This window comes from Tachypleus tridentatus, chromosome 7, assembly GCF_004210375.1.
Source record: "Tachypleus tridentatus isolate NWPU-2018 chromosome 7, ASM421037v1, whole genome shotgun sequence".
In the NCBI taxonomy this organism is placed as follows: domain Eukaryota; kingdom Metazoa; phylum Arthropoda; class Merostomata; order Xiphosura; family Limulidae; genus Tachypleus; species Tachypleus tridentatus.
The window spans coordinates 168982310-169054398 of record NC_134831.1 but is presented as its reverse complement, the minus strand read 5'-3'; the positions used below and the strand labels follow the sequence as shown (position 1 = coordinate 169054398).

Below are 72089 nucleotides of genomic sequence, written 5' to 3'. Positions count from 1 at the left end.
ACCTTCAAGTGCTAGTACAACCAGATTATGTCATGATCTTTGAAAAGACAGAGCATCTTGACAATAATCCTGCAGTGTAAGTTGACATTACAAAATGCTCTGTCTCTATGTTCTCATGTCCGAAACATCCTATTCTTTCCCACTGCCTTTCCGTAATCCATTTAATGTATGAGGACGACAGAGCTCGTTTCAACAATCCGATTATACGGAAATCACACACTTGGCTGTCGTCCTATAACAGTAATACTTGTTCTCTTCTCCAACTACTTTAGTAATGAGCCATTTGAATGAATATATCGTGAAGGTAGCTTGTGTACATGTAATTTGTTTCATTTTTACACACGGAAATTCCTCTTGATCATGTTGCCAATGGTCTTTTTACTTATGGATTCCCACTTGCTAGAGGACTCCACATTTTATTTACGATTGCTAAGATACGACTTATTACCAGTCTCTTTCTGGATGGTTCTGATTTCCTAAATTGGTCTATATTTATTTATTCTCCAATATTATTACATATAAGGAATATTCGCGTTTTGGACAATCTAAATCCTCTTACCGAAAATAGCTTTATGATTCGATGAATGAATGTATTGAGTCGTAAAAAGAATTGTAGATACCCTTTTTAAAATTCATTAATTTTCGGTGGCATCATACTATTTATATAATGCCACATATATTAAAATACGGTTCTGATACAATCTATTCCACTGCGACTTTGTATAACTGCTGTTGCCACGAGACTCGCTGATTTAAAATAATGTAGTCATTCGTCTGTAGAACAACGTAATCCAATATGTTTAATGGCGGTTTTGCTTAATGCAAGCGTTTAGAAATACCCGATATACATATTGGTCCACAGTGGCATTACGGTATGTTTGTGGACACGCGTAAACATCAGAGTAGAGATAACTCATTGTTTAGCTTTGTGCTTAACTTGAAACAAACAAAGGATACATATTATCAAGTTTACTTTGAAATTCGCGGGCTAATTTTTTGCTATGAATATTCTCGCAAAGCGTCAGAAGAGCTATCTACGTACAGCACTATCTAAATTGCGTGTAAGGTGAACTTTCCCTAACAGTGTAACTTCTATCGTTAATATTTCCAAACATATTTGATTGGTTTGTTTTATTTTGAATTTCGCGCAAAGCTACACGAGGGCTATCTGCGCTAGCTGTCCTTAATGAGGCAGTGTGAGACTAGAGAAAAGGCAGCTAGTCATCACCACCCATCGCCAACTCTTGGGCTTCTCTTTTATCAACGAATAGTGGGATTGATCGTAACATTATAACGCCCCCACGCCTAAAAGGGCGAGCATGTTTGGTGGGACCAGGATTCGAACCCGTGACCATCGGATTACGAGTCGAACGCCTTAACACGCTTGGCCATGTCGGGCCCACACATAAAAGCGGTGTAAGACTAGAGAGAAAACAACTATTCATCACCACCCACCGCCAACTACTCTTTTATCAACGAATAATGGGATTGATCGTCACATTATAACGCCTCCACGGCTGAAAGGGCGAGGATATTTGGTGTGATTGGGATTCGAACCCGCGACCCACAGATTGCGAGTCGAGCTCCCTAACCACCTGGCCATGTCAGTCAAAAAAGTATTTGAATCAAAACATTCCGAATTTAATAAATATATAAATGAAATCCTTAAAAATGTTTCACATACCTCAGAACTTTAAAAAAAATTCTTTATGTTTTCTATACAAAAAAACTCTATCGTTTTATTGACAAAGTTAAATATGGAAATCTTACACAAATCATCCGCGCGCTTTCATAAATGCCATTTTCACAAATTTTTCTTTTTGTTTCCATGGTAACAAAAAGTCGTTTGGGTACTTTGAGTTGGCAATAACGTCGTTTCATTAAAAATAAAATATTTTCATTTATGTTCTGAAGCCTTTTTTCGCAGAATGCTGTCATTACTAAATTTATTCCGGTCCCTAGAGCCATTTCTGTTAAATATAGTACTGCAACATGATTTTCTTCAGCTTTTGATGTAACAAACATAGACGTCGTAGTTTCTGCTTTGTTAGCTTACTTTTGTAGGGGTTTGAAAAACGAAGACTCGAGAACAATGTTCACGGCCGTTTGCTTTTATTAAAGACCAGAGATTGTTGTCTTTACAAATTCGTAAAAATAAGTAATGCAAATATAATAAGTAAACTAAAATGTAGTTTTACTCCTGGAATAAATGCGCATGTGCGTAACCTTTTAACTTATCAAATAACTACAAACCTGGACTGCACCAAAAAAGAAAATATAAAAGTACTCGTTGTACATCAAGAGTCTCGAATTTTCTTTTTCCAGAAGTATGTCAAATAATACTCAGTTCTTACGTAACAACTAGGTATAAAAGCATGTCAAATAATAATTAGTAGCTGCATAACAACCAGGTACTATAACATGTCAAATAATACTTAATAGCTACGCAACAACCAGGATATTATAGCATGTCAAATAATGCTTAGTAACTACGTAACAACCAGTTATTATAATATATCAAATAATACTTAGTAGTCACACAACAACCAGGTATTATAACATGTCAAATAATACATAGTGGTTACGTAACAACCAGTTATTATAGCATGCCAAATAATACTTAGTACTCATATAACAGCCAGGTATTATAACATGTTAAATAATACTTAGTAGCTACGCAACAACCAGGTATTATGACATGTCAAATAATAATTAGTAGGTACGCAACAACAAGGTATTATAATATGTCAAATAATACTCAGTACTCACATAACAGCCAGGTATTATAACATGTTAAATAATACTTAGTAGCTACGCAACAACCAGGTATTATGACATGTCAAATAATAATTAGTAGGTACGCAACAACAAGGTATTATAATATGTCAAATAATAATTAGTAGCTGCATATCAACCAGGTGTTATAACATGTCAAATAATATTTAGTGGTTACGTACAAACCAGGTGTAAAAGCATGTCAAATAATACTTAGTAACTACGTAACAACCAGTTATTATAACATGTCAAATAATATTTAGTGGTTACGTACAAACCAGGTGTAAAAGCATGTCAAATAATACTTAGTAACTACGTAACAACCAGTTATTATAACATGTCAAATAATACTTAGTAGTCACGTAACAACCAGGTATTTTCACATGTCAAAAAAATACTTAGTAGTTACGTAACAACAAGGTATTATAACATTTTAAATAATACTTAATATCTACGTAACAACAAGGTATTATAACATTTTAAATAATGCTTAGTAACTACGTAACAATCAAGTATTATAACATGTCAAATAATACTTGGTGGTTACGTAACACCCAGGTATTATAATATGCCAAATAATAGTTAGTAGCTACACAACAACTAGGTATTATAACATGTCAAATAATGCTTAGTAGTCACATAACAGCTAGGTATTATAACATGTGAAATAATACTTAGTGGTATCGTTCAACCAGGTATCATAGCATATTAAATAATACTTAGTAGCTACGTAATAACCAGGTGTTATAGCATATTAAATAATACTTAGTAGCTACGTAACAAATAATTATATATCAACCAGGTGTTATATCATTTCAAATAATACTTAGTAGTTATGTAACAACTACTCGTTAGATTTAAAAACACTTTGCAAACGGACCACAAAAGGTCTGTGATTGTTCTTATTTCTGACTAGGAAGAAATAAGTACTTAAAATGTAGCTTTAACAGATATTTTGCTTAAAACTTTGGCCTGATTAATATTTACATTTTAGAGATTTTTTAACGTCGGACAATGTTATAAAATTATTTTATTTTAGGTTACATTAAATTAAGAAATATAAGGAACATTTCAACCTCGGGAAGCGATCACATTTTCGTTATTATCTTTTTATCGATTGTAACAGTTGTGTGGAATAAGTTCGTTTTTTCTAGAAACTGGACAAACTTTGAACTGCCCTTTACGTTTTAAGAATGTGTACATTTTAAACTACATCCAGAAAACTTACTTGTATTTTCAAAACCCACAAACAACATTTAAAGAATATGAATATGTGGAGTCTGTGAAAACAAATTATACTAATGTTTAATTCTGCGTATGTTCCTCATTCGTACTGAATTGTGTAATGCATTCCGCGTGTGCACAACCATCAAATCACGAGAAGCTGTTTTACTTCCACTCTCTTCCACTACGCGGCGCATGTGTAAATTAGGTTAAAGTACATTACCATGTGTCTATGGAGGAATCATATAAATTTTACACTGTGTTTCTGATTGCCATTCCATCTTATTAAAGCTAGAATTTTGAAATACGAGGGCTGTTCAAAAAAACACGGACTGACGTCATAAAACAAAATTTACTTCATTTAGAAGTTACAGGTCTGGGACCCCTTCAAAGTACTCTCCTCCCCGACGCACACACTTATCCCAACGGTGTTTCCACTTGTTGAAACAGTCCTGGTACGCTTCTTTTGTAATGTCCTCCAGCTCCTTCGTCGCATTTGCCTTAATCTCGGGAATCGTCTCAAATCTTCTTTCTTTCAAGGGTCTTTTGAGTTTGGGGAACAAGAAAAAATCGCAATGAGCAAGGTCAGGTGAGTAGGGTGGGTGGGTGGGTGGTGAAGAACAGTGATCGAGTGTTTGGCCAAAAACGCACGAGTTCTGAGGCACAAATTTCGCAGCAACGCGGTGCATCTTCAGTTTTTCGGTCAAAATCTCGTAACAAGATCCAACTGATATCCCAAACTCTTCAGCAAGCTCCCTAACAGACAGACGTCGATTTGCCCGCACCAGGGTGTTGATTTTGTCGACGTGTGGGTCGTCAGTTGACGTGGAAGGACGTCCATGACGCTCATCATCTTCAATGGACTGTCGACCATCCTCAAAACGTTCATGCCACTTGAAACATGCCGTACGCTTCATAGCAACATCACCGTAAACCGTGTTAAGCATAGCAAAAGTTTCAGTCGCAGATTTTCCAAGTTTAACACAAAATTTCACAGCAAATCGTTGCTCCTTCAGGTCATTCATTCTGAAATCCGCAAAACGAAAAAATCGCATTTCACTTAAAACCGCGTAGCTAATACACAAATGAAGATATCTGCAATCGGGAAATGGCGTCGTAATCAGCTGATCTGTGCAAACCTAGCGACACCAAGCGGATTTCACTGGAACTAACTGGAGCCGCGCAATTCAAACAGTCCGCGTATTTTTTGAACAGACCTCGTAGTTCACATTTACTGCTTCTCGCAGAAGAACACGTGAATATTTTATTTATTTATCGCCGGACTTGAGGAACTAAATAATCTCGTCGGTATTCAACGTTTTCATACTTTATACAAAAATTGATGAAAATAGAACTAATAGTTAAGTTATCAAGCTACACTACATTTTGCAGTTATAAGTTTATTTGATTGTATTTATTTGTTTCCTCAAGCAAACACGTCAATTCTTAGTTTGTTTGTTGTTGTTTACATTTAATAAAAATATTTACAGTTAATAGACGTATGATTAACAGAGAACGAAAAGGTCATAAGGCAATTGCATGTATCATAGTTGGCCTTCAAGAGCTGATTTTTAAATAAAATATTCATTTATAACTTTTAAAAAATAGCCTATTCCAAGTGCTAGTATAAAAGATTCAACCTCTCCTTTGAGACGTGATCTGTTTGTTGTTAATAACACAAATAAAGATTGTGTCAAAGCGTCAGAAAAACGATTATTTCCTTTTATAACACAAAATATGATCTGACGGCAAATATATTTGAGGAATGAAGTGTCAGTATTTTTAAAATATTTTAGTGGTGACTTTACAAAGGTCGTTAAAGTTTTATCTATTTATAAATTTACATATTCTTTTGTTAAGTTGACGGTTACTTAAATATGATTGAAATTATGACATGCAAAAATAATTCTTTTCCTGTGCGTCAAAGAAAATTGTTTATCAAGCATAAAAAATCCCCATCAGAGTGGAAATAGAAAGTCAAAGTCAATTAACAAACCGCTGAAATCAGTACCACACGGAATCTCATACTTTAAATAAATATAGTTACATAAAAGTTAAACGGTGTCATGTGTTATATATATGTACACATAAAGGTTAAATTGTGTCACGTATAATATAATTTTTTATATATATATATAAAGATTAAACTGGTATCAAATGGATGTAAATTTCGTCTGATATTCAGTTGAAATTAGATATAATTTAAATGTGAAACTGGGTACCGGTTAACATTTAACCAATAAGCTGTGTACAATGTACAACAAAATTTGAGGGTAATCCTCTAGATCAGATAAGAATTAATTGTCTGTGATAAACTGAAAATGATTGTGTGTAGAATGAATACAAAGAGTCGAATACATTATAGTGAAACATTTTGAAGCCTCACCATATCATTTTAGTTACTTTCGCTTCATTCAGTCGTATTCTATCTGACTATCGTGTATCTTGTCAATAGCCCTGCGGCACGATTTCCTTTGCTAGATGCTTCTTCGGGGTTTCATGACAAAATTACACCTCTCCTTTTTGCTTGATTTTTATAATCCATCTAGCATACGAAAACAGCGGTTTCCTAGAGCCCATTTCAACAGTTCGATCGCACAGAAATCCATAGGTACTGTGTCTTCTGACTCGCCCGGTATTTCTTCATAAGGAATAGCGTGAATGATTTTTTATTCAACAGCTGTGTGAAGTATGCGATGATTGAACAGGAGGTATGATTAACGCCTTTGCCTTAGCAAGCCCATGCTTTCTTTCTAGATCCTTCTTTATTACGTTGTGTTACTGTCTTGGATGTGATAGTGATTTTCACCTCTGATCTATATTTGTTTTTATAATGTCATTAAGTAAAAGAGATATAGCCGTCTTGAAGATTTTAAATCCCCCAATCTCAACAGGTCTTTATGATTTGAGTGTATGACTATTTTGCGTCCGAAAGGGCTGTTATACACTTACCATAAGAAATCAGTGTTCAGTGACGACACACTACCTACGTTGTTCCTTTCTACCACGTCTTTATGTCAGTTTCTTTCATGTAATTTTCCGATTTTCTTACTCAGAAATGTTTTAATATAACACAAGTAATAAACAATGTACCAGATAGAATTTAACTGTTTTACCAAATGAGAAATAAAGGACAAATGTTTTATTGTGAGAAACGATTATACAATTGTCACTATACTTACTAGGCTGGGTTCAGAACATTCATCATACAACAGTTCAGTTTATATGTTTGGCCGAGTAACTCGGAGCAGTCAACATTTGGCCATAGTCTGACAGACCCGAGCGTGGATGTGTTTTGTTACTGGGAGCGTTCCGAATCTTCCCGACTGCTTCTGGCAACTCGGAACACAGGAAGATGACGTTCTTAATAACCTTTTCAATTTATTAGGATGGCACAAAACTGCAATTCCTGATTAATTAAGATTTCCAAAACTTTTCGTAATTCGCTATGAAATACGAATTAGGTTGAAACTCAATGTGGTTTTTCTATTTCGACAAGGCTATAGGCGACAGAAGGTAACTGAATTTAAGAGGGACACTTAATTTGTTTTGAATTTCGCGCAAAGTTACACGAGGCCTATCTGCGCTAGGCGTCCCTAATTTAGCAGTATAAGACTAGAGGGAAGGCAGCTAGTTATCACCACCCACCGCCACATCTTGGGGTACTCTTGTACCAACGAATAGTGGGATTGACTGTAACATTATAACCCCCCACGGCTGAAAAGGCGAGCATGTTTGGTGTGACAGAAATTCGAACCATCGACCCTCAGATTACGAGTCGAGTGCCCTAGCTACCTCGAAGCGTGAGATTTAATGTTCTCGCTTCTGATCCGAAATCTTTTAACACTAAAAGTTTTGACTTGTGACCCTTTTCTAATGTATGATTGTGTTTTCATTTTGATATTTTTTTTATTTAAATAGAGACGGAAGTTAGTTTTATTGTGAAACCTACAGGAAGTATTGGTTTTAAAAATTCGCACATCAATAATAGAGAACCAACTTCTCCGTGAAAGAAAATTCGTACATTCATTCAGAATTTCTATTTTGAATTTAATGGTCACAATTAACACAGTAAATAAGTGTCCCCTCGACACGGTATGGCCAGATGATTGAAGCACTCGACTCGTAATCTGAGGGTCGCGGGGTCGAATCCCCGTTACACCAAACATGCTCGCTCTTTCAGCCGTGGGGGCGCTATAAGGTGACGGCTAGTCCCATTATTCGTTGGTGAAAGAGTAGCTCAAGAGTTGGCGGTGGGTGATGATGACTAGCTGCCTTCCCTCTAGGGACAGCAGTAAGTCTTGGAATTACAACGTTTAAATCAGGAGCTCGATTTCTTTCCTTCCACACAGCAGAAAGTCCAATGCGGCTTTGCTATTAGAACAGTGGTTCCCAACCAGCATATTTGGTAGAAAGAACTTTACTCGCATAATTGATAAAAATTTTTAAACTATTTTCGTAAAGTGGCATCTGTCGACAATGTGTGTCAAAAGGCAAATTAGAAAAGGTGGACAAAAATCTGTATTTTTTGTTGTTTTTTTTAATTTCGCACAAAGCTACTCGAGAGCTATCTGTGCTAGAATTATTTTTTTGTAACTACAGAAACCAAGAAAGCACTCAAAGAACCTGAACTTTCGTTAATTGTAACTAAGCTAAGAACATTCTAGCTACAAATTACTCTCGATTTACTCTGCTTAACACTGTATATATTACCAATAAATATACTTCAGCAGGTGGGATCATAGACATAGCACAGAACGTGTCGCACCACCCCATAACTTTTGTCATCGGGATCCCTTCATATCCGCTTTATCACAGCGCTATGGGTTCCCATCTAGCGTGCTCCCACGCTCCAAACAGCGGGGGCAGTTCTTCTACCTTTGTTGTTATATTAAGAAAAGCTAAAATTTTCAAAAAAACAAAAACAACCTAGAAATATCCGACTTGTATAACACGACAAAACATTGGCATCCTGTAAGTGTACTGGCTACTTATTTTTTATCAGTAGTTTACACGTAGCCTTAAGCTAAGCCTTTATAATAAGTATTTGTATTGTCTGTTTGAAAATACTATCTTCTATGAAGTCCATAAGGAAACACGTACACGCTAGCTTGATTTTTAGGAGCATCAGTTTTCCCTGTGTAAAATGGTTAACACCTGTTTACTATCTTGTGGCATCTGATCAACATGAGTTTAATTAATTACATGCTGAAACTGGATGAAAATTTAGAAAAATATCAGGTGAATGCACCTCAATCAATATGTATTCTACACTAGCTATGGAAACATGAAATTCACGATTCCTTCAGTTGTTACACGGGACGTCTCCCACAGTTAAAATATCTAAATAATGAAAAAAAAAAAAAAAAAACACTATAGACTCTGTGAGCAAAAACAAAAATAGTGACGACGGATATTGCAGGGATTTACAAATTTAAGAAAACAGAAAAAAAAAAATTGTGTCAATTTGTGTCACGGACAACTAAGATCTTCTGGACATACTGAAGAAAGAATACATCATCACGGCTAACTAAGAATCATCTTGAAAGAATAATACATTATTATGGCCAATTAAGAACCATCTTGGAGGAAGAATACATCATCACAGCCCACTAAGAATCGCCTTGAAGGAAGAATATATGATCACGGCCAACTAAGAACCATCTTGAAAGAAGAATATATGATCACGGCCAACTAAGAACCATCTTGAAAGAAGAATATATGATCACGGCCAACTAAGAACCATCTTGAAGGAAGAATACATCATCACAGCCAACTAAGAACCATCTTGAAGGAAGAATACATTATTACGGTCAATTGAGAACCATCTTGAAGGAATAATACATCATCACAACCAACTAAGAACCATCTTAAAGAAGAATACACGATCATGGCCAACTAAGAACAATTTTGAAAGAAAAATACATCATCACAGTCAACTAATAACCATCTTGGTGGACGAATACATCATCAGTCAACTAAGAACTACCTTGGACGAAGAATACAAACAACCATGCTCTCGAAATTGATTTGAACACTTAACATACAAGAATGTAACAAATAACAGTCAAACATTACGAGTTGGAGTACGTGTCACACGAGTTGAACACACACTATCTAACTCTTAAAGAGTGACAATCCTAGCATGAGACGACAATTAAGCAGTTAACATTCAAATAATAATTTTTAAAGCAATATTAACAAGTTCTCACTTCAGAGTTTAGCTACAATAAAGTAATACAGTTGCTAAAAATTTCAGATGAACGAATATCCAATAAGCACGTTTTCATACAAGTTTATGATAAAGAATTAAATATCTTTATAGGTTATTACCAAACTTGCAAGTGTTACCTTGAAGGAGTGCCACCTATGTTTTTATAATTTGTATTCATTTTCCAAAGATCGTTAACTTTGTACGATTTATTTTTCTCTTTATCGACGGGAAGGACTTCCAACGGCATTATATAGAAGAATTATACTCGTTATTATTTTTATTACCGTTTAAAGCACAAAAATATATTCATTTTAACCTAAACATTCCACTGGTTGCAAAAGTATAATTTCAGAGGTATACCGATATTACTAAATCTTCCACTTGTACTTCATATCCTTCCCACACTAAATTAGCAAGTTGTAGGAATCTTACGAGGCCTGTTCAAAAAATACGCGGACTGTTTGAATTGCGCGGCTCCAGTTGGTTCCAGTAAAATCCGCTTGGTGTCGCTAGGTTCGCACAGATCAGCTGATTACGACGCCATTACCCGATTGCAGATATCTTCATTTGTGTATTAGCTACGCGGTTTTAAGTGAAGTGCGATTTTTTCGTTTGGCGGATTTCAGAATGAATGACTTGAAGGAGCAACGACTTGCTGTGAAATCTTGTGTTAAACTTGGAAAATCTGCGACTGAAACTTTTGCTATGCTTAACACGGCTTACGGTGATGTTGCTATGAAGCGTACGGCATGTTTCAAGTGGCATGAACGTTTTGAGGATGGTCGACAGTCCATTGAAGATGATGAGCGTCATGGACGTCCTTCCACGTCAACTGACGACCCACACGTCGACAAAATCAACACCCTGGTGCGGGCAAATCGACGTCTGTCTGTTAGGGAGCTTGCTGAAGAGTTTGGGATATCAGTTGGATCTTGTTACGAGATTTTGACCGAAAAACTGAAGATGCACCGCGTTGCTGCGAAATTTGTGCCTCAGAACTCGTGCGTTTTTGGCCAAACACTCGATCACTGTTCTTCCCCACCCACCCTACTCACCTGACCTTGCTCCTTGCGATGTTTTCTTGTTCCCCAAACTCAAAAGACCCTTGAACGGAAGATTTGAGACGATTCCCGAGATTAAGGCAAATGCGGCGAAGGAGCTGGAGGACATTACAAAAGAAGCGTACCAGGACTGTTTCAACAAGTGGAAACACCGTTGGGATAAGTGTGTGCGTTGGGGAGGAGAGTACCTTGAAGGGGTCCCAGAACTGTAACTTCTAAATAAAGTACATTTTGTTTTATGACGTCAGTCCGCGTATTTTTTTGAACAGCCCTCGTACACTCTTATAATACGAACGAAAAACTAGAGAAAATAACTTTCACACTTCGGTGCAAAATTTAAAAATATTACAGAGTGGAAGATAGTCTATACATACATAACAAGAATCCGGTGGACTAGCTTCTAATTAATTAGACTATCATAATATTATTAAAAGCAATTTGGTGCATTACATATTAAACACTAGGTGGCTAATACTGTATAACACTATTTTATATAATTACTATATGCGTGTGTTTTATATTCCTACCAGCACATTCAGAAAAGGTTTAAAAAAAGTTCAAAGTGACAAAAATATATTAAGAGGAGAAGCACGTTTATAAAGCAGTGTGCTTATTAAAATGGACATTTTGTTACACGTCATTCACTTGTCGCTCTCTATATTTGGAGTCGCCATCTTTTTTCTCAGTGAGGACAATAAAAAAAGACGACACACCTCTATCTACTATAGAGTATTCCAGTAGAAGACAATAAAAAGACGACAGACCTCTGTCTAATGTAGACTATTACAGTAAAGGGCAATAAAACAGACGACAGACCTCTGTAAACTGTAGAGTATTCCAGTAGAAGACAATAAATCAGACGACAGACCTCTGTCAACTGTAGAGTATTACAGTAAAGGGCAATAAAACAGACGGCAGACCTCTGTCTCCTATAGAGTATTACAGCAATAGACAATAAAACATACGATAGACGTCTGTCTACTGTAAAATATTCCAGTACAAGACAATAAAACAGACGACAGACCTCTGTCAACTGTAGAGTATTACAATAAAGGGCAATAAAACAGACGACAGACATCTATCTGCTGTAGAGTATTACAGTAGAATACAATAAAACAGACGATAGACTTCTGTCTTTTATACAGTATTCCAGTATAATACAATAAAACAGACGATAGACTTCTGGTGATTACTGTGTAACTCTACACACATCAACTAGTGATTACTGGCTATTTGTGAAAACTTTCATGCTTAGTTGTTTTGTTGTGATGAGACTTTGAAAACTACAATCTAGATACTGAAAGATTAATATTATGAAAAACGCTACAAACTAGTACACCTACAGGACAATAAATACACTTTGTACTACTACACAATCACATGATGTATACTTTGTTATTTGGTTGCTTTTAGTAGAATCCAAGAAGAAACTCAGCAGAAAATCAACAAACTACACAATAGCATATTTAATGCTATATCAAGTAATAATTACGAACTATAGTTACAACACTGGTGTTGGAGAACACAACATAGTTACACACATTTACAGAAACAAAACAAATGAAAAAGACAAAATGTACAAACACAATTTACAAAGAAACTGTCTTTCTTGCATCCAAATGAATCTTCACTGTGGCAATGCCTTCTTTCCATATTTAGTGTGAACTTGACTCTTTGGTAGTATTTTTTTTAGAATCTTAAACCACACGTAATCTACAATTGTCTGTTTACAATCTAACATCAAAGTAAATCTTCAGTGGAAAATATTTTTAATGAAATAAAATCAGGGTAACAGAAAATGTATTATGGTTAAGAATGGCTGTATATCAGTAAAGTTCAAATGTAACATATTTCATTCTTTATTAACGTGTATTCTATATTTCACTTCAGGCCACTATTCACAACATGACTTTCTTCACCACTTGTCATGAGTCATTCCACTGTATGTACATGTGTATTCTACACTTCAGGTCACTATTCACAACATGACTTTCTTCACCACTTGTCATGAGTCATTCCACTGTATGTACATGTGTATTCTACACTTCAGGTCACTATTCACAACATGACTTTCTTCACCACTTGTCATGAGTCATTCCACTGTATGTATATGTGTATTCTACACTTCAGGTCACTATTCACAACATGACTTTCTTCACCACTTGTCATGAGTCATTCCACTGTATGTATATGTGTATTCTACACTTCAGGTCACTATTCACAACATGACTTTCTTCACCACTTGTCATGAGTCATTCCACTGTATGTATATGTGTATTCTGTATTTCACTTCAGGTCACTATTAAAAACTTCTCATTTATCGCTGTAACTGAAAATTATTTATAACAAAGTTGTATTATCGTTGATGGAAATATAAGAGTACAAACATGTTTTTGAATGTATTTTATAATCACACAGAACTAAAACACTTCTTTAGAAATCTTATTTAAATTTCAAAGTAACTTTATAACAAAGATGAATTTCCCTCCTTTTCTACTTTATCTTCACTTTTTTGTTCATTTTCTTGTACACTGTTTTCATCTTTGTCTTTGTTGTTAGTACTTGCTCCAATTGGCTGGATACTGGATTTGGAAATAGCATGATCTCCATTTTTTTTAGGCTCTGTGTCCCTTGAGGACTTTCCACAGTTCTGGTAGTCATTTCTGTTCATATTTCTAGACTTCATAACATCTCTTTCATCATTTTCTCTATTATCTTTTTTCCAGTGGTCACGTTCTCTGCCACGATCATATCTTCCTCTCTGTCTGGACCAGTCTTGATTGTTTAAGTTCTCTCCATGTTGACAAGCATAAGGCATAGGATGCTGATTAAATAATTCCTGTTCCATCCTCTCCTTACCATCTCGAAACCTTGTATCAAATTTTGGCCTTCTAATTAACTCTCTAGGAGGAAATCCTGGCTGAAGTCGCATTCTACCTGAATGTACAGCAAAGTGAGGTCGATTCCAATCAAATAGTGGTCCTCGTGACCTGGGTCTTCTTCCTAGATATGAGTCAATAAATTCCATTCTAGGTCTTGGCCCACCATAGAGAGGAAATCTACGTGGAGGAGGTACTCTAACTGGGTTTAAAAGTGGTGGATATGAAGGAAAATTCATATGTTCTAGAGGAAGTGGATCTCTAGTTCTTGACCCAAGATCAGGGGGCATTCTGGGGGGAGAAAGCAGAACTTTCCTTTCATTCCCTGATGATCTTTGTTGAAGAGCACTTTCACTAACTGGCCTTTCTTGGGGCCTTGTGTTAGTGGGTAGTTGATCTAATTGACTGGACTGGAAACTGTGTCCAGGTAAAGAACAATGAGAATTACCTTGACTTCTTGAATCCAAAGATTGTTGTTGCACTCCCAAATTACTAGATGCCAAAACAGAAGAATGTCTAAAAGGAGGAAAAACTGGATTTGACATCTTATTACCATTTTGTCCTTGGCATCGGTATGGGCCTGTCATGCGTGTACCAAGCCCAGATGTAGGGGGATGAAGAATGGTACAGGGTATGTGAGGTGAGCTAAACTGTGAAAGAGATGCCACTGTAACCATAGAAGTACAGCTTTCTGTGCTGACTGTGGATGGTGGTGGGAGTTGACTGTTTACAGACCCCCATGAAACCAATCCTTGATGTATCATTCCAGTCTGGAAATGTTCTGGTGGTTGAACTGGCTGCTGGAAACCCCCAGTAGAAGGAAGAAAAGGTACCTGCCCTACAGGTTGTGGAAAAGCTGAGTGAACTGGAGGAGGAAACCCTGATAAGGGTTGATCAACTGAAGAAACATTTGACAAACTGGAAGTGTTTGAATGTGAGGGAATATGGGGCAGTAAAGAGGAAGTTCCAGTAGCTGTAGTGGTGGTAGTGCTGGTGACATGCTGGCTGTTTACTGAGCTGGGCTCTAGAGGCAAACATGTTCCTTCTTCTTCAGTTGGAGTAGCATCTCCTGAAAAATCTATGGACCGAGAAATGGCATCTGCTGTGCTGTGAACTGGTAAGGTTGGAAAACGTAGACTGTGAACTGTATTGAGAGCTTGTACCTGTTGACATGTAGAAACAACAGATGAGACAGCAGCCATGCTGGGAATGGGTGGCAACCAGTGTCCTCCTTGCATCGGCTGAGTGTTTGAGGGAATCATCACGAGTGAATTCTGAGGAATTCCCACTGTCATTGACATCACCACAGGTTGAGTTGGCATCATTCCTGAGAAATAAAGATAAGAGATTATGAAAAGTTTGATGCAGTATTATTTTGTTTATCATATCATTACAAATATATACTTTCTTACCTGTTTTTAATATTAGAATAAGTGTGTCCTTACATCTAAATTAAGTCAGGTAATGACAGTAATTTTGTTTTGGAGAAAAATAATATCTCAGAAATTTATCCAAGCTTAAACATATAACCACACTAGATTTTCAGAGACAATTTCAATATTACAAAAAATATTACAGACATTTGCCCAAGCTTAAACATACAAGTACACCAGTTTTCAGGGAAAAGTCTAATATCACTTTACTCTTTCGTAATACCTTACCAGGCACAGCAATTCCAAAATGTGGTTGTACAATTTGAGGGACCACTTGCATATTTACTGGAGGAAGTCCACCTACTGTAGTTGACAAAGAAGAGTCTATGTGATTGGCTGTTTGCTCCCATTCCTTTGTAAGACCCTTTTTTACCTTCTTTTGAACTTCTTCTTTCTCCTTCTGTCGTGTTTTTTGTTGTTCTGAAACATTTTTAAATCTAGTTTTAAAAACAATTTTTAAGAAAACAATTATTTTGAAAAATTATATACATTTATCCAGAAAGACTCCACTTGTGTTTAATTACAGTTATTCAGATAGACTCAATGTTTTCTTCACAATATTCTAGCTGAATTCTGTTGGTGTTTTATTTGTAATAATTGACCTGGATTTCATTGGTGTTTTACTAAAATCAAGATAGATTTCTCTGACAATTTTATCACAATAATCCAGGGCCATTACACAGGTGATTTTTTTTCAGAATATTCCTGCTGGATTCTGATGGTATTCTATTCAGAATAGTCCAGTAAGCACCATAAAAATAATCCTAAATCTTGTATACATTTACAATCAAATTCATTTGGAACTGAAGTTTGTCTTTTTGATAATTCAACCAAATATTTACAAACGTACTAAACTTTATACTGGTTATACAATGAATCAACTGAAAACTTTAACAATCTCAGTACTATATATTGTAAACAAGACTAAGCAATAGTAAGTTTATAACTTTCTTTATTTGTCCTCACTCACCTTTCATGTTTTCTGGCACTGACTCATCATCAATGGCACCTCCTTCTTCTAGAGCATCAAGATCAACATCAACTGGAATTTTATGGTAGGGAATGTAGCTTACTCCCACACTTACTTCCCAGAAGTCTGTGTACTCCTTTCCCTTCACACCCTTGCCAGGAGCCCAAGCCATCTAAGAGTAAACCAATACTATCTTCTACAAGCCCCTTTATTAGGTAAGGAGTAAACACATTAAAGCCTATAGGTGTAGTAACCTAACTTCATTTAATGCTTATGAAAGCCCTGTTACAAATTGAGGTTTGACTTGCACACCCAAAAATAACTTCTGCAGTTTAAACTGTTTTTCCTTTTTGCATTTTTTAATCCTATAAGAACCACATAAAATACACCTCCTGGTTTCTTTACTATCCAAGTCATTGTAAAATTTGGTATAAACTTTTTAAATAATTTCTAGTTGCTGTATGAAAAGATAAAAAAGTTCCAGTGAAACATGTGAATAAAACAATAAAAATATTTCTTTTCATTTCAAAAGTTTTCAGAAAATTTCCAGATTTTATGTCCAGTTTCAACTGCTTTTACACCATCTATATATCTCTTTTCATACATATTTTGTCAATCAAAACACTTCCCACTATAAATCACACAAACCCAGAATGACTGACACACATTAACTAATGAACAATGACACTGACATAAGATTTACTAGTGAAAAGTGACATTAACATACAACTTACTAGCAAATAGTAACATCAAGATGAGATTTACTAGTGAATAGTGACATCAATATAAGATTTACTAGTGAATAGTAATATAAACATAAGACTTATTGAGTGAAAAATAATATAAAGATAAGATTCACTGGTTGAACAATGACTTCAAATGGTTACATTGGTATCTTTGCCTGGCATCATATGAGATATTAACATTTTTGGTCAACACCATTTTATACCTGTCAATTATAGTTTGTATATGTTGTTTAAATACAATAAACTTAACAATGCTTGTCATCTAATAGTTTTCCATTACAGCCCTAAGTTTCCACAACTCTCTAAACCTAAGTATCTTTATTAATGTGTTGTCAGTGATGAATATTCTTTTCAAACAGAGATCTTGTTACTAAATAATATTATTATGAATGGTAAGAACATCACAGAGGACTAAGAGAAAATTTCCAGGTCTTTATTTAGTTCGAAGCGTTTTCCAAATCTTTGCCTTGAAGTTGCTTTGTTTATTGTGACCTTACAAAAGTTCACCACTTTTACAAAAACCTAAAAAAACTACAGATTACACCACATTAAAGCTTAAAATTTCCCTTTTCTGGTTATCTTTGGTTGTTGGTTGCATCTCTTTTCAAAGTAACCAAGACCACCTATTATAAAGATAAGTTCAACCAAGAAATTCACAGTTGAGAAAACAAAATAAACATCAATCTAACCACAACTGCTGGAATATAAGCCTAAGAAAGCCATCAAAAATTAAAAAAATCTACAGTTCAAACTCTTAATAAATATCTTAAAAACAAAATTTGGAGAATGATTTGAATTTTTAATTAGAAAATTAGAAAAGCATTATACAACTAGTTGAAAGACTGTTGAAACAGACCAAGAATTTCATTCTTTTAATTTAAGTTTGTTTCTTGCAATTTAGCATGTGTTGATCTGGTAAAGGTTACATTTTCTTAAAGTAGTAGTCTACAATTATTTTCTACGCTGCATTTCTTCTGGTAATGATTGTTAAGTCAAGCAAAAACCTTGTTTCTCATACACAATTTTGCTTACTTTTACAATATCTGATCATCAGTCTCTCAAGGACCCAATGTAGCCTACAAGCTGTGTATTAAGAATTACTTTCCTAAAGCAATTATATATACATAAAAATTAAATGCTGTCAAACAATATATCTGACCAGTTCCTGCTACAAAAACTTTTTGTATATGGTTAAACAACATCCCTAGCCAGATCATGTGTCACCACATCCCTCGCCAGCCCCCAACCTAAAGAGCCATCCTATATATGGTCACTACATCCCTGGCCAATCTCTGTCAGTGTAGACAATAATGTTCTTGGTCAGCCCCTGAATTAACAAATCATTGTGACTAAAACTAGTCACAATGAAAATATTTACTTGTAAGGTTTTTTTTATAGAGTAATAAAAGCTTACAAGGATCATCCAAAGACACTAAAAACATTCATCTAATGAAGTTTAATAACATTCAGTTTCCAGAAGGAACACACAATTTGAAACATACATACTTCATGATAAAGGCCTGCACACTTCAAAACTAACTATACATATCTCATGGTAGAGGCTTCCACACTTCAAAACTAACAATACATATTTCATGGTAGAGGGCTGAACAGCCAAAACTAACCATACATATCTCATGGTATATGCTTACAAAAGTTTTATAATAATCTGAATATCTGTGATATTACTAATCCAAAACATTTGTTTTTACATGTAAACAGAATCCAAACTATAGTTACCTTGATTGCACTTCCATGTAATTTTAAGTTTTTTAAAGACTGAAGGGCCTTATATGCATCCTGCCTCCTATCCATACAAACAAAGACACATCCTCGAGGAACAATCATCTGAAACCAAGACAGGAGTAATGTAACACATCACTATGGGTAACATCCTTTACAGGAGCATTTTCTTACTGATTGATAAAGAGCAACTGTAAGTGCCACTAATATCTACTTAATTAACTGAAACAACAATGAAGTAAACATAAAAATATGACATTTTATGATTTAAAACAAATATAAATGTACTTTAAACTTACATCAATACTAGCAATGGTACCAAATTCTGCAAAGACATCATAAATGTTGGCTTCTGATGCTATTTTTGGCACGTGTCCAAGCCACAAGGTGGTACTACAAACTGAAAATAAAAGCTATGAAAACCTGTTATGCAATAATAGTCAATGTACTAATTAACTGTATTAGTAACTAATTAGGTATTTATGGCATTTCTAAATATCTAACAGTTCATTAACTGTTACATTTCTATAACTACTTAGTCCTAAAAAAGCCGTCAGTGCTGTCTATCATCTATAAACAAATATTGTTCCTGAGCATAATACTATATTTATGTTATAACTTTACTTGTTTCAACAGGTAAAATATACATAAACCTTTTATACACTAACCAGATGTAGACTTCTGAATACCTTCTTGGACTTTCACCAAATTTTAAACCATTTACATACCAACTACAGTAACATGTGATAAATGTAATGCATTGTGAGCATACACGACCTCTTTTCTTCAGTGTAAGCTAATGCAATCATAAGTGTAAATTATGCAGAAAGCAAACCCTCCTTAAAAAAACTTGATATTTTGTGTTTATTCTATGCTACTTTACTTGTGGTAATTAAATGGCTTCTCCTTCAAATTCGATCTTCAAACATTTCTTGAATCACAATAACCCATTCATTAAGTTTTTCAAAAGTAGTTAACTTTAAATTTATTGCACGTTTGTATGATCCAGTGTTTATTTGTTTGTTGTTAAATGGAAAACTACACAATGGGCCATCTGTGTTATGCTCATCACGAGTACAGAAACCTGGTATTTTAGTCACCACTTGAGATGTGGGCTGCTTAGTCTACTGTGTAGCCAACAGAGGATGAAAACAACGTTTGCAAAGTATGCTTTTACAAAATAACAGAATGTTGATTCTAAATATATTTTTGAGTTAAAAATAATTGAAATAGAATGTAAGTACACTTAATAATTCTAATTTCATTTCAACCATTTTCAACTGAAAAATAATTTAGAATTGATATTATATTATTTTGTGACAGCATAACTTGCAAAGAAAAATGTTCAAACTTTCATTACTGTACAGCTATGAGGACCTTACCTGTAAACAACACATTTATCATTCATGTGGAAGTCACAATAACCATCCCAAAATACAGGTTTATATTTGTATAAAACTACTATCCTTGAAAATATCTATCATGGTTCCAAGTGATTTTCCTTTTATGTTGGTGGTTTTATTACTACAACCCTTCACTGCCATACTTTTATCAGTATCTGGTATGAACTATTACTAATAAAAATCACCCTTAAAAACAGCTACTAGTACACTGAAATATGACTGGATAGAGCAGATATAAACTAGATATGTCAATAATAAGTAAAAAAAATTGGATTAAGCACTAATTTATGGCATTTCTAATTATTTTTAACAAAACAGTTACAGACAGAACAGGTTATGATTCTGTTACTTGTTTTTTGGAACTAAAAGTTATTATTGTGGATTTCTTGAAGGTATCTAAGAATTTAGAAAGCCTAAACAGTAAAACTAGCACACACTGTTACTATTCTAGGCATTCTGAACAGAGGAAATTTTCTCACTGATATCACAAACACCATGCATCACAGCAAAACCTGGGTTAAAACCCAAAATACTACTTAAATGCAATCAACCAGGTCCCTCAAATAATTCATATATAGTAACAATAGATTTGTTCATATACACTCAAAACAACACATCTGTTCAGATGTATTTGGAACAATATATTTATTCAAATATACCCAGAAAAATATTTATTAAGATAAATTTAGAATAATATACTTGTTCAGAAATACTTAATACTTAAAATATTACACTTGTTTAGATATACTCACAACAATATATTACATGAGAAAACCCAAATGCCAAACAAAAGTACTAAATAACTCCAGGTTTTCTTGGGAAACCTGAAAAGAAATTCCTGGATTTTCTTGCAAGTATTTCTTTCAATTCAATCATATTTGCAAGATGTTTCCCTATCTATCAAAATTAAAGTACAACAATATATGTTAGTTATCATTCTTGTTGACTATGATAAACAAAGTCACCCAATAAATTTACAGGACTCTGAAGTTTAATACAGAGTACCTAAAGTGTAATGTGAAATACACTAAAAATAATGGAACAGGTAATGTGAAGTACATTATGGATAATGTGATAATGTCCTATCTGGTGACACACACAACCTTGTTCCTACTCACTTTGAAAGTGTGCACTTTGTAAAACTTCTAAGAAACCTATGAAAACAAAATGTAAACTTCAACTTTTCCAGAATACCAGAAAATAATGAAAATGGGTCATAAAAATTTTATCATTGCTTATGAAAGACTATTTGAACATATAAGATATCTTTTTGAAGTAAACTATTACCACATAAGTATCCTTTTTTTACAGGTGGTAGGCCTTTCTTCCTTCTTTCTCTCTCTCGAGATCTAGACCTAGATCTGTCCCGCTTATGGTGAGACCCAGAGTGTGAACCAGACCGAGATCTCTGTCTTCTAGGAGACCTAGACCTGCTTCTTCTGCTCTGTTGGTGAGATGACCTGAATAAAAGAAAAATCTTTAATAATGTCCTACATTCCCATGCTTTATTATACCTTGAATACTTGAATGGATCATAACATGTCCATATAAACAAGAAACTCAATACTCCTGCTGCAAAAAAAATAGTATAGGATTACTTTAACAACTGATGTTAAAATTAAACTGTATACACTTTTGAAAAATGTTTAAACTTGTTTTTATAAACACCTGAACTCTTACATACCAGTAATTAGTAAACTGTGCTTGTGTTTATTAACTGTTACATATTGGTGATTAGTGTAGCAAGACATATGTAATATTACTGTGATTAGTAAGCTGTGCTTGTGTTTATTAACTGTTACATTGCTGTTGATTAGTGTAGCAAGACATATGTAATATTACTGTGATTAGTAAGCTGTGCTTGTGTTTATTAACTGTTACATTGCTGTTGATTAGTGTAGCAAGACATATGTAATATTACTGTAATTAGTAGGCTGTTCTTGTGTTTATTAACTGTTACATTGCTGTTGATTAATGTAGCAAGACATATGTAATATTACTGTGATTAGTAAGCTGTGCTTGTGTTTATTAACTGTTACATTGCTGTTTTTATTAGTATAGCAAGACATATGTAATATTACTGTGATTAGTAAGCTGTGCTTGTGTTTATTAACTGTTACATTGCTGTTGATTAGTATAGCAAGACATATGTAATATTACTGTGATTAGTAAACTGTGCTTGTGTTTATTAACTGTTACATTGCTGTTGATTAGTGTAGCAGGATAAGTGTATTGTTCCTATAACCCATAGTAGTTCACTTCCACACCATATAAACAAAATATAAGTGATAATGTAGTAGGACATTATTGTGTACAGACCTACTAAAACACAGTTGAGTAAAAGAAAAAAAAAAGAGAGAGACATAATATAATCCAGTAACATGCTTTAGGTGTTCATTACATAATTTGATGATCTAATGTAAAACAGTAGTTATTATTTTACTGCAAAAATGCCTTTATATACTTACCTGACCTAATTTATACAAATTTTATAAATCCACCTACACTTCTTTAAGTTGCCACATGAATTCCCCTCTGTTTGTCTTTATGAAAGACTTTTTATAAATAAAACCAAACTTTTGTTGTACATTCCAAGTTTTTCACTTTATCTTATTTTTTGTTTAAAACGTTTTTGTGAATCCACTATAACAGGATTTTTTTCTGCAAAAATGCCTTGTGAACATAGTTAGAATGCATCTGTTGCTACAATAGTTGTTTTATAATATTAAATAATCTAAGAACAGAGAGCTCAAATCTTACAGTGGCTAGATAAACACAAAGTCAGTGTTTAACCAGTGACCATTAAGGATCAATAGCATTTTTTGTGTTGATAATATAGACATAATTATGAATGTTCCCACCAGTTGTATAAAAAATAGTAAACACTATTTAAAAAAGAAGAAGCCTGGTGTAAGTGCAACATTTATTAGGAAAACCTACTATGATTTGCAACTAACAAGACCTTTCTAATAGCTTGAGAAGGTTGTTCTTGTATGTTTTTAAACATGATTCTTAAACAGCATATACTAAACACAATGATCTTGTGGTATTACATTTTTCTATTTTATAGATATATTTTTTTTCAATTCGTCATCAGAATATGGAGTTCTTGTAACAAACACATATCTAAACTTTGATACTAAGTTAAAGTATAAGAAATTGAAAATATGACACTAACTGGAAATTCAAATCAATTGTCTAATTACACTCAATAAGAGTATGCAACTCATTATTTGTTTAATTTGAGCTGATACTTTTGGTTATACATTAAGTGAAAAAGACATCCAAGTGTTCACAGAGTTAGTTTCAAGCTCTGAACATACCTAGCTTTGGATCCACATGGACATAAAGATTTAACCCCTTCCACTTTATTCTCTACCATTATTGATTGTAATACTCTTGGTCTTTCATCTTGGTCTTCCAGAGGAAGGGATATATTGTTTATCATGCCAAAGGACTGTTGGCTGTCATCTAGTTCAGAGCTTACAGTCCTGGGAGGTAGAGTGGGTTGTTTATAGCTTACAGGCAGATAGTTGTTGCCAGGCCCCTGCCCAGTGGATAGTAAAGGTGGGGGTTCAGGAATATATGACAAACTACTGCTGCCAAAAACTGTAGCATGAGGAGGATGTTCAGAAAGCTGGTGGTCACTGGAGAATGGCAATTCCTGTGAAACATTAAACTGATGTTGTAATATATCAGATTACTTCCATAAAAATTCAAGACACTGTCAATGTTTTCATGAAACACACCTCTCATACATATCTATAAGCTAATAGGATATTGTTATAAACACAAAACACTATCAGCATGAAAAATGTTTAACAAAGACAGTCTTAACAGTAACATTCTAAAAGAAAATTGACTTAAAAATTTATGAAACATAAAAGAGCAACATCTAGGATAGCAAAGCAATATCCTTTACACTAACAGTCCTTTCACACATGGCTGAGAATGTTATATTAAAATGATATAAAGTCATGATGGAATACCAGAAGTACATTTTGGCATTGCTTGGTCTTTCTTAGGTAGTGTAATGTTACCAAAAATTGATCACGCTTGGGAGGAGTGTGTAAGGACCTTTTTGATGTGAAATATTCATATATTTAAATCATAAATCTGTACTCAGATCTGATATTTAGAATTTCTAATATGGGTATACACACGTAATTGAAAAGCAAAGAAACATAGGTCAACATGGAGAACCAAGACCACAGAGAGAAGGATCTGAAACAAGATATACCTCAACCATGGTAAAAAAAAGTGTGGCATTAGCTGAGGTAAGCAAAGTACAGCATTTCATAGCAAATAAGAACACACAAATACAAAGGCCCATCTACATGTTACAGGCAACAAAACACAACATAATCAACATGGAAAAGCAACACAATTCACACATATGAGTTGTTTCCAACACATAACAGTTTAAGTGTTGCATACCTTGAGCAGCTAAATAATGAAATGGGTATCCATGTTGCTCTACATAAGATTCTAATGGCTGAATTCAGAGCTTGTGTATTTCCATGTGTGAATGGACATCATCCTTATATATATACAGTTACGACAGAAAGTGTTCGTACCCTTGCGTCCTGAGTGGTTTTTTGCTCATAAGTATCACGAGTAGGCTAATAGCAGTATAATGTATTATAAATATTATAATAACACACATCTACATAAATTTTTATGCAAATTAAAGGACAAATAAACTGTTTATAAACAAATAATCAAAAACAGGAGGAGAAGAAAGTGTTTGTACAGTTCAGAACGTGTGAAAAAACTGATATTCCCGTAAAAATTTTGTTTAGTTTGGCGAATAAACTACATTATACCATTCCAGAACTAGACACTGGGTTCATAATTACTGGAATTTAGCCAGCAAAAAATGTACTTCCAGCAATTTAGCACCATCTCCATCATTATCTGTTTGATCATCATGGCGAACAGGAAACAGCTGTCCAGTGATTTAAAAAACTGAATTATCGTAAAATACAAGTCTCGTGTGTCTCTTTCCAGTATTGCTACACAACGTAATGTGCCAGAATCTACTGTTCAAAGCATAATTGCCAAGTTTAAGCTCACAGGATCAACTGCTAACCTCCCTCGTTCTGGACGCCCCACCAAAATTCCAGAGAGAACAAAGAAGAAGGTTCTCAGAGAAGTTAGTAGAAACCCTTGTTTAACACGTAATGACATATAGAAACTGGTAAGGGAAACTGGGGTTGACGTAAGCACCTCCACAGTTACGAACAAGTTATGCTCTTCTGGGTTCACAGCATGCCATTCTCGTAGAACTCCATATTTAAAGACTGTTCATTTAATATTAAATAATACTAAAGGTATGCACTGAACATGACAGCCTTGCAAAAGATGCTTTTAAAATTAAACTATGCTGCTGAACTACTGTCATGATGCACCACTGTCAAATAGAGCATTACAGTAAATAGTGACATAGAATGTAAAAATGTGGTACTGCTCCAACATTGTTTTAATATAAGATACTCAACACCTGTATAACGTAGTTGTTTTGTAATGACTAGTTAAAAATATTCTAGTACTACATAATGTTTTAAGTTTTTAAACTATATATACAAAATTACTCACTGATGGTATTTGCTGTGGGTACAAAAGGTCCTTCTGCTCTGGTATGCTATCTAATACAGAAAAGTCTGCTTTAAATACTTCATTTTGCTGTATGGTTTGTTGCATCTGTTGTAGCTGCTGCAGAAGTTCAGGATTAGATAACAAATTCTGGGCCATACTGGACAAAGAAATGTGTAATTATAATCATATTAGCTAGACACACTTCATTCACACTCAATAATATTAGCTGGATGTGTCAGAAATGATATTCAGAGCTAAATATTAATATTCTTATAGAAATAACGTAAACATACCATACAAAACAACAACAGATTATAAATAAAAACTATCAGGTAGCATGCTGAAATAACATAAACATACCAAACAAAACAACAACAGATAATGAATAAAAACTATCAGATAACATGCTGATATAACGTACACATACCAAACAAAACAACAGATAATAAATAAAAACTATGAGATAACATGCTGAAATAGCATAAAACATACCAAACACTTCTGATAACATATCTCAGCATTTTATGCAATTTATTTACAATTTACTTGCAAATCTAAAAAAAATGTTTTTGTTAAAATTGATAGATTGTTCAAGCAGTTTTCTGATGGGCACACTGGAATGGTCGGTAACTGCCTGTTGTAAAAACACAAATACAGAGGATGACATTTCAAAAGTCTTCCATCTTCAGATTACTGTTATTTTTAAAGTCAATTTATTATAAATTTTGAAAAAGTTTCAGTGATGTGAATTTAACAATCAGATCCAACGCTAAATCTGTTGATGCACACACACATAAACTAACTCACCTCAGTGACACGAGTTTGACAGTCTCTTGAAGCACAAACACGAACCAACTCACCTCAAAGCAAGAGCATTGGGTCCAGAAAACTGGTTTGTTTCATCTTGTTTCTCATCTTCTTCATCTCCATAATCAAAATCCAGCAGTTTCTATTAAACACAGTTTTTTTTTATATACCATCCAATATAATCTCTTGAATTGGTTGAGCATCAAATTACATTTTATAGACCAGGTTATAGATAAGGAATAGAAAATTAAATGTTACAACATGTGATACAAAGTGACCAGAACTAACCTTATTGAACTTCACGCTAGTTACTTCTGGCCTAGCAGCAGGCATTGTGGAAGTCAACTGATGCCGGCGAGAGAGAAGTTCTATGTTAGATACATGCTGGTTATCACTGTTTTCAGTAGCTGTGTTCGTCATTACTGAAGATGGAATCTGCATTTCATTCTACCCAATGTCATGCATTATGGGAAAAATAGCCAAAAACATTTATATATAAATACAAACTGAAGATAAAAGCATTAGAAATCTAATAAAATACATTAATAAATGGAAAAGCTTAAATACCTGTTCCAATCTACATGTTAAATCACCTTTGGTTAATTCATTTATCCGTGGTAACTAGAAATCCACTTGAAATAAAAATGTATCTTTAGATGGCTGGCACGGGTATTAAACATTTTTTTAAAAATAAAGTAGTTCTTCACTACTTTATTTTAAACAAAGTTTTAATACCCATACCAGATGTCTTAAGATACAATTCATTTATCCTCTAACAGTGGTTTTAAAACATTAGAAGAAATTTCTGGTTTACACTTTCTCACTGTATAGATGCTTTTTAATAAAATATCAAAATACTTTATAATCTTACAAGTTAAACTTCTCAACTTGTTTTACTGTTATTCATATACACAGATGGGAAATGTTATATGCTTTTCAGCTAGTACATCTTAATTTAAGTCTGAGCACAATGTGATAGTTTATATTTGGACACTGGCCAAAACAAGAAAAATGTTTATCATAGTGTGGGTTAGAATATTTTATATATCTACTTTATTTTATTATTATTTATAATTTAATTCTATGGTTGTTATCTTATTATAATGATTACTTTGCATAATTAGCTTAGTATATGGATTTAGAACTAACCTAAGCCTCCTGGGCTGGCCGAACCTTGTGAGATATTATTGGGTTTACGGCCGAAAATATTGTTAACAGCGAGGGAACCTAACTGATGAAACAATGCATCCTAATCATTACAAGTAATATAGTTTGAAAATTATATTTAATTAGACATATTTTTAGCAATGCTCTTTATGAGTAGCTTCCTTTGATCAGTAGTTAATACCACTTTAATTTGAAATAATTAAAATTGTTAGTTTTTTTTCTCAAACTTGTTATAATTTCCTCATTGTCATTTGATAAATAAAAACACAAAAACACATAGAATAAAAAATATATTTCATTTTTTTCCTGATTCACAGCAAGGTTTCATCTAAAGTTCTTATAAAATAAAATAAATGAACAAACTGTATTGATGGCAGTGTACTGATAATAGTTAAAAATATGAACCTGTTTGGTTTTATTACTGTTAAGTATTTCTTGCATTTTCTCTTCATTAACTACTGAAACACAAATTTACAAGTCTCCAGTTATATTTTAATTCCTTCAGTACAGTTTAAAGTTAGAATTAAATAAACATTTTTAAAATTTTCAACCCATAGAGGTAAATTAGTTAAATAAACAAATACATTCTGATATACTTTTTTTTTTTTTTTACAATAAGTATGTTGATACAAAAACTGTTACACCTAACTTGATATCAATCATTCTATTAACCTATATTTCTTGTTAGGCCTTAATTTTTCATCCAAATATTAACTGTGCCCAAAGAATAATAACAAAGCAAAGCATAAGATCAAAAAAATAATTTCTTTAACTCAAAGTGAAAATTTTAAAGTATCAAACATCATACATTAATATCATTTTCTTACAATTACATGCCAATCCTTCTTCTTAAATAACCGAGAATCTGCTAAATTACTTTATAAAATATCATTGATTAAAACATCCTTTTATGTTTCTTAGTAAAAGCACTTTATAGTGAAGTAGAAATTACTACTAACAAAAATATATTACACAAACCTCTGAATGTATAAAAATTCCAGATTCCAAAAAACTTTCATTTCCTTGAGTAAATTGTGACCAGCCCTTCCAGACTGGGATTTCTGTGGAACTTCTAGGTTTTGTTGAATTCCTTTCATAAGATTCAGTTTCAGCTGGGGACTGGTTGCTATCTGTGGGTTCCACAGGACACAATATTTACTTCCTTCTTAAAAAAAAGTTTCTGAATATCAATGATACAGTGATATTATTATACTAGATCGTTTGATGCAAGAAAATATAAGAATGTTATTATTAACAGCAACATCTGTAAGCTATTCATGGTAAGTAGCAAGAAATCAGAAGAAAAAAAAACATAGTTTACATATAACTTAATTATGTTTTCTGTGAATTAGGCTTTGGTTAACAGCAAATTCCTTATGTGTCTAAAACTGTTTTGGAAAGTTATTTTACTGACTTCAATCTCCTTCAAGAAATTACTTACATATGCCAATGTTATGTAGTTAGGTAATCCAGGTGGACTTAAACAATGGTAACACATAAAACAAATACAAGTTCTGTGTAGTGAATGATTATATAGTATGATACAGTATGATTAAATAGATAATTAAAAAGTTACAACTCATTATTAGTAGCAATTAAACTCACTGACTGGAAGAAAAAACAACAAATTAAGAGAAAACATAAACATATTTGAATAAGGCAAACAGTTAATGGCAAAAGTTGGGTTCGTTTTAACAAGTCTTTAAAAAACTGAATACAGTACAAAAATATTGGCTAATGTCACTAATGTTTTAATTTATTTATCTAACAAAGACTAGCAATAATTAAACAAAATTTTGGGTAATGTCATTCATGTATTTAAATTTATTAACTCTCTGATTTTAGTAAACGTTATAAGCCTTTCACTTAGAAAAAAATCATTTTCAGTGAAGTATTAATGTTAAGATTAAAAGTTCTTCATTTCAGAGCCCTAAATTTTATGTGTAATTTTTTAAACCATCTACGTCCATTTCAAATGTTTGTTTTCAGTAAAATTTTATATTTTATCTATTATTTTCTCTACAAGTTTGGTCACATTGACTGATCTCGTAACTCCCACCCCCCAAAAAAAAATCTAAATTATCTTCTTTTTTTTCTAGAATGCCTCATGAAATATTTTTATTATATTATTACCATCATTTATTTTACCTAATCTAGCCTTAACTAATCTAAAGAGATCTCTATTTTTACATTTTAATTACTTATATTATAAAGAATAAAAATGAAAAACAAGAGACAAAGTTCTTATCCAAGTATTCTTTTTTCTTACTATCAATTGTACATGACAGCTAACCCTACATTTTAAAAGTAGTAATGCATTTTAAAAAATTTATTTAATTAAATAATGTAACAAAGAACATAATCTAATAACATGCAAAATGCAGACAAATTCCTCTAACAAATGCAGTTTTTTCTGGCTTTCTATTTATGCGACAAGAGCAGTTACAAATTCATCCACACTATCAGTTGTGATTCCCACGGTAACCAACATTGTATTATAAGTTAAACTGACTTTTATCTATTCAGAAAACAACATAATATAACAAATTATTTGAGAGATTAAAACCTTCATTTTCCATTGGTTATAAGTAATATGTAATTAAGCATAAGAGGGAACTATTAACAAATTCTGAAAGAAAAAATATGACAGGTGGAGTCTGTTTTCTGCAGCTGGTAGCTTTGTAACTACACAAAATTGAAGACTATAAAAATTTTGGTTTATCTGAGCCATGGCAATGTCATAGTGAGCAACTTAGATTTAATTTCATAGTTTCTTGAAGAGGGGGGCAATAAAATTAAGATATCTAGAGAAATGTGTCATGTAAGTCACACAAGGATAATGTCACTAATGTGTTTGAATTTATTAATCTAACAGAGACTGGGTAGAATTAAACAAAATGTGAGTTAATGACACTAATGTGTTTGAATTTATTAATCTAACAGAGACTGGGTACAATTAAACAAAATGTGAGTTAATGACACTAATGTGTTTGAATTTATTAATCTAACAGAGACTGGGTACAATTAAACAAAATGTGAGTTAATGACACTAATGTGTTTGAATTTATTAATCTAACAGAGACTGGGTACAATTAAACAAAATGTGAGTTAATGACACTAATGTGTTTGAATTTATTAACCTAACAGAGACTGGACACAATTAAACAAAATGTTGGCTAATTACACTAATGGTTTTGGATTTATTAACCTAATAGAGACTGGGTACAATTAAACAAAATGTGAGCTAATGACACTAATGTGTTTGAATTTATTAACCTAATAGAGACTTGGTACAATTAAATAAAATGTATGTCTTTGAATTTATTAATCTAATAGAGACTGGGTACAATTAAACAAAATGCAAGTTAATGACACTAATGTGTTTGAATGTATTAATCTAACAAAGACTGGGCACAATTAACTAAAATGTGAGCTAATCACACTAATGTATTTTAATTTATTAATCTAAAACAAACTAGATACAAGGAACCAAACTATGACTCATAATACTCACTCATATTTGGATTTGCTAAGTCTAAAAGAGGCTGAATTATTTCACTTGGGAATACACTGTTCTTCTGCCACAAATTCAAAACCCTCACAATCCTTGGCTGAAATTAAATGACATTTTTAGAAATTTTAGATTTGATCTGTACTTTTTTTTACAGTAATACCTCAATTAAAATTTTGCCTCTTTAGAAATTGTTTCATATTTTTATAAAATATTTATATTATAATTTCAACATGTACAATAACACAAATATAATACAGTGATGTAAATTAAATATAAACCATTAGTATTGTTAACTCTTTTACTGCTATAAGCACAAATATTTCCCTCTGTGAAATACTGGCATGAGAATCTATTTCCCTCTGTGAAATACTGGCATGAGAATCTATTTCCCTCTGTGAAATACTGGCATGAGAATCTATTTCCCTCTGTGAAATACTGGCATGAGAATCTATTTCCCTCTGTGAAATACTGGCATGAGAATCTAAAATCTTGTACAATCACAAGAAAAAGGTGTTTTCAAAGTTTACCAGTTTCAATATTCAGATAAGTAATGATATGTTAAAATGTGTCCTTCTACTTGTCTATAATTGAAGATGTGAAACAGTTAAAGGTCCTTTAAGCATATATCTTTGCACAGTAAAGAGCATTTATTAAAGTTACATTACACAACGACTCATCTTAATTGTAATGTTGATAACAGTTAATGAAGAACTACCTTCACAAAACAAACCATGAAAACAACAATCAATAAATAAACAGCTTATTATTCTCCTTTTAATTACTAATTTAATTTTTTAAAAATTTTCTCTAATTAAAAATAAATTTTCCATTATCACAAGATAAATTTAAAACAATAATTTAAGAACCCAGTCAAATTAACTACAACAAAGACACTAACCCTGTCTTCATCAGGACATTTGAATAGATTTTGAAATGTTGTGGTTATATTCTTTGAAAAACGTGGGGCAAAGACATCTTTATCAGAAAACTGGTGCTTTGACTGTCGTACAATGGAGTCAATAACATAAAGTCCAGGAATTTTGTATTCTGGGCGACACTGGAAGAAAATTACTATTATTCATACCCAGGCCACACAGTGTAATAATAAACATGTTTCACATCTTTTTTAAATCATCTTAAAATGTACAAACATGTGGATAGACAGTAATAAGAGGAAACCAACAAAACTATTAAATAGTATTTGTTCCAAAACATTTGAAGAACTAGACATAATTGTTTATAGCAACTTTTTATAAAATTGCTGCATTTGCAAGTTTAGTTTATTTAATTACTTTGGTTCTTTATAAAGACCCACAACTATACTTAATTACAAAAATATAAAATTGTGCTATACAGTTTATAAAATTTATAATAATTTTACCACACTTTAGCATTAAGTATAGTATTGGATATATTTTCAGCTACAGACTTCAGTACATAACTAGGAAAGTTGTATCATGAAAAACCTTATATAATCTTTACTGTAAGTTCTGGTAAATCAATAGTAATGTTCTTATTTTACAGAAACTGTATTTGACTACAGATAGTTTCCACATTTCATAATCAGTTTTACAAACTTCAGATTTAATATTCCTTTCAACACTACCAAATTTTCACTCATTTTATTTACAATTTATGACTTTAAAGAATAACTACAACTTTTGGTTTAAATCTGAATATATCTAGAAAACATATACATGCACATTAAATTATATTATGATGCATGATAGGTAGAGTATGCCATATTTTCACTTGTACTTTTAAAAGTCCTAATAAGTTGCAACAATACAGAGTTTGCATTACAAATCCTACAGGCAAAAAAAACAACAAAATATTCATATATTTAAATATTACTGTAAATATAATAAGATGATTGGGAATCATTATGCATGTATTAACTCTATTTTAATAGTACAAAGTCTTTACTAACCTTTTGAATAAATTTCTCAACACTTTGAACTATATGCTTATAAAACTTAATTCCTTTTATGGCAGCCTTTGTCACCTGGGTCATTTTTGCTTTGGAAACAGGTGGCTTGTCCTCATACAGTGATGACAACTGAAAAACAATACAATTTAAAATACTAAAGTGTGAGAAGACTCAATCATTTCCATGATTTACCTGAATTCATGATATATATATCACAAGTTTTCAATTAAGACACTGATCAAACACACACTAATGAATTATAAAACTTGATAAATTTGTCTCAACTGAAATGCTTTACAAAATTCCCCATACAAAACCTTCCAGTTATTACTTAATGGACTTAGTAGTTCTCTTTAAATGGAAATGTCAATTTAAAAGAATCATATTTTCTTTCAGTAAAATAATTTTAAACTTGCCTTATTCATTTATTAGTTTAACTAAACAATAAGGTTAGCAGTTTTATCATCTTTCTAACTTCAATTTCTGACTGCAGAAATTTATAAACACAATTATAATTCATATGACATCCTTGAAACATTTACTTTTAATACTGGTACAACACAGCATGAAGCTTTTACAAAATACTTGTTTTTTACACAGACGTATGTAAACCATATTACATATATTTAATCTGTTTTTCATTTCAAATGATTCATTTTTTTACACATTACATGGCTGAAAACTTTATAAAGTACGTTTTTAATCTTCAGGTTGTAAAAAACAGTAACACTAAAATATTAGAATAACATTATTCCTACTGCTATAGATTACTAGTAATACTATCATTAAGTAGTATTACTATCAGTCAAAATAAGATTTTGAACTTGATCCCGTCCAGATTTTACCTGTAAAAACTAAAGTGTGACAACAAGTATGTATTAAGCAGGAAATTTCATATAATTTTGATGCTAACAATAATTGTTTCATGCAAACTTAATCCTGTCGCGCACAGAGAAATGTATCGGTTTCATTTATATAAATTGTAAAAATTGGCAATAGTGTATAAATTTAGTTAGGCTTAATAAGTAAACATCTACATAATGCAACTCAACATATCCACAGCAACCGGCTTATTTGGTAAAGATGAATCACAAATACACACATACCTCATTATTAAATGCCCTCACTACGTCCATTTTTAAATGGATATTTATATGTGTCTTTTGTAATATATTTAAACTTGTATTGCTTATTTTGTATCTTTTTTAAAATAAAGTATATATATTCCTCAACAGATACAACATGGCGTCATAGGTACATTTATTTCTGATGATACTGCGCGATTAGCGTTAAGTGTGATTGGTTGAATGCTACGTTTGTTTTTTTATTACCTACTACAAGTTTCTTTCACTAGTTATTATTTGAAAACGTACAGTTATTAGAATACATTTCATATCAATAATATGAATGAATTCACATTTACAACTTATTTCGCATTTATTATGAAACATACAGTGAAAATGCATCTACAATGTCGTAGTTTCAGAGCAAAGCTACATAACTGGTTATAAGAGCTCTGTTCACTGCAGTGAATCGAGCTCAGGATTCTGACACTGTGAGTTCGTAGAATTACTACTAATTCATCGTTGGACAATATGTCTAACCAAATAGCACGAAAAAAAAACGCGCGATACTTAGTTAATCTGTGCTATTGTGAACAGAGTTATTGTTTTTTAAAAGTCGTCTGATCAAAATAGTCCAGTCTGGACTCAATGGTACTTCCGACTTACAGTTAAAAAATGAACTTGCTCATATAATTTCTTTCCTATTCAAATAATTTACTTAGTGAACATGATAATTCTCTATACAAGCTATGAAACTATATTGAATCGTCACGAACAACATGATTTCTCGTATTTATAACGTACTCTCATTTCTACAAATTATATGAAATTTCTAGATGATTATATGATCATAACTTTTCGTGTACAATAGTATTACTTTTATGAATTTCTAAATCTATCGTCATCACTCATGATTAACAGCTTCCTCTCGCAAACAATTACATCATAATATAAAAAAATTAAGCTTACAAATATGTATATAAGAAATGTGTGCGGGCTTGACCTGGCCAGGTAGTTAAGGCACTCGACTCGCATTCCAAGGGTAACGGGTTTTAATCTCCACTACACTAAACATGCTCTACCTTTTAGCCGTGGGGGCGTTATAATGTTCGCTCAATCCTACTATTCGTTAGTAAAAGAGTAGCCCAAGAGTTGGCGGTGAGTGGTGATGACTAGCTGCCTTCCCTCTAGTCTTACACTGCTAAATTATGGACAACTAGCGCAGATAACCCTCGAGTAGCTTTGGGCGAAATTTGAAAAATTGTTCTCCGAGCATATTGAGCAAATCTCAACCAAAATTTATATATAAACACTATGAATTAGGTGGATTGTCCTAAGAGGGCTCAATGTTTATCTTAATCCCATTTTTAGTTTGTAAAGCCTATTAGTTAATTACTCACACCATATTTGAGTCAATCTCAAACATTCTTGGCAGGCTGACTTTTTAAACAATACATGATTGCTGTTAAACTTACATTGTTTTAATCAAGTTTGAACATTCCTTGTCAGCTGACGGCAATTTCAGCTCGTCATAAATAATCGGCAATCAAACCAAGATTAACCTTGCTCCAGAACTATATTTGAAATATTATAAAGCTTAAATTCAAAAAAGGTTGTAAGACTCTTAATCCACAACTTTTTTTTTTTTTTTTTTACTATTTAGGACATAAAGTCCCTCAGTGGGTTAGCGGTACGATAACAAACACTAAAATCAAGGATTCGAGTCTCCGCGGAGAACAGAACACAAATAGCCCATTGTATAGCATTTTGCTAAAACAATAACACACTCAAATATAAAATTGTTATCTCAAGACGGCTGGTATGGGTATTAAAACTTTTATTAAAATAAAGTCTTACTGCTGAGTCATTGGGAGGGAATCATATAAAAATATATAATGCTCAATCATATATTTTTGCGACATTTTAACTGTATATTTTGCGTTCCAATAAAAATATATATTATTAGAGAAATATGTTTCTTCAGTAAAATAATTATAACAAACATTTATAAGAATTCGAAACCAAATGTCTTGTGATAAAATTGCAGCAACTAATCTTGTTATTTCCTGTGCCTGAAGTTGGCAAGAAACAGACAGTAACAGTTCATCAAAGTCAACTATAAATCGCAAGTCGTAACTGATTTTTATAATTAATAAAATATAACTATGTAATAAATTTGAATAATTAGGTGGGCGTGATATTTTCTAAGCTAATCTGTCACATTACGGAATAAGCAATATCATAATAATAGCAGACTCGGAAAACACTTGTGATCAAATTGTTATATTTATTGTAACAGTACTTTATTAAATGCCAAATGTCTAAAATAGTACGAAATAAGCTTAAGCGGATACAGCGAAATCTGTAAGTTATACGTTCACTTTTCTTAGGCTAAACATTAGTTAAGTCTTTATTAAGTACGTCCTATGTTTGATAAAATAACCGTAACTTACGTACGTTTTTTGTTTCAGTTTAGTTAGGGCTAAACGTTACCATACTTAATACTTCCTACTTGTACAACCTAAAGTTAAACTATTCTTGCATACTTTGATATACGTTTACTGTGTTGAACAAAATGTCTATTAAAGTTTATTGACACTCGCTTTCTTGTTTATATCTGTTGAAATGAAGTGAACGTGCGTGCACATTTATATAGGTGGGGACGCATTTTCAGGACAAACTGGAACTGGGTATTACTATAAATTATAGTATAACAGACTCGCAAAATATTTTCAATCAAATTATTATATTTATTGCAACGGCTTTCCTTAAATTACAGAGTTTCTAAAATAATACGAAATAATTCCTATCGAACACAGAGAAATATATAACCTACAGGGTAGCCCGTAAGTCCCTACCCATCCATATGTTATTATGTAATATTCAATTGCGCATGTATTATAAATTTGTTTCTTTTTTTCAGAGAAATATGGCCGATGTAAGCCCATTTACACTTCAAGAGCGTATTGTGACAAATACGTGGGTACATGAGCGCAGTGAGAATGAGGGACAGCACACAGATACACTGAATACATAAGATATAAGGATGGGTAGGAACTTACGGGCCACCCTGTATACTTGATTTAAGCCTAACATTAGTTTAGTAAGCCTTTATTCAATGAGTTTGTTTGTTTAGAATTAACCACAAATCTACACAATGGGCTTTTTCTGCTCTGCTCACCACAGGTATCGAAACCCGGATTTTAGCGGTGTGAGTCCCGCAGACGTATCGCTGTACCACTGGGGCTTTTAAGTATTAAATGAGACCTATATTCGATAAAGAGGTAAGTTAACACTAACATGTTTTTTTTTGTTTGTGTTTTTTGCTTTAACTAAGTAAGTACTATCAATAAATACGACCTAGACTATATTAAGAACTTTGATAAGCTTTTAATATGTTATTGTACAAAATGTATAGTTGAGTATATTTACATCTGTTGAACTGAAGTGAGCGCGTATGCGCATTTCAATAGTAAGATGCGGGCACATTTTCAGAACACACAAAAACTGAGTAGGATTGTAGTAGACGTTTGTGTGCGTGTGGTTTTTATAGCAGAGCCACAGCGGACTATGGTGTGCTTAACTAGGGGGATATTATAATAGACTAGCAGAAACCCGCAAAATATTTGAGATCAATTTAATTTTTTTATTGCAACAGTACTTTTTCATTATGGGGTTTCTGGAATAACACGAAATAATTTTAATCGCATAGGGGGAAATCTATGTTATAACTCCACATTTCTTGGAACTAACATTAGTTAAGCCTATATTTGATGGAGAAAAATTGACTCTGTAACCTGTGTACGTTTTTTGTTTTAATTGGGTCAAAATTTTATTGTACATTAATACTATCAATAAATAAACCTATAATGATATCCTATTACCTAACATTAGACTTTTAAAAAAATTTGATAATCTTTTAATATTTTGTTGTACAAAATATCCCCAATGTATGTCGACATTCCCCTTTTGTTTACATCCTTTGATAGAAGTGAGTGCGCACGCGCACTAGGATAGTAAGTTGCGCGCGTATTTTCAGGACAGACAAAAAATTGAATATATTATGATAGATTGGATTAGCCGCAAACTTCCTAGACCAGTTATTACCTGATGCAATAACAATTCTAGGAGATAGATGATCTGATATTATAGACTACCATCAAACTGATACTGAGTGCCTTACCAAAGCTGCAAAACAAACAACATTCAAACAAAATCGATACGCTAATCACAATAAATCGAAACCTCACCCCCAAATCGTAAATACGATAAAAAACACCGTTAACTAAGAATATGATACATCAATACAAAAGACTCATACTCACAAACAAACACACAAACGAAATAAAGCAATTAAAACAAGATAATTGGGTTTTTTTCATTGAATGATTCTCTCCTCCCAGTGGCACAAAGGTATATCTGTGGACTTACAACACTAGAAACGGGTTTTGATACCTGTGATGGGCAGAGCACAGATAGCCCACTGTGTAGATTTGTGCTTAATTAGAAACAAAAAATAAATCTCATTGAATGAACACAAAGACCGTTAAAACTTTTGATTACTTCTGAAATGATTTGGTCTGGCATCTGAGGATTGCGGGTTCGAATCCCCGCTCCACCAAACATGCTCGTTATTTCAGCCGTAAAGGCGTTACAATGTGACGGTTAGCCCCACTATTGGTTGGTAAAAGAGTAGCTCAAGAGTTGGTGACGGGTAGTAATGACTACTTGCCTGCAAAATTAAAGATACTTAAAGCAGAGAGCCTTGATGTAGCTTTGAACAATATCCAAAATAAACAAACTGAAGCAATTAACAAATAATCAAACTAAGTAAAAAATATATCCAGTCTTTGATCTTGAAAATAAAATAGCATAAACAAAAACTTTTAAAAAACAGTTGTTGTTTATGATGACGAGACACTTACTTGAAATAAAATTATATTCTAAATATGGCCGGTATTAAAACTTTAATTAAAATAAAATACAGGACAATGTTTCGACCTTCTTAAGTCATCTTCAGGTTAACAAAAAGAATTCGCAACTGACTGTTGCTAACACATGTCTTAGGAACGAGAGTATAAACGGGTACGGGATTGTAGGAGGCGTTGCAGTTAGATGTTAGGTTATTAATTAGTTAGTTATCACGATTAGATTCCATCTAGGAACATACGGCCGCAATCGCTTGCGGATTCTTCAACAAGTATTTAAGTGAGTAGGTTGTTAGCCCACTGCACCGAGCCGTCCCTAATTTAGCAGTGTAAGACTAGAGGGAAGACAGCTAGTCATCACCACCCACCGCCAACTCTTGGGCTACTCTTTTACCAACGAATAGTGGGATTAACCGTAACATATATAACGCCTCCACGTCTGGGAGGGCGAGCATGTTTGGCGCGACGCGGGCGCGAACCCGCGACCCTCGGATTACGCGTCGCACGCCTTACGCGCTTGGCCATGCCAGGCCTAGGTTATTAATTACTATAGGTATAAAGGTATTTCTTTATATTGGTTAACTTTAGTTGTTGTATAAGTTGAGTATCTTTAATTTTGCGTTTGTTTATATTTGTTTCCCTACTTAGTATCTGGATATTTTCTATTGTCATGTTGCGTTTATTTGATTTGCAGTGTTCAAAAATGTGTGAAGGTGTTTGTGTGTGTGTGTGTGTGTGTGTGTGTGTATTATTTGAATCTAGTTTCCATTTTTCTGCTTGTTTTTCCAATATAGAAGTCGTGGTAGCTGTTGCATTGTATTTTATAAATAATGTTGGTGTTAAGTTTGTCAGTGTAGTTTTTACATAATACAGATTTTAGTTTTCTATCTGCGTTTTAATAAATTTAGTGTTTACTAGAATGTTGTGTTTTGTTGTAAGTTTTTCCAAATGTTGGATATTTTTCGCTAATATCGGGAATTTATGGTATGCTTTCTGTTATAAAAAAACTGGTAAAAATGAGAACTGTATTAATAACACTGTTGGAATAAAACAAAAGAGACAATTCTTAAAAATCAGAAGTAATTTGTTATCCATGGTATGTTAATGGCATTGTTAATGAAAGCAGAAAATTGTTAAAGTTAGAATAATCCGTTATTCGTAGTATGTTAACAACATTGTTAAAAATTAGAAGTAATCTGTTATCCATACTATGTTAACAACATTGTTAAAATTAGAAATAAAGTGTTATCCATGGTATGTTAACAACATTGTTAAAAATTAGAACTAATCTGTTATCCATAGTATGTTAACAACATTTTTAAAAATTAAAAGTAATCTGTTATCCATAGTATGTTAACAACATTGTTAAAAATTAGAAGTGATCTGTTATTCAGCTTGGAATTCTGGAAAGGCTACAGAACGCATGTCTCAGGATCATTACAGGTTGCACCAAATCAACTTCAGTGCCAGTACTCCATCATCTCATTGTATTCTCAAGTATCAAGGACAGGCAAACATCACAAAAAGCCGTAATGTATGCCAAAGCTTGGTAAAATCCAAGACATGGACTTCACATCCTTACAAGAAAGTACTCTTTCACTGCTGATCCATCTAACCAACAAAGACGTTTTTTACGCCGCACAAGACTTGAAGTATCACCTAAGTCTCATCTAAAGAGGGAGTTGTGGCTTGAAGTAGCTGCACTGGCTTTCAAGAAGACCTGCAATTCATATTCCCTTTCCAGCCAACCTCCATAGCTTTGGTCAGAAGATGAATGGCTGTGTCAACCTGAAGTGATAGTCAAGTTCAACAGAGATTGTAGAGAGTGGCCTCAAGGTGCAGCTGAAGCGGCATGCAAGGAAATGTTCCAGGAATTTGGCCAGAAGGGAAATCTCATTATTGCAACAGACGGCTCTTTCACACCAAGGATCATGAAAGCAGATTGGGTATTTGCTGCGTTTCTGGATCGGACACTCATAACTGAGAAGTCTGGAGTATGCACCCTGTGCACAAATAGCACCAGGATGAAGTTTGAGGCTGTCAAGCAAGCTCTTGGATGGCTTGTCCGAGAAAACCCTGATGTCACCACAGTTGTGTTTGCCACCGACTCCATGGTGCGGAGAATCCAGAGTGGCTGGTTACCTGATGGGAGAAGAGAAGCTGCACCTTATCTCCATAATAAATCTCCTACCTTTGTGTAAGTCCCAGGCCGTGCTGGTGTCAAGTACAATAAAAAGGCTGACCACCTTGCAGCAGCAGCAGAACCAACACACCAGATGTCACTCTTTCCTCAAGATATAACACTCTTGTGCCAGAAATCAGCACGTCAGAGTATCAGAGAGTCTCTTATGTACTCAGAAAAGGAAGATAGAATTCTCAGCCTTAGGACCCCTTTTGGTATTTCTCGTGGCAGCCACAACAAAGGCCCAGACAGATGCCACAGGAATCAACTGATCACCGGCAACATTAGCAGAAGCACACTTGATCTCCTATTGACCAGAAGGGTCAAGGCAGAGAGGATTTGTGACCGCTGGACACACTCTCTGAGATGCCGACCGGCCAACCCAAGTAATCAAGTTAATGACATTGTCAATAATTACAGAAGATTGTTAAAAATTAGAAGCAATCTATTAACCACAGTATGTTAACAACATTGTTAAAAATTAAAAGTAATCTGTTAGCGACGGTATGTTAACAACATTGTTAGAATGGGATATACTTTACTGAATTAGTATCATAATTTTTACAACAAAATTTTAAAATAAAATATTTCATATGTGAAAAAGATGGTGAAACCACTGAAATGCTAATGACAATTACTTTTTATATATACACATATAAATTAAGGGTTTAGTAACACGAATATTTGGAACCACTTTTTAAGGCTAGAATGCTTCAAAACTTTGTTTCTTTGGAACACAACAGTTACTTCTCCGAAGAAAAGATCATATTATTGGTTTAATCGTACAAAAAACTTTTGGTATTTTTGTTTTTCCAAAGAACGGATGGAGTGGGCCCGGCATGGCCAAGCGTGTTAAGGCGTGCGACTCGTAATCTGAGGGTCGCAGGTCCGCATCCCCGTCTCGCCAAACATGCTCGCCCTTTCAGCCGTGGGGGCATTATAATGTGACGGTCAATCCCATTTTTCGTTGGTAAAAAGAGTAGCCCAAGAGTTGGCGGTGGGTGGTGATGACTAGCTGCCTTCCCTCTAGTCTTACACTGCTAAATTAGGGACGGCTAGCACAGATAGCCCTCGAGTAGCTTTGTGCGAAATTCAAAAAACAAAAAAAACAAGCAAACGGATGGAGTGTTTTCTCTTAGCTACCTTTACACTTGACACACAAATATTTAGTCACCCTTCCGTTACTTCCGAGAGTTGTGTGTGTTTTCCTTGTAACAAAGCCACATCTGGCTATCTGCTGAGCCCATAGAGGGGAATCGAACCTCTGATTTTACCGTTGTAAATCCGTAGACTTACCGCTGTATCGGCGGAGGACTCTCCCGAGGGTTAAGTAGTAGAGGTGACAACAGAAGATAAATGACTGTTATATGAACGTCCATAATAATAGAACAAAGGGTTAAGAATACCTCAAAACGCTCCAGCTCTATACCTGGGTGATGAAAACTTCTATATACATAAAAATGACAGCATCAAAAGTCCCCCCTGTACTCCCCAGTATTATAAAAAAAGTTCTTTTATAACCTTTTGTCTTTGTTTTCGTTTTTATGTTAAGTCTGTTTTAATATTATTTACTCGGAAAAGAAAAGAAAACCTATGCACGCGCATTCATATTATTTGTTTGCGGTATTCTTCGGTATATCATGAAGTATTCTCAGTATTTTTACACCTGTATCCTTACGTTGTGTTGAAGTCAGGTTTATTTGTTTTTCTGTTTCATGTGCCGCTTTCAAATAGAAAAAAAAATCCGTTTGGAATATAGTTTTAATACTTATTTCAGAAATGTAAATTACAATTTAGAGATTTGGTTTTTAAAGTAGAAAAAAATGGAGAAAATGTCATTTATTTTTTTAATGATATATATATATATATATATATATATATATATATATATATTCATTTAAACAAACATCTAATTATGTGACTAGTCTAATTTGATCTAACCTCACAAAAACTGACGAAATATTGCAAAATAAAAAAAGTTTCTTTTCATTTCTCCAAAGTTTAACTTATAATTCTGAAATTAGCATTAAAAATACATCTCTTATATTCATAAATATATTTGAACACGGTGCATGAAATATATGAGATCCGATGTCAGCTTCAGACTTACACTGTATACTTGTTTTAATCTGATACATGATATTTCAGACTTACACTGTATACTTGTTTTAATCTGATACATGATATTTCAGCCTTACACTGTATACTTGTTTTAATCTGATACATGATATTTCAGACTAACACTGTATACTTGTTTTAATCTGATACATGATATTTCAGACTTACACTGTATACTTGTTTTAATCTGATACATGATATTTCAGACTTACACTGTATACTTGTTTTAATCTGATATATGATATTTCAGACTTACACTGTATACTTGTTTTAATCTGATACATGATATTTCAGACTTACACTGTATACTTGTTTTAATCTGATACATGATATTTCAGACTTACACTGTATACTTGTTTTAATCTGATATATGATATTTCAGACTTACACTGTATACTTGTTTTAATCTGATACATGATATTTCAGACTTACACTGTATACTTGTTTTAATCTGATACATGATATTTCAGACTTACACTGTATACTTGTTTTAATCTGATACATGATATTATAAAATTTCATGGAAACAAAGAAAAAAATCTTTGCTTTCTATTACTTGATGAAAAAATGATAATAAATGGGGAGGGGTAGTCAGGCGGTGTATTGGACTGACTGGATTTTATCACTACATCCTTTGAGCCGCTGCTACTTTCAACTTCCAAGGGTCCCCTGGTGGAAAAGCGGTAAGTCTACGGATATACAACGATAAAATCAGTGTTCGACTTCACTTGGTGGACACAGCAGACACTACAAACGCACAAACGTCCGAAGTTTTAAGTTCACAGTGAAATTCAATTGATTTGACAACGAACATGTATACTAATTAATATATTTCAATGTCAGTTGAAACTGTCCACATCAACGTGGATTGATCTCTGCTCATAATCATTCTAGTTTAGGGTGGTATCTTTCGAACACGTCTTTGGATGTTCCAGTAAACTGTGGCGCTGTCGTTTTTAGGGAAACATGGCGGCATTTGTTAAAGAGGACAGCCAACATTCTAAAAACCATCATTAAAGGTTTGATATTGCCTGAATCAAAGCTCCGATTTAATTGGCTGAGAGCGTTGACACACCACACTAACTAACGAATCAGAGACTGATTTCTTATGACCTTGCTAATATGATAGCAGATTGGTGCAATACTTTAATGAAAATAGAAAAATAAATCAATGATAGTCGTTTTTCATTAGGGTCGGTCTGGTAAAAACAAGACAATATTTTTTCTGGGCCTTATAACCAACAAAAAATCCATTTTATTTCACTTTCTTCTGGAGTCTCTATTGTACCGTTAATTCTCCAGTTTTCATAACCTTTACTCTCCATTTGACATCAGACTTGAACAAATAAATCCACAGTATTTCATGCAAATATTTATAAAGTAACATAAGGTTCACTTTTATGCGTATAAGGCTATGTTTTCAACACATGCTATAATGGTGTAATAAAACATGTTAGATATAGAAACAAAATACAGAGATAAGTGTGAGATAGTTATTACTAAATCATCCATTTGCTTTCATTTGCAATGAGTTTCGCTCTCTTGTAAAGTCCTCCAGTGGCTCAGCATTAAGGGGACTTATACCCCTAAAAATCGGGTTTCGATACTCATGGTGAGCCCAGCACAAATAGCTCATTGTGTAGTTTTGCACTTCACAACAAATTCTCATTTAAATAGAAAATAATAATTGTTTCCTGTGTCTTTCTTTGAAGTATTTTTTCAGCAGTTTTTTTATTTATTTTACCCATACCTGGAAAGTTGGGAAACTACCGAACACGATCTTCACTTTTAGCTGTGGAAGGATTTTAGAAGTGACAGTCACCCCTATTATTCCGTTCAGAAAGATCCGGAAAAAGCCCTTGCGGCAGAAGAGCCTGTCTTTAACGTCACCAGCAGTTAAAGATTAGAGACAGCTATGTCTAATCCTGGAGGATTCCTATTATTTAATTCGATCGTTAATGTTCCACAGTTCTACAGTTTTGTCTTGTTTTCCGGGAAAATTCTGTAAAATGTGACAAGTATGTGACTTTTCTGGTACAGGAACAGGAGGTGTGGGGTTTATTGGGCAGGTGTTCCAAATCATTTATTAACAAGAGGCTACGTGAAACATATACCGGTAACTAAACATTATTATTACTGTTTAGGTATTTTTAAAGACAGTGAAATTGTGCAGGTGGAAGACATTTTAGCAAATCCAGATAATGGTATTATATTTAAAAAAATCACACACACATATATACAGGGTGAGCCAAAAGTAGGTGGACAGCATTTGGAATAGGTTTATGTATCGGTTATATTAATGCAATTGTATATTATAACTACGTTGCAACTATATTATTTGTGTTATATAATTACAATTGTATAATTACATTTGTTTTAATTTAATCTGTTTTCTTTTTTTTTTAGATTGTTAATAGAACCCATAATGTCAAATACTTTAAATACAGATAAAAGAATATGGGTGTTAAAAGAGTATTGGAAATCTCAAAATACTGAAACCGTAAGGAGAAAGTGGGTTGAAACATTTGATACTCCAGCTCCAAAAAGACAAACCATTTACCGTATCCGTGACAAATTCGACGCCACTGGCTCAATACTTAATGCTGCTAAAACTGGTCGACCCAAAACAGTCTGTACAGAGAATAATAAGCAACGTGTTGCCGATGCATTTGTTCAAAGTCCAAACAAATCCACCAGAAGAGCTTCTATGGAATTGAACATACCACAAACCTCTATTAGGCGAATTATAACGCAAATTGGGTTGAAACCCTATCGACCACAACTAATTCATGGCTTATTGGAGGATGATCCAGACAGGCGACTGCAATTTAGTGAAATTATGCTGAACAAGATTGAAGAAAACCCAGGAATTTTAGATAACATTGTGTGGAGTGATGAAGCTTCTTTTAAATTATCCGGTCATGTCAATAGACATAATTGTGTTTACTGGTATAGTGAGAACATGCATTTAACATTAGAACAACAGCTAAATCAGCCTGGTGTCAATGTTTTGGGTGGTATTTCAAGTTTTGGTGTTTATGGACCATTTTTTTTGGACGGAACAATTACAGGAGATAAGTATCTCGAAATTCTAAGGAATCAAGTTGTTCCCCAGTTACAGCAACAACCTAATTTACATGACTTTTATTTTCAACAAGATGGGGCCCCTCCACATTATTCCAAAGGAGTTCGTGAGTATCTTGATGAAACATTTCCATTGAAATGGATTGGTCGAAGAGGTCCAATCGATTAGCCGGCACGTTCACCGGACTTGACCCCTATTGATTTTTTCTTTTGGGGAGTACTCAAGGAAAAAGTTTATAGTCAAAAACCAAGAAGTGTCGGTGATTTAAAAAATTTACATAAGAGATGCATTTCAAGAAATTAATGCCCAGAGTGACTTGTGCAAAAATGGTTGTCGAAGCGTAAGAGATAGACTTCAAAGCTGTATAAATCAAGAAGGAAAACAATTTGAGCATTTGCGTTAATAAATAACATTTTATTTTCATTAATATAATTGTCTTATTACATATAGTTGTACGTATACGTGATCTCCAAATAAATGTTTTTTTACTGTCCACCTACTTTTGGCTCACCCTGTATATATATATGTATGTGTATTCTAGTTACTCTATTCGTATACTATAATGATCGCTTAAATGTATTGTTTCTGCCAATACGTAACGTATAACCTATGTGTGTTATGTTCTTGATTGCATTGATGGTATTATGACAATAAATCAATTATAGTTTGACAGCATAACTGAAAAATGTTATTAATAAGGAATGTTTTTGTGCTCCACCCGAATACAAAAAGCACTACCATGGACCTCGTGGCCAGGCATGGTCAAGTGTGTTAAGGCGTTCGACTCGTAATCTGAGGGTCGGGGTTCGAATCCCGCTCGCACCAAAGTTGCTCGTCCTCTCAGCCGTGGGGGCGTTATAATGTTACGGTCAATCCCACTATTCGTTGGTAAAAGAGTAGCCCAAGAGTTGGCGGTGGGTGGTGATGACTAGATGCCTTCACTCTAGTCTTACACTTCTAAATTAGGGACGGCTAGCGCAGATAGCCCTCGAGTAGCTTTGCGCGAAATTCAAAAATAAACAAACAAACAAGCCATGGCCCTCTAGAATGGAAATGCAGTATTAATAAAAGTACACACATTTATAATTAGCAGTTTGTGACAGCAAAAATAATGATCAACTTATTTTTGGTCTCTGTAATAAAACTTTTTGGGTTTTTGTTGAAGCTCTTTAGAAGATCCACAAAGTTGCATTATTGGACAACAGACCTGAGATTAAGCTCAGTCTATAAAGAGGAAAGTATATGTGATAATATTTTGTATATAAAATATTCCTGTCATTTTTCCGGGTTGGAACACATTCTGTGATATTTCACTCTTCCATTTGTAACCTTGTACGTTACTCGTTTATATGAAAACGTCGTCTCTTTCACTATGGGTGGTTACAGTTCGTGCAAACGTATCAGGAAAAAATGTGAGTAATTACAAGCGATTCAAACGTGTAAAAAAAAACAAATGCAACAACAACAAATGCACGCATAAACGTAAACCCAACAGTGAACATGAAGGCTGTCGTGTTGTACAACTGTCAGTACTGTACTCGGTAGTGTGGACGGTGTTGCTATATCATGTAAAACAATAATAGGACAGACGAAAGGTATGTTTAGGTTAAAACATCATAGTTTCAGTCTGATTTAATCTGTTTGTTGTTGATCGCCTTATTAGGAAGTTAATTCGTTTGCCTAGACATGTACAATCATTAAAGGTGATTTTCTTTAGATATTGAAAGGACCTGGTATGAAGTTGAAATATTTAAAGTTACAGGAATTACGTCAGTTCAAGATATAAACACTGTGCATGACTTGAAAGTATTTGGACAAAAACATAAAATAAGCAGTTTTAACAGTGGTTAGATTTCAACGGTGTGCGGTCCATGGAAGCAAGGGAAGTAGTGCTTTCCCAGTATATGTTAACAAAAATTATTGTTTAAGTATCAGTTAAATATGACGTTATGAACTTTCGATTGGTTCATATGGATGCACTTTACTACACTGTACATAATCAGTAATCATCTTGTTTGGTTTTTGGTTTGTTTTGAATTTTGCGCAAAGCTATACGAGGGCTATCTGCGTTAGCCGTCCCTAATTTAGCAGTTTAAGACTAGAGGGAAGGCAGCAAGTCATCACCACCCACCGCCAACTCTTGGGCTACTGTTTTACCAAGAATAGTGGGGTTGACCGCACATTATGACGCCTCCACGGCTGAAAGAGCAAGCATATTTGGTGTGACGGGGATTCGAACCTGCGACCCTCGGATAACGGGTCGAGTGCCTTAACCACCTGGCAATGCCGGGCTTCCCTCATAGGAAAGGCTCTATTTTTAACTAAAACAATTTTGTTACGTAATATATTCTTTAAACTATAAAATGCTTCTTACCTGAATAATTTTCTGGATAAAAAAATTCAAATTCATACTTGTATTAAAAAAGTTTTCATGTTATATTGGCTTGTTCTGTGGCATAAAGGAAGTAATTATCAGTTCATCTTCCTTCTAAATACATGCAAAATTGGAACTTACTGACAATTTGTAGTCTGTATCACTAAACAATTTAAGCGAAATAAATAATTTAGCTCCTCGTAATTATTATTTATAAATTAAAATGTACAATAAAGAAACCAAATATAATAAGAAAAAAATAATTTATAATTAATTTTCTTCCGATACTTGGAAACTTGTTGTTTCATGACCTGCACCTTGCTCTCGTGGCTTTTTGCCGCCTGTCTGGTTTCACGTGATGTGCAGGTGCTTCGGGCACTGTATTAAATTATGCTGTATTTTTCTGTATGCATACATCTTTTGTGAAGTGTCATCCTTCATATTTGAATATGGAGTCAAAAGATAGTAGGAAAGGTTGTAACTATATTATTAAAAGCTTAACAGTGAATAAGTTTGGTACAAAGAGTTTTAGTGATAAAGAAAGCATCATCAGAAATGGTTTGTTTTGAATTTCGCACAAAGCTACACGAGGGCTATCTACGCTAGCCGTCCCTAATTTAGCAGTGTAAGACTAGAGGGAAGGCAGCTAGTCATCACCACCTTGTATGCTTTTGCTTCCCCATCAGGGCAAATCACCGCACGTCCCTGTTAGGTTTAGTATTGTAAAGTGAAGTAATATCACAACCTTAATACCGTAAATTCCGGCGTATAAGTCGAAAATTTAACACCAAAATTCAAGTTTAAAAATCCATCCTCGACTTATACGGCGGTGACGTTTTTCATGACATGAATTCTAGTAAATTCAGATTCGAGAAAACCATCGCAAATCAAAATTATATGATATGACATATAGGTATTTATTTATAAAATAGTAAAATACTAGTAATCCTACTCAACATGAGATCGATCAAACACAAAGTCCCATTCCTCACCATTCAAATGGTCATCGTAAGGATCCTCTTCTGGAATAATGTCATGCTCCACTGATGATGAGGGGATATCGTCATCCTCTTCCCATAACATATCATCCTCCGTACCGTCCATCGCATTGGTAATTGAGCATTTTTGAATGAGTTGACAACGATTTTTAGATCAATAGAGTCCCAGGAATCTTTTACCCACTGACACACTGTAGGCAAAGATGCAGCACGCATATTTCCGGCGGCAGTGTAAGTTTTTTGACCCGATGCCATCCACTCATTCCACTTGGTGCGCATAGAATCCTTAAATGGTTTATTTAACGATACATCCAGAGGTTGCAGTACAGATGTTAATCCACCTGGAATCACCGCCATATCTGTTTTTTTCGATTTTAATGCTTTTTTCGTAGTATCCGTTAAATGTGACTTGAACATGTCCCACACTAACAACGATTTGGGTTTAAGCATGGCGCCTGGCCGACGGGCCCACACTTCGTTAATCCATTTGACACATCCACTATCGTCCATCCATCCTTTTTCTTGTACATGAACCACGACTCCTGGCGGAAACTTGTCTTTGGCATCGTTTTCTTTTAAATATTATCATAGGCGGCAGTTTCGTTCCATCGGCGAGGCAGGCCAATACGACGGTGAAGTGTTGTTTTTCGTGCCCTGTGGTCCTTACCAGAACTGTCTTTTCTCCTTTTTTGTTAATTGTAGTGTTGCCGACGACATCAAAAAACATGGGCGTTTCGTCCATATTTCCAATGTGAGCCATATCGTATTCATTTCGTTTTCTTTGATTGATGACGAAGGTCTGGAATTGCGTGATCTTGTAGTCCAAATCTTTCGGTAGCTGTTGAGCAATTTTTGTCTTTTGACGAATGACCAGATCATGACGATGCATAAAACGAGAACACCAACTGACTGTTGCCTTAAAATCCATGCTGTCTTCTTTATTCTTAGCTGCCCATTGTAAAGCTTTCAGTCGGATAAGGGCTCTTGTTACGATTCTGCCACATTGACGTTCAGATAACACCCATGTCGCTATTTCCTTCTCTAATCTTGGCCATTTTTCTTGATTTTGACCACGATTCGCACATTTGGTTAAGGGCAATTCTTTGATAGTGTTTTCTGCCTTCCTCCAATCTCTGACCAATTTTTCACTTATGCATTAGTGCCGAGCTGCTGCGCTGTTGCTACTGTCTTTGGCTGCTTGAACGACTTTTATCTTGAATGCTGCATCATATTTCATCCTTCTTAGTGGTTGACTGGACATCTTGCTTGTTTAACGATTTATAATTATTTAAAAATTTGTCACTGAAATTTGTAACTGACATTTTGAAACTGGGAATTGAAACTGGATAGACAGTTAAAAATTCATTCAGAGCCGATTGGTCAGCTAATTTCCTAGTTAAGCGTAGCAAGGTTAGACACACCAGATAAAAGAAAATCAATAAATTTGTCTAGACAGGAATACCGTAAGGTGCATAAAACGTGACACTTCTTCTTTTAGTGAAAGCCTTATTTGTCGAGCAAGCATGTCATGTTGGCCAATCAACGCAGATTTCTCACTTTACTTTGGCAAACGAAACGTCACGTGAGTGAAAGCGCGGCGAAGCGCACGAATGAGTCAGCAAAAATGAATTCTCAGAACACGTAGTGACAGAACTTTTGCTCTCTATTGTAAAGTGCAAATCTGTCATTTTTATGCCGACCAGAAGCGAGGCGTAGCTAGTCACAGCGGATAATAAGAATTCTTGAAAATGGCGCCGTCTGACAAGGTCTGCTGATGACGCAGTTGATTATTGAATATCACTTCCTTAGCTTCACCTCGCCGCTAATGCCGACTGAAATATTCCGACCAAGCGATTTGAGCCAGAGAAGGGGGTCGACTTATACGGCAGGTACATGTCAAAATCATGATTTTTAGGCCAAACTTATAGACCTCGACTTATACGCCACGTCGACTTATACGTCGGAATTTACGGTATATTTAAAAATACCAATGACTTATGGCAGTATTAAAATATAATTTTTCTTGATTATTGAACTTAGATACATATATTTACTTGTTAAAGTTGTATAATATATTTAAATTTACTGAATCAGAGATCCTTATGTAAAGGATATTTCCCCAGGCCCCTCTGGTGTTGGCGGCGTGACTTTTGCTAATAAAAGTGTGTATGAGATATCAGCTTACCAAATCACTGAGTAATATTAATACAACAACAAGATAATACTCGATAACTGATCTCTGTTAGGTTCTAACAGTAAAGTTGTGGCAGTTGGATATTAAATGTTGACGTACGTAGTGACCTATACAACTTCCATGTCTAGTTATTAATTAATTAGTAGAGGAAATGTAGCACGCAAAATAATTCTGAAAAATTGTCAACTAATTAAGAAACTGACTTAGATTATCGTAAATGTTAAACCCGACATGAATATTCTAACTTTATGTTGTACACGATGTGTGATGGTTGGGCAAGCTGTCTAGCAGGAACAAATGGATATCTTCTGGCCAAAAGTCATTTGATAAAATGATTGCAAACAAGTTATTATTTCTTTTAATTGTGACCAAATGAATGTCAGCAGAGGTCATTATTTATATGCATTATGACAGCATTAAATGACCTTTAAATATGTTATTTTCTTCGACTATTAATTAGTTAATGTTCTACATGAAACATGTCAGATGTCCCATAAAGACATCCCTTGAAACGCTTAGATAACATTGTATTTAACCAACACTGTCATATTACTGCCAGACACAGGCAAATAAAGAATGACATCGTATGAAGTGAAAGTAGAGCCGTGAGTAAGAGCGGACTAGATAAAGGAATGAAACAATTAGAGAACAGCTTGGTGTGAAACTGAAATGACCAGAGATTGAAGAAACTCGGCCATTTGGTGCACAGCTGCCAGTAATAGTATGTAATTTATAGTTAACAGAATACACGGACGTAGGAAATCCTAGGAAGTGTTTGATTAATGGTGTCAAAGAAACTGTTGAAATGTTCTTGATGGTCGCTTGTACCTACGAAGTTGTTGAAAGACACAAGTCGAGGTTAAAGTCTTTGAATATGATCTTAATCTATCAAACATTAAAAGAGACTATAATTTATATGATGGGTCAGTTTGGAGAATATGTCTCCTATTAATGTATGATTCACTGTACAGAGCAGGTTTTCTGTTTTTTTGCTAAACATGTTCCTTAAGCAAAGTTATCAATAGAAACAGTTGTTAAAACAGCCTTCGTTGATTATACATCTTATTATGTTATTTTTTAAATATTTGGTTGCATTGTTTGCTAGGAAACAACACGATTCATTCACGTTTAGGGGATACCTTTTTTGATGTCAACATTTTCAGTCTCGTGAACACACCTGTTCCCAAGCACGTGACTTAATCAGCGCTCTGTCGCAGCAATATGTGTATAAATATCGTATTTGTTCCTTCGACAGCCACCAGAGAAGTTACTGAGTGTTTTTAAAATGCGTCACGTTGATTGTTACCTAAGGTATGTTAATCTCCAACGAAGTAATTTATAAGTACATTCCAATATATCTGTATTCATTGATAGTAAATCATGATTAAAATAGTTGCTTCTCCTGGACCAGTAGTACCCTAGTAACCTGACTTAATGCTCGTCTCTAATATCTTTGTTCTGTTACCCCTGTGTTCTAGCTTAGGCCCCAGTTCTCTAATTCTAACCCTCTTGCTATCTCTACTGTCCGCATGTGTCCACTTCTGGCTATGTTTAGATAGATGACTCCCACTAGAACCTATTCACCTTTTAATTACTGGCTATGATACATTAACACATGTCCACTCCTGGAACATATACACTTTAATGATCGCCATTTCACCTCGAGAATATCTGGGTCTGATTTTATAGGATGGTCATAAGGTATAACGTTTACGGCTGTAGAATGCTGCTCAGATAATTACCACTTGAATTACTATAGTTAGACCTTAAGAATTGAGGGGGTGTCACTTGTTGGCACTTGCTGTTTTATACTGTGAATTTAATTAATTATTTCATTTATTAATCACTAGTTGGTTAGTTAGTTTTTGAATTTCGCGCAAAGCTACTCAAGGGCTATCTGCGCTAGCCGTCCCTAATTTAGCAGTGTAAGACTAGAGGGAAGGCAGCTAGACATCACCACCCACCGCCAACTCTTGGGCTACTCTTTTACCTACGAATAGTGGGATTGACCGTAACTTTATAACGCCCCCACGGCTGGGAGGGCGAGCATGTTTGGTGCAACTGGGATTCGAACCCGCGACCCTCGGATTACGAGCCGAACGCTTTAAAACGCTTGGCCATGCCGGGTCCTAATCACTAGTTACGTCAAAATTAACTTTTAACAATAAGTTTGAAAAAACGAACATAAGGGAAAACTAAAAAAACAATATTTACACAAGTTAAAGTGGAAAATTTAAATTGAATGACCTAAATTACGAGTGAAAGTTCACTAGTGTCCTCTAGTTATTTAATTTCGGCTTCTTTTAAAGAATTAGAAGTCTGCTTTACACATAACGTAGTCTCGTTTTCTGGTTTATGGATTTGGTCAAAGTAATCTATGAACCCCGAAACGAGAGTAAATGTAGAACTCTCTTATAGTCTTCAAAAGAAGTTGGAATTAAACAGTCGGCAAAGCGATATTAATATATTGAACTCTTACTCGTAGTTTATTTGATTGAATTTTGTAGAAACCACGTTAGTGGTCGGTGGAAATATTTGGTACAGGAAAAATCAAAATGACTTCAGTTGTACATGCATGCTTCCGCTCAGACAAATCACCTGGTGTAGTCTCAGTCTTGAAAAGTTCCTCCAAGTGCATGATTTTGTCAACGGGGGGAGACGAATTGATATTTTAACAACATAAATGATGTTCCCCTCTACTTCTTCTTTAGAATCCCGTTCATTGTAATCACTAACCCTTTCTGGGAACCCACTCATTGTAATTACCAACTAATCCTTTTGGAAACTCGTTTAATATTAATCACTAACCAACCATTTCTGGGAACCCGTTCATTATTATTATCAACTAACCCTTTTGGAAACTTTTTTATTGTAATCACTAACCAACCATTTCTGGAAGCCGTTCATTATTATTATCAACTAATCCTTTTGGAAACTTTTTTATTGTAATCACTAACCAACCATTTCTGGAAGCCGTTCATTATTATTACCAACTAATCCTTTTGGAAACTTATTTATTGTAATCACTAACCAACCATTTATGGAAGCCGTTCATTATTATTATCAACTAACCCTTTTGGAAACTTTTTTATTGTAATCACTAACCAACCATTTCTGGAAGCCGTTCATTATTATTACCAACTAATCCTTTTGGAAACTTTTTTATTGTAATCACTAACCAACCATTTCTGGAAGCCGTTCATTATTATTATCAACTAACCCTTTTGGAAACTTATTTATTGTAATCACTAACCAACCATTTCTGGGAACCCGTTCATTATTATTATCAACTAATCCTTTTGGAAACTTTTTTATTGTAATCACTAACCAACCATTTCTGGAAGCCGTTCATTATTATTACCAACTAATCCTTTTGGAAACTTATTTATTGTAATCACTAACCAACCATTTATGGAAGCCGTTCATTATTATTACCAACTAACCCTTTTGGAAACTTGTTTATTGTAATCACTAACCATTTCTGGAAGCCAAGCCATTATAATATGGTTTCAAGTGAAAGTTTCTGCACTATTTCTTATTTTTTACTAAAGGTATAAGTTAAGAAGAGATGGTTTAAGTAGACATAATGTCTAAAATTCAGGAGGTCGGTACTTTTCTCTGTGAGTAAATACAGTTAAATATTTATTGTTTTAATAATATATGTGTTAACTATAACACTTTTATCCATATGTATCTTTTATGCATCTGTTTTAATTTTGTCATGTAATAATTGAAAGTTATGTCTCTCCATTTTATTCGGTAGGCCAATGTTAACGTCAGATGACTCTGATTCCAGAAGAAAGTTGACGTTTTAGACATCTACCTAACCACGCCAGTTCTGAAGTGAGGAAAACAGCAAACCGGTTATGTTAATTTATATTGTGACTCTTCTACCAAAGTTAGATCTAACAAGATTTCCATTCCAAACGTCTTTTATAGCATTATGTACAGTATCTACCATGAACTTCTGGACAAAACTAGCTACTGCATGGACCAGAATTAAATATTCACTAATATTAATTTGAACTCTAATATCTGTCATTCAGTATAGTTGATTTAGTTTCACACTTCGCTAGTAAGAACTGGAAAAGTCAAGTGTGACTTGTGCAGGTACACTTTGTTATTGAAAAGTGATGTCGTCCTCTGGAATTGACAACTGGACCGATACGAAGAACGCTGTCAACACTACAGCACAGCATGGTGAGGTTAATATGCCTTATCATGCAAGACCAGAAACTTATATCGTCCCGTTGGTGTTTGCGGTCATTTTCCTGGTTGGCGTGATTGGTAATGGTACTCTGGTCTGGGTTTTTGTACGGAATAAAGTAATGCGCAGCATATCCAATACCTTCCTGGTTTCCCTGGCAGTTGGAGACTTGACTGTCCTTCTGTTTGTCGTTCCATTTATAGCGACCATTTACACTTTTGACAGCTGGCCGTACGGTGAGTTCGTGTGCAAGTTGAGCGAGTTTTTGCGTGACCTTTCCGTTGGCGTGACCGTCTTCAGTTTGGCTGCGCTAAGTGTTGATAGATATTATGCAGTTACCAGGCCCCTCCACAAACAGCGAGACGAGCATCAGAAAATAACATCCATCACTGTAGTAGTGGTCATATGGGTAATCTCGATTGGGCTGGCTATACCAGGTGCTTATTTTTCTTTCATCCATAAAATGGTGGCCAATGGAGAGGTCATCAAGATATGCTACCCCTTTCCTCCGGAACTAGATCAATGGTATCCTCGAGCCACAGTGTTAGTCAAATTTCTGGTGTTATACGTGATTCCCATGGTGGTGGTTACTATATTTTATACCCTAATGGCTCAGCACATTCTTCTGAGCACTAAAAAAAATATAACAAAGAATGCCAGCCACGCTCGACAGCTGAAGGCGCGCCACAAGGTGGCGTGGACTGTCTTATCCTTGGCGGTTATATTCGGCATCTGTTTTTTTCCGAGCCATCTTTTTATGTTATGGTTTTATTTCTACTCGGACTCTTGGAACGCCTATAACGACTTTTGGCATGCTTGGAAGATTGTTGGCTACGTTCTGACTTTCACCAACAGTTGCCTCAACCCTGTCGCCCTCTACTGCATTAGTAGCGTTTTCCGTAACTACTTTCAACGCTACCTTTTCTGCTGTTGCCATAATGCCCTTCATCGACAGCGCCCTCTCACTTACCGCACTACCTATACATCTCTTAGAAGCTCTACAAAAAACGGTGCTACAACAAAAGTGTAGTAAAAAACACTCGAATAAAACATTTCAAATTTTGTTATTCAATTGTCTCAGAATACAACAATATCATTATTAAAGAGTAAAATGTGTAAAACAGTATGGTACCATGATTATTGTACGACACACATGAAAGTAAAATTGTACTATTAATAAGATGTAACATTGTAAAACAGCATTATTCAATTATTATTATAAAATGAGTAAAAACAGTATAGTACTATATACTCTTCTGAAGTGTAAAATAATGAAGTATCAATATTAATATTACATGGTTTTATATATATTAATAACAAAGTTGGTCTGTCTCTTATGAGAGATATTATATTTATTTTGAACTTTGATACATATGTTATCCATAGATGAAATATAAGAATATGCTCCTACAAAACTGAACATCAGAAGTGGTGTCAAGAGATTCATAGTCTATACGATCATCTGGCTTTGAAGACCTGTGTAAAATATACCACAGAAGTTTTGTTATAGAATAATTCTGATGTGAAAGTGTAATGAAACGTTAGTTAAACGAAATTTTTGTTAGACTGAGATTGTTTTTTGAATATGGTTTTGTTACATATTACTATAACAAGGAATTTTGTTTATAATAACATGTCTTATTTCACATCACAATTGTTCAAATTAGGAATTACAACTAAGTTTTAGTGTTTGCTTGGATAGCTTTAAAAAAGTCAATATTTTTTCGGTCTCAATGTTCATTGTAATGGTCCTGTGTATTGGAAAAAAATTAACACTATTATTGTAACATTAGTAAATAATCAGTTTACATTTATGTACAGTCAGTTTACTCTAAACTTAGACAGTAACATTTGGCGACTTATTATCCTAGATGCCACCACTTCTTTAATTAAAATTACACTGAAGGAATTGTTCAACGGTCACAAGACATTCTCAGGAAATATTGTGTAAAATTTTGTTTATAAGCAGTTATACCAATCTGACCCCATTTACTAAATATGAAATTAGCGACAGTGCTTGAAGCAAACAGCTATTTTGTTAATTTAAAGTATGTATTTAAAACTAACCTAAATATCTTAAGATGGCCGAACCTCGTGACATATTATTGGGATTATGGCCGAATATATTGTTAAAAGCTAGGTTACCTCACTGATAAGACAATGCATTCTCATTTTTATAGATAAGAACGTAAGAAAAGTATATTTAATTAACTATACTCATTATGAGGTTGGATTTCAGATTCGTTCAACAGTTAATATTGAAAAGTTAGTCATAACAAATTATACATTTAATGGTGTTATTAAATATATCTACTCACCGTAACACTAATTACAAAAAGTTCTAAGTGTAATAGTATTGTCGTGACAGATCAATTTGTTTAGAATAACACTAGTTAAAACGGGTTATAATCTAATATCATTAATATTTTGTTAAATTAACAAATTTATCCATACTAACACTAGTTACAGCGAGGTCTGAATGTAATGATGTAACAACCTAGAAAAATTTACCTACGATAACACTAGTTACAACTTGTTCTAAATCTAATTATAGTGCTTATCTTCATAAATAAACGTATCTGCTGTAAAAGTGTTGTTTGTAGGTTTCTAATCCCTTGTCATTAACATGTGTGAACATATTTTATAAATGTAGTTTTATTACTTACAACTTGTTCTAAATCTAATTATAGTGCTTATGTTGGTAAATAAACATATCTACTGTAACACTATTGTTTATAGGTTTTTAATCCCTTGTCACTAACACGTGTGAACATATTTAAGTCTCGACATATCCTCACCTCCGACCATACTCGATCTGATGACTGAACATCTTGATAATAGTCCTGCAGCATAGATTTCATAGCAATTGTTTCGATCACAAAGCTGCCATGTTTGAAGCACACCCTTCTTCCCGCCTGCTTTCTAAAGTCTATATAGTGTACAAGGACTGAGATTTTTAATCGCTCGTTTCAACAACCTGGTCGAAGAGAAATACATAGGTGTTACATCCGGCAACTTAACTGGCATGTCTTCGTATGGAATAGCTTGGATATCTGTTTCATTTTGCAGCTGCTTGACGTATGTGATGGTTGAACTGATATGTCATGGAAGCAGCTTCTAAATGCATAACTTCTATCGCTTTTTCAGACGGTGATAATTCTTGATTATGTTGTTTTCTGTTGAATGGGACACGTGGATGGCTTTTAGCACTAACCTCTGTTTTCGTGAAATCTCGTTTGTTACAAGACCCAACACTTTGTTTACCATGGTTGATGTACATATTATTGTAGATATCTTTCTGTGTGGTCCTGGTGTCCCAAGCTGACCCACATCTCTTTGTTTTCTAATTAAAAAGGATAACCTCTTTTTGGAAGTTCTAAATATTCAATCTAAACATATCTTCATAACTTGAGTGTTACATATTCCACAATGGATCAGATTTTGGTGACATCACCCTACCTACTTAACGACAAACAATATCAAAATGAAGTTCTGGTAATTCCATTCCACTGTGACGTCATATCAGCTGTGGTACAGACGTGTCTTGTTGAATTGTATATTCAACAACATTTTAGTATAACGTATTGAACTCTCCATAACTTTGTTCATCTGTATTGAATCTAAATTGGTTAACATATAAAGTAATCATATGATGTCACTTAACTTGATTCCACGATTTATATACACATTAATAATGAATAGGCTTAATGTGTGCCCCGAACTCAACTTCTCAACTTCTCCTATTTCTCCTCCTTTTTGACAGGTAGAGCCTGTTCTTTGTTATTTAATGCTGGCTTTATGTAGAAATCCTCTGTCGTATATTTTAAAACACGTTTAAATTGCAAATCTGAATACATTGGTTCCACCATCAGGAGGCTTCAGAAGGGATACACAGAATACTGTTGTTTAAAAACACACGTTGGCCTGCTGTGATATCTAAACAACAGTTTGAAATTATTTTACAAACCAACAATGAAAGTAACCTACACATATTGGAAAGTATTGCTACCCCACTTAGAAAGCCAGCACTCAACAACACACAACAAACTATACCAGCTGACTCAACAACACACCACAAGCACTCAACAACAAACAACAAGCTATACCAGCTCACTCAACAACACACAACAAGCTATACCAGCTGACTAATAAACAATTTTTACATTAGGCAAACTGCCATAAAATGTTTAAAATATTTGTTTTTTATTTAAAAATACAAATGACAAAAATATATGATCCAAACCATGCATGGGCTGTATTATTAAGTAGACCATCAGTCCTAGTTGTGGAAATAAAGCATACAATGTGTTAGTCAAACACTAAACTACAGTAACGTTTGTTTCTTAAGTCTTGGTGAGAAGACTTGATTCCCTAAAAATAAATGAACATCGATGTAGTTTAGGTTACAAAACATAGCAAATATCTAATATACGTCTCCTGCACGAACGTAACATATCACGTAAAATTGTATCAGTTGTACAAGCACGCTTGTAGTATAAAAATTTAGTATGTCCTTGTAAAGATGTTAATTCTATTACACTTTAAAAAGACGCACTTCATGAATAACCCACAATTCCTTACTAATGTGGACCGAAACGCACGTTTTTCATCTATTATTATTTTCGACAATAATTGTTGTAACTTTTTATACTTCCATTTCAGCTTCGCGTTTATCCAGAGAAGAATATTTCATCTTGTTTCTGATTGGCTGGAACCAGCTTCGAGCAAACACATAAATAGCTTGTCGGTGTCTATAAACGAGTAACGATACCATTATCATACAGATCACTATTATTAGCACCATCACTACGTAGGCGGCGCTTAGGTGGTCATGAAAATCAGTTTTTTTCAACGGACATTCTAGGTCGTAAAGTGTGACATGTTTTATTAGTTTCCAAACATTTTGGGGATGAAACCTATTTACACACTGCAACCTTTCTTTGTCGGTTACCCTAGTTTTAGTGGTGGCCAACCAGCGGTACATGTCCGTTAGGTGGCAGTCACATTCAAATGGATTCCCTGTCAAGTTTACTTCGAGTCCAGGCACAGCGTCTAAAAGGTGGATGGTTGAATTTTTTAAACACGATATTTCGTTACGACTCAGATCAACAAGTTCCAAGCGTGGAAGACAGGTAGAATTAAACCGGAAGTCTGTCATTCTGTTTCCTCCCACGTAAATCTCCGTCAGCGACGGCATGGAACAAAAGAAGTTTCCGTTCAAAATGCTGCTAAGTTCGTTCTGTTCCAGGTTTAAAATCCGCAAGTTGTCCAGTTGACTTTTCTGGAGAACATCTTCGAGGTTGTTTAAGTAATCGGAAGATGCGACTTTTTCGGTGAAGGCATTCTTTAGATGCAGCTCATCTAGATGATTAAAGTTACTGAACATCCGAGAATGTCGATCCTTGCTAACGATGTAGAGGTCGTTGTCGTTCAGTACCAACTTTTTCACGAACTTTACGTGATGAAAGGTTTTTCCCTTGATACTCTGGATATGATTGTTAGACATGTCAATGGTGTTAAGTCGGTTGTACATCGCTGCAGTGCCAAACACGTTAAAAGGCAGGTCAGGAATACGGTTGCCAGTGAAAATAAGGACTTCAGTTTCTAAGGGTAGCTCTTTTAGCATCACTGCGTCGTGAAAATTAGTGTTTGTGCAGTTCGTAACGTAAGTCAGTTTCCCTTCGGGTCCGTACGGCACTTCTCCACAAAGGCATTTGCCTTGAAACTCCGCCGGACAAACAGACGGAAATCGGGATTTATGTGAAGGCGAGACATTCTTTACCTCTGTCACTTCACTGTAGACAAAAGGCCAAGCTCCACTTAGAAACAAAGTCACAGTTGCTAACCCTAATGCTTGTAGTAGGTTTCGGGGCCCGCCTTCTATATGAAGTGTAGCCATGGTGAAAGCTGAACTGTAAAGATAAGAAACTAGCTAAAACAACGTATTACAATAAAAACACAGTAGGGTTTCACAGTCTATCCAACTAGTATCACTTTACTTGTTTGTGTATTTGTATTACAACATTTATTTTGTATTAGATAATTTTTGACCAATGATCCCTACTTTCCGTTAAAATTGTATTTTTTAATTCTATTATCATACATTTACAAACAACGATTTATAAACATAATAAAATGACTTAGCTTTCGGAGAACATTACTTCATGTTTTGATAGAAGACTGGTTTGTCTTCTTAATAACCTAACAGAAATCTATAAAACGTATAATAATTTTGCACTTACATTAAATTAGGAACAAGTAACATGTCCCTAATAAAAGTGTTTCCTGTCCCTTCCTCTAGGGGGATTTTCAGAAGCTAAAGTACATACTTATCCATGTGTTTACTGCCACTGGATGACAAACATGAAAATAACTTTGGTTGATTTAGGTACAAAACATGTAATGTTTTTTCTTGAATAAATTGAGTAAGCAATTTCAAAAACGTGTTGTGTGTCCTTTGTGACATGAACTATTTACTTATTTGCTAAGTTCCCTGTCGCACCAAACATGCTCGCCCTTTCCTCCGTGGGGGCGTTATAATGTTTCATTCAATCCCACTATTCGTTGGTAAAAGAATAGCCCAAGGGTTGGGAGTGAATGGTGATGCCTTTCCTCTTGTCTTACACTGCTAAATTAGGGATGACTAGCGCAGATAGCCCTTGAGTAGCTTTGCGCGAAATTAAAAAAAAAAAGCTAGGTAGTTAATATATGGTTAATTTATTCAGGCATAAGTAAACTGCCGATAAAAAACAAATGTTCACAAGAACAAAATAGATAAATTTTATCAATTGATGCAAAGCATAATTTTATCTCCAAAAGGAACATGAAAATTACAACAAATGGAAACATCTATAGTGTAGAGAGAATGTTCTATAGATAAAACTCTCAATGCTAGAATGAACCCTTTAAAAACATCATATAACTTTACTTAAAAACAAAATGTCGCTGGTAATTCTTCTACATTTAAACAGTTGATAACAATATAAAACATAACTTTATCAGTTGAACTGATAGCTATTAGACCAACTAGAATTAAAAGTAGAACGTAATATTAGTAAGAGCAGTAGACCATAGGCTGATTCTTATTAGGTCTATTAATACCTGCAGTAGAGCTATGTAAAATGAATCGTAAAGTTTTGTATAGCTGTTACTTTTAACGAGTTCTGTCGTTTTTCTTTCGTTAATACAAGTACGGGATATTATTGTTATAAGTTTAACATCAACTAACTTGACAGATTTAAGGAACTGTTCCATTTCAACAAGTTACTAAAAATAACTAGCATACCTGTGAGTTTGCATTGAAGAAAGAGCAAGGAACACCTGTTGGTTGTTCCTGTAAAGATTGGTCGAAAGAAATTCTACTAAGAACGAACTAAAATAATCATCTTCTCATAATATTTGTTTAACATTTGGCAAAACTATTCTTTATAATGCCAGCTTAAAGACGAAGGAAACAAATGTATGTATCCGTGATTTACACCTTTCGAATATGGCGTCCTACTTCCCCAGACAAGGCCAGGCTGATTTCTGCTCTAGAACCTGTCTTACTCACCCTTTTAGTTATGTACGTGTTGTTTGTTGCTTTCTCAAAAACGCGTCAGTTCGTGACTAGGGTTTGCACTCCCGCCCATGAGTCATTCAGAATGTCCGGTTTTAGCCATGGTATAACAGAGATCACAAGTGAACTAGTTAAAAATATTGTTTCAAAGTTCCGAGTATACCATTTTAAAGTCAATAACGTATTAAAAAAAAAAAAGAATAGATATGTTTTTATTATAACAAAGCCATACCGAGCTATCTGCTGAGTCCATCAAGGGGAATCGAACCCGCTGATTTTAGCACTGTAAATCCGTAGACTTACCGCTGTACCAGCGGGGGACTTGATTGATTGAAGTGATACGTTTTAGTACAAAACACAATAATGTCACTCAAAACCAAGCTGCACATATTGCTTCTCAAAAAGATGTGACTTTTGTCCACTAATAGTCAAGTATAAGGGAGGGGGAACCTGTACTCGAATTGGCGACAAAAACAAAAAAGACAGCCTTATATATCAGAGCTATATTACTCTGAAGACACAGTTAATTGTTACTTATTGAATCTAGGTCGAGGACTGATCTAGAATAAAGAAGCATTGGTTTAATTTGTTTACTTGAGCAACTTTTGGTGATTAAATTGAACTGAAACAAAATTAAATATAAAAAAAATAATACATATTAGCTAAGGAAGTAGAAAACATAAATTATCGTCCTCTACCAACAGTTGTAAACTGTGGATGGCTAGAGCAAATAATCCTTATGCAACTTTGCACAAATACGAGAAATAAACTTTACCTGCATAAAACACAAATCTCTAAATCCTATAAAATAATCTATTTTTTTAACGGACTAAGCAAAACATGGCAACAATAAGGATGAAACAAAAACAGTTTATTAAAATAAAACAGAAAAAATCCAAAACAAAACTCTCAGACAATGATAATACAAATTTTATCACTTACAAAAAAGTAATTAGCAAACCGTGCATGATCAGGACTAGATACAAACGTTCATAAACAATAAAATGTAAACCTCAAAATAATTAACTCCAAGAAATATCAAAGAAATTACGGGAAAAAAGCAGATAAATAAATAAAATTAATTCACCAGAGAGTAGCACAAAGTTTCAAAATTAAAGTACTTCTGGATGTTAAAAATATCGATCAATAATTAACAATAATTATTTCTAACTATATCTCGTAAAATAACTTGTTTTCAAGTTTAAGGAAAGCTTTTTACTTACCATTGTTATTAGACCATGAAGTTACATCTTATGTGTCTAGTTAATTTATATACTTTTTCATGGCAGTAGCATCTGTACGCCATTGCTATGGGAAGATTGGGTCGGTTTCAGAATATGTAATGCTCAAATTCAATGTGCTCTACTAAACCGTCCCCCCGCTAGTACAGCGGTATGTCCCCAGATTTACAACGCTAAAATCAGGGGTTCGATTCCCCTCGGTGGACTCAGCAGAAAGGCCGATGTGGCTTTGCTATAAGAGAAACATATTAAACCAATAGCGAGTTAGCTAGCGCTTTAATGTAACTAAAACTCACAGTTGAGCAAAATGATAACAGGAATAATAAATGAATGGTAAACAAAACCATAACAAAATGAAATTAGAATTCTTTATCTGACCACTTGTGTTTATTGCCATGCTATCTGATTACTAGAAAGAAATTTAAAAGATAAGCAAATCTATGAAACACATTACTGATGTCAATACAGTTTTGTAGAATTTTGTTTTAGTATTTTCTATCCTTTAGTGTCGCTGTTAACTTAGTAAGGTAGATTCGAGTAATGTGTATGCTATATTTATAAAGAAAATTTTCGTGATCGTGTTTAATCCCGTGATTTTAGATAAAACAAAAAAGTGGTAGTTGTTATTTGTATACGATTTTATTTAATTATATATATTGGTTAAAAGACAGTAAAAACGGAAAGGCGACATGTGCTTCCCCCTGAGGCAAGAAACCAAAACTACACAATTGATCACGAGTTTTGACTTTATCCTTGAATAGATGAAATGTTTACGGTAGTACTTCTGTAATTCGTGTTTAGGGTTTGTTTTTCAGTTTAAATTTTAGTAGGTCCTAAATAACCTTTTTTGATCACAGGCTTAACTTTTACTCTAGTTTTAAAAGTTAAAAAGACGTCTAATATAGTGTGGAAAGTTAGTATTACAAGTGGTGCTAATAACATGCCTGTGGCTTTAAAGAAAATGTCGAAATTGAGTAGTCTTAATAATATTACTAGTACTATTTGTGTTATTACAGATTCTTTCTTTCGCACGAAATTTAGAACTTTATTTAACTTTAAGCAAGATTCTGTAAACGTATTTTCTGTGATATTTGGATTGGTAACGTTGCTGCAGTTATTTATTACTATTAGTAAAGTGTCTGCACAGCAAATAGAAGTTTCAACTCACGATCTGGCTTTCAGCAAAGAAGATTTCGGATGTTTTTCCGTTTACCTCAGCAAACCCGTTAACGTCGATGTGGCGGTCAGTTTTTGGTATGAACATGGGAACGTTATTAATTGCTTACCTAATAATTGGACTATTCCTACAAATTCCAACTTATCTTTGAGTTATAATGTGACAGCAAGAGAAGAAGGACACACAACTGTTCGAGTCAACGTTACACCGAACAACTTCATGGACTTGAATGCCTTTGTGAGAGTAAACGTTTACAGGAACGAGGGTTTGATAATACTGTGCTCTATTATTGGTTGGATGTACTTTGTTGCCTGGTCTGTCTCATTCTATCCTCAAATATATATGAATTGGAAAAGAAAAAGTGTTGTTGGACTGAATTTTGATTTTGTAGTATTAAATCTAGCAGGATTTTTCTGCTATTCTGTTTATAACTTATGTTTTAAATATGTCTATACTGTGAAGTGTGAGTATTTTAATTTATTTCCAACAAGTATTATCCCAGTTGAATTAAATGATATTGTTTTTGCTGTTCATGCAACTTGTGCCACAGTAATTACTGTCGTTCAGATATTTTTATATGAAAGAGGTGAACAGAGGGTTTCTCGTATTGCATGTGCTTTTCTATCTTGTTTATTTCTTGGTGCTGTCATCTTCTTGATTGTAATCTTTGCAGGAGGGATTCCCAAACACCCCTGGCTATCACTACTCTACTATTTGTCATATGTGAAACTGGCCATTACTTTAACCAAATACATTCCACAGGCTTACTTTAACTGTAAACGTCGTTCCACGTCTGGCTGGAGTATTGGAAATATCTTATTAGACTTCACAGGAGGTTTTCTGAGTATTCTTCAGATGTTTCTGATTGCCTATAATTTTGACGATTGGATGTCGGTGTTTGGAAATTTTACGAAATTTGGATTGGGGCTTATTTCAATTTTGTTTGATATATTATTTATTGTACAACATTACTGTTTATTTCGAGAAGATAAATATTACAACCAAATGGAATCTTCAGACAACTTGGCAAATGATGACAATGCATGATGTCTATAAACATGCCTTAAAGTGTGAAATTTGTTCAAATTTAGATCTCATTCACTGAGCATTTGAACAATTAAAGTGTCATTTTCTTAATAATATTTGAAAACTCCATGTAGTATTTTATCATGCTAGGGAGAATGAATAGATTGGAGAATACCAGTAACTGGTAGATATCAAAGTATAAAAATGTTTGTTAGATGCTGACTTCCCCTTAAAAAATAAAACTATAACAGTTTCTCTTTAAGGAGTATTTCAATTACAAGTTTTATTTAAACCAACATGCAAATGAATACCCTCTTAATCCTTACAGTATATTAAAAGTTTCAGTGGAAAGTTATTGTTTTAACTGCTAGTAAGGTGTAGGATTCTTTTGAATATTTAACTAATTTTATTCAGACAGAGGTTTAATTGAAGAAAATAACTTGAATGATGACAGTTTTTGTTTCCTATACATTTACGTTATATCATTACCTGCTTCTCAGTTATAAAAATTATCTTGTAACTTTTATACAGTAATCAAAATTGCTAGGTTTTACAATACTCTCTTGGTTTCTGTGAATGTATGGAAGAAGAAAAGAAAACAAGAACATACAAAGTATGATATTTATAGGCTATCAGAAAACGTTAGGCTTTTTTAAAGTGCCTTATTTAACTAAATTTTTCTTATGGCTGTAAATATTAATAGAAAACCAAATAATTATTGACTTCATTTGCTTGTTTTAATTTTACTTCTTCTGACTTATTGATTTATAAGAATATATTTTTGTTGATGAGAAACACACTTGATAAAAAATTTATTTCAGAATGGTTGGTATGGGTATTAACACTTTTATGGATAAGGAGAGAACAATGTTTTGACTTTTCTTGATCAACTTCAGGTTAACAAAGAAGATGACCTAGGAAGGTTGAAACGTTGTTCTCTGCTTGTGAATAAAAATGTTAATACCCATACCAACTGTTCTGAGACGCAAGAATATATTCTAGTCAGTTTATCTAAAACTGGACTTACTAATTTTATAACATTTTGGTGTATATAACTGTTAGTGATAGACTGATAAATATTATTTTTATGTTTACATGCATATATATGTATATATGGTTATCATTTTGCTATTTACTCAATAAAACAAAAATTAAAATATCTAGAAATACCGATTGAACATTGTAGTTTTAACTGAAGGAAAAAAATTGGTGTTCTATTAATAAAATATTAGATGCACTTCTGATATACTACATTATAGGTAGTTCTGTACTTGATATAAAGTTCTTTAATAAGTAAAATTGTGAAATAGTTGAAAAAGTGTTATTATATGTATTGAATTATAAGTGTGTACATTACCTTTTACAGAAAAGTATTTTTTTCTATTATTAAATTTATTTCTAATTACTTGGTAAATCTTACTAGCCTACAAGTTGTCAAACCAAAACAAGTGTTATGAACAAAGGTGTTAATGTTTTTGTAGTATACACAAAAATTATATATTGTATGCTATCCAGAGTTTTAGAAATTGAAATTTCTCAAAAAAAATTGTTACTTTAGTTACAGCTGTATATGTACTTGTTGTGAATCTTTACCTTATGATATTGGCACACGTTACAAGTTGAAAAACACCTGTTACAAAGCTCGCATATTAACAGTATAAAATATAAACTTTTTCCATGTTAGGCATGTTTTTATTTCATCTTTGTTATACAATTACCATCCATTAACATTGAAGAATAACTAATCTTATTGAAGGAGAAACATTCTTTTTGTAACTAGGTTTACGACTGGTAATGTTCGTACTGTTCATTTGTAATAAAAAACAAATGCACATTATGAAAATATGAAAACGTCCAAATCGTTAAAATCCTAAATTTCTGTTAAATAAAGAGAATTGGCTGCATATTGTTATCGCGTAATAAAGGGTACAGGTGTAAAGTTGATATTATATTGCTATGTAATTTTAATAAATTCAAATGTATACACTTTTTTTGTGAATACTTTTATTTGAAGGAATATGACAGTGATATCTATTCATTCTGTGAAGGGTGATTTTTGTATTTCTTGATATACAGATTTATGTGTTTAACCTTTAATTATTTATATGTTTTAAAACTAACCAAATGAGTATAGCATTAATACATATAATTTTTGAAAGGTCAGTTTTAAAAAATTGTGTTTACAAATAGTTGTCAGATTTATAAAATATAGTGGTTATTTATCTAATGTGCATAACAAGAAACTATATAAATTAAGACAAATATATTTGTTCAGAATACAGAAACTTTTGTTATATTTTATTAAGAACTAGAACACTTGTATTCTTACAGTTTGTGGTATAGTGTCAGTAAACAAACAACTTCATCAAAGTTTAACCATAGAAAACTGAACTGGATAATCCAAAATTAATTCCAAATAAGTGGGCAGAGCAAATAGGATTTTTTAGATTGTATGTACAAACATATTCATTAGAAGTCTTAAAGATATAAGAATTTCATTGAAGGCCACATTTGTGGTACTGTGTTTGGTCTTGGGTAGGACCTTAGAAATGACAATGAATTATGAGAAATAGTTAAAGAGGAAGGCTAGTTGGACAATATTTGAGAAGAAAGACTATACTAGATGGAAATTTTTAAAGAGGGATCTGATTGATGTGTTAAAGATTATAAAAGTGTTGATGCTTTAACTTTTTTTTTTTTAATTTCATGGTGTAAATGATAGGACTAAGTGACACAATTATAAATTGTCAGGGTAGAAGAAATCTTCGTCCAAGACAGCTATATTTCTCTTACAGGGTGATTGGCCTTTGGATTTTGTTGCCTTCAGATTTGGTATTAATTTATAGGAAGTCTTGATAAATGTCCAAATAACTAAAGATTGATTGTTTTAGTTTTTAGCCATTGAGATGGACTATTAGGTCCAGTGATGTAATTAAATTATGAATGAGATAGTCTATTGGGTCCACTGGTGTACTTAAATTATGAATGGGATGGACATCTAGATCCACTGATGTAATTAAATTACACGTAATTCTTTCATTAAGTATAATTTAAATTTAAGGTAACAAATGTCAAAAGAAAATTAGGCTCTGCTCTCATATTTTCACGTTTAGTTCACTAACAAAGCTGTAATATTAGAAAAATTACATATTTTATTGTAGGTGCCAATACAAATAGCTGAATTTCACCTAACAGGAAGAAAGTAAAATGGATTAGATATATTAGCCACAAACCATTGCGTAACGGGTTTTGTAAGAATAGTTGCTATTAATAGTTAATAGGTTTATGTTACTACTTAAAAAAAGCTAAATTGTGTTTAATTAGAGAATATTCGACTCAACCACAAAAACAGCAAAAAGTATTGACTTTCCTAACAGAAAGTTATGATACAAAGTCAAGTACTTAAAGAATTTAAACGTCCTTCATTAAAACATAAGGAAACTTGAATTCTGTAAAATAGCTTCAGAAATTAAAATGGGTTATATCAAAATAAGTTTTTTGTAGTTGACAATGTCGTGAACTTTGTCTTTCCATAATATGGGCACAGAATATGTACCATGTATTATTTTGGTATCTAGCCACGCCCGAATTCGTAGCTTTCCTAAGTTCTCGACTTCGGACACGGAACTATTAAACTACGTAATATCGGCTGAGAGCTCTATAGATGGCAGCACTTTCAGACTAAGTCAATTTTCAGAAACTACTTTTTCTGTGACAGAATAGGGCGTGGTTAATTAATTGCTAACAAATTGTCCACTCTTTTACTGGAGAGAAATAAAAATAAGTAACAAATGACTAGTCAGTAATTTGAAGTTATAATAATAAGTAATTTTCTTTATTAAACGTAATTTTAATTTCCTGCACTAGATGGCTGCAGCTTCTCTGTGATCATAGTGTCTTTCAACGTATAAATAAATTCTTTGCAATTAAATTTTAAATAACAGTATAAATAAAGTTTTAAAATATTTTTAATTCATATTCTAATTTTTTAGGAAAATTACAACTTTGTCAACTAGAAAGTTTTGCTTGAATTTACTTAACGCAACTTTTTTCTTTTTTACATCAAAACATGTGTTAAGATGTTGCATTGGTTCAGCTGTTAAGAGAAACCGTGCGTGGCAACTGTGTGAAAGCGTTTTCTTGTGCGAGTCTCGGAGTGCGTAGATATTTTAAGTTGTTGATTAACCTTTTGTTCTTATTTAGTAATATACCTAGTTTAATTTCAAACTGCTCTATTTTTACTTAAGAGTTGGTTGGTATGAATTCTGTCACCCATTCATATTTGAGGTGGTATATTCAATATGGGAGACCCTAGGCGGCAGTGTTGTCGGCTGTCTTCAACATTTTGGTGCTGGACGTTATATAGCAATATTTTACTCGTTTGGCGTAGCGCAGGTCCTGTTGAAACGTGGACACGTTTTACCCATCGATGTTACCGTTTCGGCTGGACCAGCGGGACAGACCATTAAGGGG

The 72089-nt window shown here is 33.8% G+C and overlaps 4 protein-coding genes and 1 pseudogene across 11 annotated transcripts; 3 read left to right on the top strand and 2 right to left on the bottom strand.

The window, feature by feature from the left end:
* Window positions 1–12725: 12725 nt before the first annotated feature.
* LOC143257185 (uncharacterized) lies at window positions 12726–34741 on the bottom strand. Of its 3 annotated transcripts, none has more exons than XM_076515549.1 (15): window positions 34571–34741; window positions 33465–33593; window positions 32433–32591; window positions 31535–31631; window positions 28999–29150; window positions 27142–27300; window positions 26907–26995; window positions 26047–26203; window positions 23772–24112; window positions 21736–21908; window positions 19345–19445; window positions 19043–19150; window positions 16557–16728; window positions 15815–16006; window positions 12726–15480 (listed from the first exon to the last, which is right to left on the bottom strand). In XM_076515549.1, the coding sequence occupies exons 1-15, from the start codon at window positions 34598–34600 to the stop codon at window positions 13739–13741; spliced, it is 3801 nt and encodes a 1266-aa protein (XP_076371664.1). In that variant the 5' UTR covers window positions 34601–34741; the 3' UTR covers window positions 12726–13738. The 3 variants fall into 3 exon arrangements, with proteins under 3 accessions (XP_076371664.1, XP_076371665.1, XP_076371666.1); XM_076515550.1 differs by lacking the exon at window positions 34571–34741 and adding an exon at window positions 34310–34330; XM_076515551.1 differs by lacking the exons at window positions 31535–31631; window positions 32433–32591; window positions 33465–33593; window positions 34571–34741 and adding an exon at window positions 28003–28084 and having other exon boundaries at window positions 28999–29033.
* Window positions 34742–36611: 1870 nt separating this feature from the next.
* LOC143257184 (uncharacterized) lies at window positions 36612–43154 on the top strand. 2 transcript variants are annotated; one of them, XM_076515548.1, is made up of 3 exons: window positions 36612–36892; window positions 37715–37812; window positions 40889–43154. In XM_076515548.1, exon 3 carries the CDS (start codon window positions 41319–41321, stop codon window positions 41655–41657), a length of 339 nt encoding a protein of 112 aa, XP_076371663.1. In that variant the 5' UTR covers window positions 36612–36892; window positions 37715–37812; window positions 40889–41318; the 3' UTR covers window positions 41658–43154. The 2 variants fall into 2 exon arrangements, with proteins under 2 accessions (XP_076371663.1, XP_076371662.1); XM_076515547.1 differs by having other exon boundaries at window positions 40851–43154.
* Window positions 43155–48343: 5189 nt separating this feature from the next.
* On the top strand, window positions 48344–59244 carry LOC143257183 (neuropeptide CCHamide-1 receptor pseudogene; annotated as a pseudogene). 2 transcript variants are annotated; one of them, XR_013031728.1, is made up of 2 exons: window positions 48344–48436; window positions 56171–59244. The product of XR_013031728.1 is annotated as a neuropeptide CCHamide-1 receptor pseudogene, transcript variant X2 (transcript). The 2 variants fall into 2 exon arrangements; XR_013031727.1 differs by lacking the exon at window positions 48344–48436 and adding an exon at window positions 53535–53718.
* Window positions 59245–60795: 1551 nt separating this feature from the next.
* LOC143257182 (trophoblast glycoprotein-like) lies at window positions 60796–66721 on the bottom strand. Of its 3 annotated transcripts, XM_076515545.1 has the most exons (3): window positions 66582–66716; window positions 65396–65645; window positions 60796–62526 (listed from the first exon to the last, which is right to left on the bottom strand). In XM_076515545.1, the coding sequence occupies exon 3, from the start codon at window positions 62511–62513 to the stop codon at window positions 61260–61262; it is 1254 nt and encodes a 417-aa protein (XP_076371660.1). In that variant the 5' UTR covers window positions 62514–62526; window positions 65396–65645; window positions 66582–66716; the 3' UTR covers window positions 60796–61259. The 3 variants fall into 3 exon arrangements, with proteins under 3 accessions (XP_076371660.1, XP_076371659.1, XP_076371658.1); XM_076515544.1 differs by lacking the exon at window positions 65396–65645 and having other exon boundaries at window positions 66582–66721; XM_076515543.1 differs by lacking the exons at window positions 65396–65645; window positions 66582–66716 and adding an exon at window positions 63900–64160.
* On the top strand, window positions 66127–69901 carry LOC143257181 (uncharacterized). Its single transcript, XM_076515542.1, has one exon. It carries the CDS (start codon window positions 66354–66356, stop codon window positions 67635–67637), a length of 1284 nt encoding a protein of 427 aa, XP_076371657.1. The 5' UTR covers window positions 66127–66353; the 3' UTR covers window positions 67638–69901.
* The last annotated feature ends 2188 nt before the right edge of the window (window positions 69902–72089 follow it).

Coding starts and splice junctions, on each gene's coding strand:
- LOC143257185 (XM_076515549.1), bottom strand. CDS start 34,600: ATGGACGTAGTGAGGGCATTTAATAATGAG. Junction 29,151..31,534: donor CTTAGCAAATCCAAATATGA/GTGAGTATTATG, acceptor TGGAACCCACAG/ATAGCAACCAGTCCCCAGCT. Junction 27,301..28,998: donor GAATTTTTATACATTCAGAG/GTTTGTGTAATA, acceptor GACATTGGGTAG/AATGAAATGCAGATTCCATC.
- LOC143257184 (XM_076515548.1), top strand. CDS start 41,319: ATGTTCCAGGAATTTGGCCAGAAGGGAAATCTCATTATTGCAACAGAC.
- LOC143257181 (XM_076515542.1), top strand. CDS start 66,354: ATGCCTGTGGCTTTAAAGAAAATGTCGAAATTGAGTAGTCTTAATAAT.